The sequence below is a fragment of the Clytia hemisphaerica genome, unplaced genomic scaffold (genome assembly GCF_902728285.1).
Source record: "Clytia hemisphaerica strain Z4C2 unplaced genomic scaffold, Clytia hemisphaerica genome assembly, whole genome shotgun sequence".
Lineage (NCBI taxonomy): Eukaryota > Metazoa > Cnidaria > Hydrozoa > Leptothecata > Clytiidae > Clytia > Clytia hemisphaerica.
Genome location: NW_027103968.1, coordinates 3,206 through 75,294, shown reverse-complemented (window position 1 = coordinate 75,294; position 72,089 = coordinate 3,206). Strand labels below are relative to the sequence as shown.

The 72,089-nt window shown below is 34.7% G+C and overlaps 3 protein-coding genes and 1 pseudogene across 3 annotated transcripts; 2 read left to right on the top strand and 2 right to left on the bottom strand.

Annotated features, from left to right (window-relative positions):
* Nucleotides 1-3,814: 3,814 nt before the first annotated feature.
* On the top strand, nucleotides 3,815-18,210 carry LOC136810541 (fibropellin-1-like; annotated as a pseudogene).
* A 10,498-nt stretch (nucleotides 18,211-28,708) lies between these two features.
* LOC136810384 (procollagen-lysine,2-oxoglutarate 5-dioxygenase 1-like) lies at nucleotides 28,709-46,829 on the top strand. The gene is made up of 19 exons (XM_067066935.1): nucleotides 28,709-28,877; nucleotides 30,043-30,140; nucleotides 31,490-31,626; nucleotides 34,838-34,952; nucleotides 35,540-35,585; nucleotides 37,146-37,252; nucleotides 37,960-38,023; nucleotides 38,459-38,685; nucleotides 39,164-39,295; nucleotides 40,698-40,921; nucleotides 41,216-41,477; nucleotides 41,968-42,081; nucleotides 43,138-43,206; nucleotides 43,571-43,633; nucleotides 44,025-44,066; nucleotides 44,883-44,942; nucleotides 45,373-45,459; nucleotides 45,911-46,036; nucleotides 46,383-46,829. The coding sequence occupies exons 1-19, from the start codon at nucleotides 28,769-28,771 to the stop codon at nucleotides 46,536-46,538; spliced, it is 2,238 nt and encodes a 745-aa protein (XP_066923036.1). The 5' UTR covers nucleotides 28,709-28,768; the 3' UTR covers nucleotides 46,539-46,829.
* On the bottom strand, nucleotides 46,747-53,125 carry LOC136810385 (selenoprotein K-like). The gene is made up of 7 exons (XM_067066936.1): nucleotides 53,011-53,125; nucleotides 49,384-49,468; nucleotides 49,103-49,121; nucleotides 48,411-48,466; nucleotides 48,095-48,150; nucleotides 47,583-47,634; nucleotides 46,747-47,103 (listed from the first exon to the last, which is right to left on the bottom strand). The coding sequence occupies exons 1-6, from the start codon at nucleotides 53,030-53,032 to the stop codon at nucleotides 47,588-47,590; spliced, it is 285 nt and encodes a 94-aa protein (XP_066923037.1). The 5' UTR covers nucleotides 53,033-53,125; the 3' UTR covers nucleotides 46,747-47,103; nucleotides 47,583-47,587.
* A 701-nt stretch (nucleotides 53,126-53,826) lies between these two features.
* LOC136810382 (WD repeat-containing protein 26-like) lies at nucleotides 53,827-68,534 on the bottom strand. Its single transcript, XM_067066934.1, has 14 exons — nucleotides 68,013-68,534; nucleotides 63,883-63,982; nucleotides 63,080-63,136; nucleotides 62,550-62,686; nucleotides 61,981-62,078; nucleotides 60,695-60,851; nucleotides 60,310-60,445; nucleotides 59,959-60,096; nucleotides 59,219-59,338; nucleotides 58,025-58,167; nucleotides 57,446-57,524; nucleotides 56,953-57,082; nucleotides 56,386-56,679; nucleotides 53,827-55,751 (listed from the first exon to the last, which is right to left on the bottom strand). Exons 1-14 carry the CDS (start codon nucleotides 68,216-68,218, stop codon nucleotides 55,735-55,737), a joined length of 1,812 nt encoding a protein of 603 aa, XP_066923035.1. The 5' UTR covers nucleotides 68,219-68,534; the 3' UTR covers nucleotides 53,827-55,734.
* Nucleotides 68,535-72,089: the final 3,555 nt, after the last annotated feature.

Here is a 72,089-nt window from a genome sequence, read left to right as displayed (position 1 = left end):
ATAATGACAAAACTAAGTGACGAAATATGACAAGAAAAATGACAAGAAAATTGTACAGAAATTGACTAGAAATCTTGAGGAAATTGATCAAATTGACCTTAAAAGTATCATGAAAATCGCACAAGAAATCTCTTGAAATATACCAAAATTAATGAAACCTAACTTAAGCTTAAAGAAATTGATTTAAAAATATCAAAAATAATCTAATTCCAGACACCTGAGCCAAATAGGCTGATGAACAGAAAAACACAGAGAGGCAAAGGCAAAAAGCAGAAAACAACATACCAGGTAGCCAGTATGTGAAAACTGTGAAAAACTGTGCACAAAAGTTGAAAGTTGAGAATTGAATTTGATTTAAGACCAAAACTGTCTAAGTCTGAAACTCCATATTTTGATGCAACCTCACACAACGCTTCTCATAGCTTGATTGATGATTCATGAAAATCGAGAGAGAAAAACGCGTACTTGAATAAAATTGAAAATACTAGATAATTGCCTAAGTGTGAATAAACTAATTATATGACAAAAATGATACAAAAGAACTTAAATGACTGCGTAGAATTAATTGTCAAGAGACTGAACAGAAAAGTGACGTGAGACCAAGAAACAAAGGACTGAATAAAATGACACAAAAGACGCTGAATGAGTTAAATTTTTGACCATTTATATATTAAAACCATCATGCATTACAAGATTCCACTATCTTTCCCGGATTTGCAATTGGGTATTTCTAAATAGAAACCGTTCAAGATGAGAAAAAGCACCCGGAGATTCCACTATCTTTCCCGGATTTGCAATTGGGTATTTGTACATTTTATCAAGAAAAATACCTCATTTTAGTAAATGCTGGCTAAGGCAGAATACAGGCCTGTATTTTACTAAACATACACGTTTTTTTATAAGAACAAATTATATAAGAACATGAGGCTTCAAAAGCTAAAATACTAAGAACAAGTTAAGAACATTTTTAGGCTCTGCGGACTCTAAAATATCCAATTTCTTTGGAAAATAGACAAAAATGCTCAACAAGTGGTGAAGATAAGAACATGTTTTAAGAATATTTTTCAAGGCTTAAAACTCAAAAAGTTAAGAACATCCGAAGGCTAAAAAATTATAGATATTTTTATACAAAAAAAAACATAGTGCTGATATCTAGGCCGTAAATTACTATCTACTATAATCTACCATTATTAATACACTCGATTTGTTCCTCTCGTACCTACAAATGAACATGAAAATTGTCAATAATTTGTCATCGTAAAGTTCATCAAAGTCTCATAAATCATTACTAAAATCCTACCTTTCATTCTCACACCTCACAAAAAACGTAAACATGTGAATATAGACAGAAAGATTTACACATTGGATTAGGTTACACGTTTTTTTTTATAAGAGCATCCAAAATTTTTGAAGCCTTCGGATGTTCTTAATTTTTTGAGTTTTAAGCCTAAAAATGTTCTTAACATGTTCTTATTTTCAACATTTTTTGAGCTTTTTTATCCATATCTTAAGAAATTGGACATTTAGAGTCTGTAAAGCCTTAAAATGTACTTGATTTGTTCATGACATTTTAGCTATCGAAGCCTTTTAGTTCTTATATAGTTTGTTATTATAAAAAAAGTGTATTATCCCTCTATAACGATTTTCTAATGAAAGTTTCCATTTTATGAAATGTTTAAAAATATTAGTTGTTGTTTGTATAACCATTATATCAAAATAAACAAAACCTTGATTAGTCTGGCAAGCATTTCGAACTATTCTGTCATCAGTTCTCTAATCACGACAAAATTAAGTTTTTTTTACCAAAATTATTTCAAAATAACACCTTTAACCCCTTAATCGTGTAGACCAAATGTTCATAAAGACGCTCCCTCCCGACTCTGATTCTCAAACGAATTGGTTTAAAACAGATCCATGTAACATCCATATCAATATCTAAATATTATACACACTTTTACATAAGAACAAAGTATACGAAGAGCCTAAGGTTTCGATGTCCCAAATTTTACACACGTAAAGGTTTGCAGATTCTTGAACGCACAATGCGTTAGAAAATTAGAGCAAAATATTCACAAAATGCTGAAAATAAGAACATCTTAAGGAATTTCAGTCTTACAGCCCCAAAAATTAAGAACCTCCGAAGTCCTCGAAATCCTCCTCATAAAAATGTATTAATCAGTAAAACTAAGGGTGTCAGTTTATTAACCATAATTATCCTCGTAATGATTCCTTATTTCTGAAATAAAATGTTGGGTCAGCAAAAGGGTATGAGTCATTTCTTTACGTCACTCATACGACTTTAAAGGATGGCTCCTTATCAAATCAAAATAAACAAAGTCTGACTCTCACCAACGAAAATAAGAAGTTTTTACCTTTTAAGGAGTAAATATTTTCAATGGATGGAAATTGACCTCATTTTTAGACCTTAACCAGCCAATCCGAGAACTTTCGGCCTTTTTAACCCCATTAGTGAACATTTTAGTTCAGAAGAAAATAAGACATTACTCTTGTGTGCTTAATTGTAGGGGGGTCATTTTGCAATTTTTGGAAAAAAATCACCCCAATATCACTTTATAATGACCCCCATTTTAAAACCTTTATGCTACGAAGTGCCAAAATTATTAGCAAGGAGTACCCACCCCCTGCTTATTCCACCCCCCCCCCTACAATCAAGCACACAAGAGTACCCTCGTTCAAGGACATGCCAATTTCTTGCCTTGAAAGTATAAAACTATGAACTATGAAAGGTTTTATCCAAAGTAAAACAAAACGCAAAGGTAAAAATATTATTAAACCGCTAGGTGATAAAACTAGTACGATGTCTGATGAAACATCATACAAAAATGCAAATTTACTACCTAGTGGTAAACTTACTACCATGGTGATATGAACCAAGCTATCTTTCTATCTTTGCCAATAAGGGATAGCTGTTGTAAAGTTGTAAAACTTTATGGGAACTTCATTCCGAGGAAAAGCTGTTGAAGTTTGCCGACTCCATAAGCTCTTTAATGAGGGTCCATTTAGAATCTATTGGTGTAAGGAATAAACAGACTGCCCCCTGCTGTTCCCTTCCCCCTAAATCATAATATCAAAAGCCTTGAAATATTCATCATTATAAATCTTTAAAAAAGAATGAATCTTCAAAAAATTTTAAGATAAGCCTTGAAAATCTCTCAAAATGTAAAAAGGCCTTATTGGCCAATAATTTTATTATTATTTTAATTATATTACTCATACGGGGCTTGGAGGGGTGGAAAGGTGATATACCTTCCCTTTTTAAAACTGACTTTCATTCAACAGGCGCTTAATATTTTCATTAGTTTGGAGGTTTAATAGCTTTAAGCTATATTGCTCTAACCAAGTCTACATAGTCTAGTTTAAACGTAAATGTAAACGGCAAAAGCAAAGCAAATTAATATGACCAAATTGGGAGAGTGGGTCAAGAAAATGTGACCCGCCCTTTAGAGACTGAACTGTTCATTAATAAGGGTACTGAAATTTATTTAGCACACTGTTAAATTGATTTATATTTGATCCAAAACCCTCAAGAATATGAGAAAAATTAGATATTAAAAAGGTTGTAGAGTTACATGTTTGTTAAAGAGTAAAATCTATTCGTATTTATCCGATATATTGTAATACTTGCGTAAAGCTGAAAAACGACACCCTGAGATGGAGCTCAGAAGATAGGTATAAATGGAAAAAAATGAAAAATATAAATTTCCTTCCTTCGCAAGGTGATAAAGCCAATGTTTGTAAATAGAAAAAGATTTGTAGAACTAGCTGTATAATCGATTGCGCTATATCAATTTCAAAATGTGTATCTTTCAAACTATTAAAAATCTTTTTCACCTAACTAACATTGTTTTGCTACTTAAAGAACCAAGGTCATACGCGACGACTAATTCTGTTCTGAACGTCGCGATGAGGCTATCGACCATTCTTTTGCTCACATTAATCCTAGTAGTTGTACTACTTATTTCATCAACCGAAGCAAAGAAAAGAAAGCGTAAAAGTTATCACCCAACGACTAAAAGAAAAAGCCACCGCCATCCCACTACTAAGCGAAATCACCACAGCCATCGGCACACCCATCCCACAACAAAACGCCACAGCCATCGGCACACCCACCCCACAACAAAACACCACAGCCATCGGCACACCCATCCGACTACAAAACGCCACAGCCATCGGCACACACATCCGACTACAAAACGTAAGAGTCACAGGAGTCGTAGAAGTCATCGTGGCAGTACTCGCAGAAAGAAAAATAATTGCATCGTCTCAGGTACTTAGGGCCACAACTTTTTCTTAACTTGAATGCAATTTTCCTATTTCTACAAATCCGAGAGGGCTCATAATATTAAGGAGCAAGTGCGCTAACGTTTTTGTCCTCAAATCTAGAGAAATTCTAAGTGATTTTTAGCCTGTTTGAAAGATTTTTAGGTGTACTTTGTTGATACTGAAATTCCGGTGTGACACTCAAGCAAAATGGGTACAGGGGCGTGACGCAGATCAGAGTCCACCCCTCTCCTTTTATACGCCCCTCGAATAAACACCCTTCCTAAAACGCGAAAAATTCTAGGGACGTTTATTCAAGGTAATATAAAAAACTTTAAATGTAAAGCAGTAGATATATAGAACAGAAAAATGAAGTGATTGCTTGTGTAGAAATGTTGGTCATCTTTACGTGACATCAGCATACACAACATTAACTAAAATTTTTATCTCGATACTTTTTCTAAAAAGATTCGATGAATCCCCTTTGACGAGTCAGTCTTTAGAAATTACAATCTTTAGGTTTCTTGGAGCGAGTTTAGACCTCACTAGGTGTAGAGAGCAAAACATAATACACCCCCTTCTCACAGACTCACTTGGACCCTTCCCACTGGAAAAAATTCGCCAAAAATTCGCCCCCAGTGGAAAAATCATCTACGTATTTTTGGCCCACTGAAAATAATCAAATAAACTAATCCTCACTGCCAAATATTATGCTATTTTATTTGTCCCATCCTCACTAAATTTTCTGACTTGAAAACAAAAGAATTGAAATCCCCAGCCATGGAAATATCAATTCCCATCGAGTTTCAGCCCGTTATTTTTATCCCCGATGGTTGAAAAAATTCTCCCGGGTCTGTGCGAGACGGGGGTGACATAATAAGACCTCTCTCTCTCTCTCTTTATTTCTCAAATCTAGGTTGGAGTCAATGGTCATCCTGTTCATGTTTAACTTACATTGAACAAAGCAGATCAAGAATTATAACAGACCCTGGAAAATACTGTCATGTTTCTCTGAAAGAGACAAGAAAGTGCTCTCAAAAAATTCAATGCCGTTGGAATGAAGGCGTTTATTGTTATCCAAAGACTGGGAAATGCAAATGCAGGAAAGGACATGACCGAACAACAGGTGAGGTTTTATACACTCGTGTGTCACAGACCCTTGGGTCCCAGCACAACTGGAACATTTGGCAAGAATCTCGTCTTCGTTGGGAAAAATACCCTTGAAAATCAGCCCCACCGGGAAATTGACTTTGATTTTATCCCCATTCGAAATTAAATGTTTAAAAATTGCAATCCAAAACTTTTAACCTTGGAATTTTTAACCTTGGAACAATAGAATTTTTATCCCCAAGCGGATTTCAATTAGAAATGTTATCCCCATTGTGGGAAAGATTTTCACTGGGCTGTGAAACCGGGGTGTTATTATCAATCAAATATCTCAGGAATAACCGAGAAAATTCATGCGTCCGAACAAAGTTAAGTAGTAAAGTTATGATAGGCTCGGGAAAATCTATGCAGGGTACAGCATCTTTGTATCAAAACGCATAGATTTGCAGATTTTTGGAACAAGCTTTAGCTAGATACTCTAAGACACATATAGCATCAACTTAATACATGAATGAGGATGCATTCTCCTTTTAAATTTCATTCAGTATTGTATTCCATTCATTTCAGCAACAACCTGTGTGGATATTAATGAATGCTTGAGATCACCTTGTCGAAATGGGGGTGCTTGTATGAACAGAGTTAGCTCATATTATTGCCAATGCCCTAAGGGTTGGACTGGAAGGAATTGTGAAACCAATGTCAACGAATGTCAATCATCTCCTTGCCAAAATAACAGAGTTTGTGTTGATGGTATCAATGATTATACTTGCAAATGTCAACCTGGATTCACAGGAAAGAATTGTGAAACCAATGTCAATGAATGTCAATCAACTACTTGCCAAAACAACGGAGTTTGTGTTGATGGTATCAATGATTATATATGCAAATGTCAACCTGGATTCAAAGGAAAGAATTGTGAAACCAATGTCAATGAATGTCAATCATCTCCTTGTCAAAACAATGGAGTTTGTGTTGATGGTATCAATGATTACACATGCAAATGTCGACCTGGATTCAAAGGAAATAATTGTGAGACTAATTTCAACGAATGTCAATCATCTCCATGCCAAAACAACGGAGCTTGCGTTGATGGTATCAATGATTATACTTGCAAATGTCAACCAGGATTCACTGGAAAGAATTGTGAAACCAATGTCAACGAATGTCAATCATCTCCTTGCAAAAACAACGGAGTTTGTGTTGATGGTATCAATGATTATACATGCAAATGTCAACCTGGATTCAAAGGAAAGAGATGTGAAACCAATGTCAACGAATGTCAATCATCTCCTTGCCAAAACAACGGAGTTTGTGTTGATGGTATCAATGATTATACATGCAAATGTCAACCTGGATTCAAAGGAAAGAATTGTGAAACTGATGTCAACGAATGTCAATCATCTCCTTGCAAAAACAAAGGAGTTTGTGTTGATGGTATCAATGATTATACATGCAAATGTCAACCTGGATTCAAAGGAAAGAATGTGAAACCAAAGAATTGATGTCGATTCAACGAATGTCCAATCAATCATCTCCTTGCCAAAACAAAGGAGTTTGTGTTGATGGCATCAATGATTATACTTGCCAATGTCCAGCTGGATTTAAAGGAAAGAATTGTGAAACCGATGTCAACGAATGTCAATCATCTCCTTGCCAAAACAAAGGAGTTTGTGTTGATGGCATCAATGATTATACTTGCTAATGTCCAGCTGGATTTAAAGGAAAGAATTGTGAGGTGAACGTCAATAGTTGTAAACCAAGCCCTTGTAAAAACCAAGGAATATGTCAAGAAACAAGTCAAGGATATAGCTGCACCTGCTTAGTCGGATGGCAAGGGAAGAATTGTGAAACGAAGATTAACCCTTGCACTTCGAAACCATGTGAAAATGATGGGATCTGTTCGGTCAAAGAGAACAATATTTATTTCTGTCAATGCAAAGATGGTTGGTCTGGTCAAAATTGTAAAGTTGAGAGAAACGAGTGCGATTCGTCACCTTGCGTGAATGCGTTTCAATGTATCGATGGTAAAAATGATTACACTTGTGTTTGCAAACCAGGATGGGAAGGCAAAAGGTGTCAATACAACAAAAACGAATGTGCTTCATCACCGTGTGTCAATGCATTTACTTGTCAAGATTTGTTGAATGATCATCGATGTTTCTGTCGACCTGGATGGAAGGGAAAGAACTGCGACGTTAATATCGATCCATGCTTTAAAAATCAATGTCAAAATAATGGTTCTTGTCATGCTATTGGCTCTGGCTATCGTTGTATGTGTCCTAATAGCTGGATTGGTCGACATTGTGAGAAAAAAGCTTCTTGTACGCCAAATACTTGTTCTGGTAATGGCAGATGCCTAACCAAAGCCGGTGGATATGTTGAATGTTTTTGTGATAAAGGCTATCGAGGGAGATATTGCGAATTCGAAAAAGGCGAGGAATGCTCAAAATCTAAGTAATCTCCCAAATGCTGCGTTAAATAGTGAAATGTTCTTTTTGTAACTTTTTGATCTTCACACCTTCATCATTAATAGAAGCTGAGCTAAACATTTCGGTTAATGTTAATGTTAATGTATATATTCTTTAAAGTCGAAAAATGTGTACAAATCTGTACTAGCTTTAAAGCTAATAGAGTTTGACTGCCTATTTTACAAAATGAATCATTCATCATCATCTGTTAATGCCCAATCGCTGACGATTTCTTCCGTAGAGCATTTTGGTTTATAATTTGAAGATTTTTGTTCGGTTTTTTAATTTCTTAACGATGCGTAGTTTTGTTCTTGGGCTTCCTCTTATGCGCCAGTTGAATCCTTTATTGTTATTTATCTCCTTGATCTTTTTCCGTTCGTTGATTGTGAAATCTTCCGTTATACTTACCTGAAAAAACAAGTTTCTTTTAGCATGTGTAAAGTCTTCATGATAATATCTTTTTCATGTTGACTCTGCAGGGTGACTTTCAGAGGACGGCCCATTCTTTGTTTTTCTGTCTCCTAATCTGTGGTGAGTAAGCTTGATTTCAGGAACATTGATGTCATCTAGGAGTTCTCGGAACCGAAATATGTTATATTTTTTCCCATTTTCTTCTTCTTCCTTATCTGGGCCTGAATGTTCGAGAAACCCGTGAACGATCATATTCAGTTTTCTAGATTCTATGTCTCTTTTTTCACTTTCTTCCTTCCGTTTTTGTTCTTCGGCAGATTCAAGTCTTTTTTTTGCTTCTTGGTAATCTCCGCGTAAGTTTTCTTTGATGTTTCCGTCATTATTTCTGCTGTGTGCTTTATTTCCTCCTTTATCATGCTTCTTGTCTTTTCCTCCATTTCTTGTAGTTTCCTGCCAGAAAGGTTCTGAGGTCATTTTTGATGGAATCACGGGTTTTTGTGTTGGTGTTGACCTCGTTGTTCGTCGTTCGTCGTCTTTCTTTTTAAGTTCATTTTGTATCATATGTTGAATGTTTTTTCCCACTTTATTTCTTAGGTTTTTCGTTATTCGTACGCAGTTTGAACATAAGTAATGATCGTTGTAAGATGTCACGAATATTTGTAGTTGATACAGGGGTAACTGTGTGCACTCATAATGAACTGATCTTTTACATTTTTTGCATGTTAAGCGATCCAGGTCTTCGTCTTCAGTACATCTTGACGGCTTGCAAGCTTGAGGGGGTAAGGCTGCTTCGAAAGGCTGATCTTTATCCATTTTGATGTTATTTTCATGAATTTGATGTTTTTATTTGTTTTCAGCCATTTTTTCGAAGAGCGTTGAGTCGAGTGAGAATGTCTCAAGAATAGAAAACTTAATATCAAAAAACCTTTTTTTGTTTTTTTTGCAATTGCTTTTTATTAACTTAAAGGTTTTGTGTTTGAATAACAGTGATATCGTTTGCTTACTCATCAATTTTAAGTCACAAGCTTTTTGGAATATTGAATTGACACGGATGTGGAGCAAGATTGGTCAGAGAAAAGAAAAACATTTTTTTGCTCATATCAGCACAGTAAAACAATAGGCAGACACTGTCCTGGTATAAAACATGTGTCTCATATGAAATGGAAACACTTATGTAAAAACAAAACCTTAGGCTCGTAAACTCACTTAGTTTCAGATATTCATTCTTTGTCTAGATCCATGCAAATCGTCACCGTGTGTTCGAGGAGTTTGTCACAAGAGTGGTCCATTGGATTACGTATGTGTTTGTCCAAAAGGTTTCAATGGATTGAACTGTGGAAAAGGTTAGTGATTAGAAGATTGGACACATGTTCTATTAGGCTTTTCCAGAAAAAACTTTACCCCCACTGTTGAGGATATTGATTTTTCGAAGTATCGAACTCCCTGGATATCATCTCTTATAAAGATGCTTACCCCCTGGATCTCGTATTTTCAACTTGAAAAGACACTTTACCCCTGAATATCCGCTCCCTTGTTGACATTTATTAACCCCCTGGATATCCACTTTTGAACACAAATTAGATATCCAATATCCTCAGCATGGGGGGGGGCACGGACTATTTCTGGAAAAGCCTATCGTCATTCTCTCAAAAGGATGGTTGAGAAGGCAGTTCTTTTAAATCCAGGGATTGAACCACTTATTGGGGACAAGCTGCTTTTGTAAGGCTTTTAATCACATTGTATCTTTTTCCGGCCAATATCACGTGAAAATATATATATCATATTTTAAATTATTTTACCGACCACGCCACCCATGGCTGTACGTACGTCACTGAAATTTTGCTTTTTTTTACTAACTTTCTGTCACACTTAAACCATACAGTAATCCAAAAAAATACGTACACTCCCTTCTCACAGAATTTTATCAGGAAGTGGGGATAAAAATAACGGAACAAAGCTCAATGGGGATAAATTTTCCCGTGTTTTTAAAGACTGGGGATTAGAATTCCATTGTTTTCTAGCCAGAAAATTCAGTGAGGATAGAAAAAAACCACAATATTTTGCAGTGAGGATTTGCTTATCCGATTATTTTCAGCGGGAACAAAAATTAGAGTATAGTTTTACATCGGGGACGATATTTTGGCCACTTTTTCCAGTGGGAAGGGTTCGCAGTGGGTCTGTGAGAAGGGGGTGTATACCTACGTCAACTCAACCACTAAACACTTCTATATTGTCCTCACATTACTTCACGTAGACTGTGTGATTTTCACCAAGACCGTGTATTTATGTTCGAACAACTAAATCACGTGTATCTGATTCCCGGTGGGTGGGGGGTACTACCCTTGCCGACCTACGGGTGTGTGTGTTTATCCAAATTCCTCCAAAAAGGTACCCCGAGAGGGACTGGTTTTTCTATTTTGTTGTTTTTGCAATCCTATCGGGGACTCTTGCATGGCCTCCGGCGTTTGAATCGAATTGAGGGGGCCAAAAAAAATATGTCGCCCACCATGGTTGGGCGACGAAGAAAATTTTCGACTTTTTACCCTTATTTCACCCCTCTAAACGGTATATATAAGATTTTTTAAAGTAAAAAAAATTACTTTGCAAAATATTGAGGGGGCCATAGCCCCTGCCCCCCGGTACCCCTTTTTGCCCAAGTACCCCCCCCCCCCGGATCTGATTACTTTTACCCATTTTAACAGCAATAATTTTGGAGTTGAAGTTCTCTCTATCGGGGAATAGGCCTGGAAATATTCGAAATATTGTCGGGAATAGTGTTTCAGAAAATAGTATTGTATAAATTTCAAATTTCCGTGTATAGATTGTATTAATTGAATGTTTCTTTTTTGTTTTTCCAAATTTCAGCTTGTTCATCTGGTGTATGCTGAGAAGAAGAACTTACACATTGTTATATAATATTTTGTGAAAGTTATAAATCAATATAAAGTTTTGTATAATATTTTGTGAAAGTTATAAATCAATATAAAGTTTTGTCAAATTTAATCAAAATTGCTGATCATTTCTAATAGTAGGGGGCATAAATAGTCGATAGATATAGTCGATTTCTCGAGAAAATTAATGTCAAAATTCTTAAAGGAAGAGATTTTGGCGGGAATTCAATTTGGCGAATGAAGGACATTTTTTTCCAAAAACACCATTAAAAAAGTAAAAACCTGTTTTAAAACCTGAAATAACACACATTCGGGGGAATAAATAGAGCCATTTAAATTTGGCAGGAATTTAATTTGGCGGGTGACGGAAAAAATTAAATCCGCCAATTAAGTTCCCGCCAAAATTCCTGCCCTTAAGGTACGTCATTTTCGGTCGATTTACTAGAGTTACGTTGAGAAACAACTTTGTTTCACTTAAAAGTCCCCTATATCGTTTTTTGAGAGCTTTCGATTAGAATACAGTAAAACCTCCAATTAACGGACACTCTAAAAGGCGGACACCTCTGATTAGCGGACAATTCTATTTTCCCCAGTCATTTCCTAGTCAAATCCTCATAAAAAATTTTCCTAAAGGCGGACACTCAATTAGCAGACACTGTAATTAGCGGACAAAGATTTTTGCACGAAATGGTCAAAACCCTACTTTTTCCTCTCTAATTAACGGACTTTAAGAAATTAGACAGGATTGATTTATCCAAACTAGTTATTTCTTGAACACTTCAAAGTTTCATTGAAGAAATTACTTATAGACGTTTGGAGCCTTAATTATCCAGTCACGGTGAATTTTCTTACATCATAAAAATGATAAATTACAAGGACCTCTAAACTACTATGATTTAATATATACTGAGATTTGAAACAATGTCTTACCCCTAGAGAGACTTTTTTTTACAAGTTTTTCTCTCGAAATCAAAACTAACCCTTCGAGCATCTTGGGGAGTTGCCCCCCCCCTCCCAAAAAATATAGAAAATTTTCGATAACTTTTGAAATCTTTATTCAATTAGGTTTAAATCAGCCATTTATTTTTTTTTTTTTCAGCAATTTTTTTATTTAATTGACTTGAAATTTTGAAAGTGTGCATCAAATATGAATTGTCATTTTTTTTTCACAATAATTTTTTTTGCTCAAATCTTTTAAGGCAGCTCCACGTGACATGTTTTTTTAGGGCAGAGGGTAAATCTTTTGCCCCCTGTTGGTATAGTGTATTTTACAGACCGGCCCAAAATTGCCATTTTTTGGCTAAACAGCCCTAGCATACTGTATCTAGTGATTTGAAAATGCTATTGACTTGAAATTTTATCAAGTGTTAGATATTGATGATACAAGCTTACAGCAAAAATTTCAGCAAAATCTGATGAGTGGTTATGCTGAAAGTGAGCACTTTAGGTAAAAAACGGACCGGTCTGTAAAATACCAACCACCTACGCGACTAAATTGAAACTTTGCACACTGTCTTAAATGGTCAATATCTATCACTGGTGAAAATTTTCAAGAATAAAAAAAAATTAAAATTATTAGAGTAATATTTAACATTGTTTGAAAAGCTGTTAGTAAATTGTTGTAACAATATTCGAAAGTGCAAACATTGAAAAATGTTAATATTAGGGTAAGGTTCTAATCATAAAGCTTCTGCAGAAATTCATTATAACGTTTGAAGCAAAGAAGTGACATTTCTTATGACTTACGAAGCTACGAATAAAGTATGAAATTATCAAAGATTTTTGTGATATTTTTGGTTTTGTCAGTGTTTCTGTACACCATTGATGGAAGCAGCAGAAGAAGTAGGCGAAGCAGTAGGCGGAGTAGGCGAAGCAGTAGAAGGGGTTCACACGGAAAGAAATGTGTGTTATCAGGTATAAGTTCTCTACAATTTTTTTTTTGGTCATAGTTTAGCTAAAATGAACATGTAGACTTTCAGGTAATCGCGCCCCACATATTTTGAATTTCGATTATCATAAAAAAGATATTTTTATTGCTTGTTCATCACAAGTAGAAACTTTGTTGGTTAATCGAGATTTCCGTCGTTCGAAGTGGGGTTCAAAAAAATTTTCCTTTACAGATTTTATTTTCCCATAAGACACATGTTTCCTATCAGGATGTTGTCTATTTATTGTTATAATTGTGCTGAATAAACAAAAAATGTTTTTCTTTTCCTCTTTCTGGCCAACCTTGTTCCACATCCGTGTCAATTCTATTTGAAAAAGCTTGTAATGAGTAAGCAAACGATATCACTCATATTTAAAAACAAAACCTTTAGGACCTAGTAACAAAGAAGAACATAAGTCCGTGAGGCCATTGCAAAAAACATTTTTGTAAACACAGGTCAGATTCTATATACAAAACTATATACAATAAAAGGCAGTAAAAACTGATGCGGAAATATGGCGTTCTAAATCTAGATCTACAAAAAGGACAAAAAGTGATATAGTAATTGTAGTGTGTTATATACCCTGCCTGACTGAATCGTTTATCTTTTTTACGAACTTTTAAGCCTGGAGTTCATGGTCATCTTGCTCGTGTTTACGACCAGTAGAACGATCAAGATCAAGAATCATTGTCGACCCTGGAACATATTGTGATGAGAGATTAACAGAGAAGCAATGGTGCCCTTTAATTTGGTGTTTTCCGGCCCTCACTGGAAAATATTGTGATCGAAATACTGAAAAATGCAAATGCAGAAGCGGATACCGTAAGTCTAATTTTCAATCTGCTCTATAGAAAAAGGTTCAATTCCGGGGCAAAATGTCCGTTGACTTTTCAAAAAGTCCTCTTCCTCAGGGAGGGGGGCACTCAGGCAAAATTGAGTAGAGAGACGTGTCGCTTTTCAGGGTCTCTTATTTAGGCTCTGAAGATATCTAACAAATTATGGTAGAAATTAGAAATTTCAAACTTTCCGTTTACTTTTAGTTATTTTGGCCACTTTCAGAAAATAGGAAATTTTTTCGATTTTTCTTTCTGAAAGGGTCCCGAATTAACTTTTCAAACTCCAGCAGCACGTCCCGTCCGACACAGCCGTCAAGATCAGTGACCGCCCCCGGTCCTCTCTCCTCAATACTGTGTCACTAAGCTTCTACACACGCAACATGAATTTCCCTAAACACCAGGCAATATTATTGAGTAATCCGGGATTTTGTCTGCGAAACCTTTTTTCTCATCTTCAGCATAGATTTAAGATTTGAAATTGGTATAATGAAAACCAGCAAATAATATTATTATTGAGATTTCTGAATATTGTTTTCATTTTTTTCCTTTTCATTATAATTTCTAAATAAAATTTTTTTTCTCAAAAACTTCAGTGTTTAAATTATCTAATAGTACCTTAAACTATTGAGAATGGGCTTTCGCATGCTCACGTACCATTGTATTGCTTTCTTCTTATTCCACGTTTCAAAAAAAGGTGACTACATACAATTCAAATATAAATTTTTTAGAGCCGGACTGGAGAAAGGTATGTAGAGATATTGACGAATGCAAGAAAGCAAACCTCTGTAAAAATGGTGCAGAATGTCACAACACAGAAGGTTCTTTTACTTGCAAATGTCAACCTGGATTCAAAGGAAAGAATTGTGAAACCAATGTCAACGAATGTCACTCTTCTCCTTGCCAAAACAACGGAGTTTGTGTTGATGGCATCAATGATTATACATGCAAATGTCAAACTGGATTCACAGGAAATAATTGTGACACAAATGTCAACGAATGTCAATCAACTCCTTGCAAAAACAAAGGAGTTTGTGTTGATGGTATCAATGATTATACTTGCAAATGCCAGCCTGGATTCAAAGGAAAGAATTGTGAAACCAATGTCGACGAATGTCAATCATCTCCTTGCCAAAACAACGGAGTTTGTGTTGATGGTATCAATGATTATACTTGCAAATGTCAACCTGGATTTACAGGAAAGAATTGTGAAACCAATGTCAACGAATGTCAATCATCTCCTTGCCAAAACAATGGAGTTTGTGTTGATGGTATAAATGATTATACATGCAAATGTCGACCTGGATTCAAAGGAAAGAATTGTGAAACCAATGTCAACGAATGTCAATCATCTCCTTGTCAAAACAATGGAGTTTGTGTTGATGGTATCAATGATTATACTTGCAAATGTCAACCTGGATTCACAGGAAAGAATTGTGAAACCAATGTCAACGAATGTCATCCATCTCTTTGCCAAAACAACGGAGTTTGTGTTGATGGTATCAATGATTATACTTGCAAATGTCAACCTGGATTCACAGGAAAGAATTGTGAAGCCAATGTCAACGAATGTCAACCATCTCCTTGCCAAAACAATGGAGTTTGTGTTGATGGTATCAATGATTATACTTGCAAATGTCAACCTGGATTCACAGGAAAGAATTGTGAGACCAATTTCAACGAATGTCAATCATCTCTTTGCCAAAACAATGGAGTTTGTGTTGATGGTATCAATGATTATACTTGCAAATGTCAACCTGGATTCACAGGAAAGAATTGTGAAACCAATGTCGACGAATGTCAACCATCTCTTTGCCAAAACAATGGAGTTTGTGTTGATGGTATCAATGATTATACTTGCAAATGTCAACCTGGATTCACAGGAAAGAATTGTGAAACCAATGTCAACGAATGTCAACCATCTCTTTGTCAAAACAATGGAGTTTGTGTTGATGGTATCAATGATTATACTTGCAAATGTCAACCTGGATTCACAGGAAAAAATTGTGAAACCAATGTCAACGAATGTCAACCATCTCTTTGCCAAAACAACGGAGTTTGTGTTGATGGTATCAATGATTATACTTGCAAATGTCAACCTGGATTCACAGGAAAGAATTGTGAAACCAATGTCATCAAATGTCAAACAAATCCTTGTAAAAATCAAGGTATCTGTAAAGAAACAAGTCAAGGATACAGCTGCACCTGCTTAGTCGGATGGCAAGGGAAGAATTGTGAAACGAAGACCAACCCTTGCACTTCAAAACCGTGTGAAAATGAAGGAATTTGCTCAGTCAAGGAGAACAATACTTATTTCTGTCAATGCAAAGATGGTTGGTCTGGTCAAAACTGTGAAGTTGAGAGGAACGAGTGCGATTCGTCACCTTGTGTGAATGCATTTCAATGTATAGATGGTAAAAATGATTACACTTGTGTTTGCAAACCAGGATGGGAAGGTAAAAGATGTCAATACAACAAAAACGAATGTGCTTCATCACCATGTATCAATGCATTCACTTGTCAAGATTTGTTGAATGATTATCGATGTTTCTGTCGACCCGGATGGAAGGGAAAGAATTGTGACCAACAAATTCCAGGTGATTGTTATGTTTTCACACTTTTTTTTATCTGGATGGGGTTCGAATACTTACCCAATAGAATTGATGCTTAAGCCCCTAATGTCAAACATAATAATAGGATCCATTTAGCTTTTATCTTCTATTTCATTCCTTTGATCAATTTTGGTCATGAATTATTATGTGGCAAGGTTTGACCGCTTGACAATGTTATCCTTTTTAGATAGATTAGGCCAACTTTAACAGGAAAGGAGGAAAATTTTGACATCTTTGTACAAAGAAAATATAGAACTTTGACGTGGATCCTTAAATAAAACATCAAGATTGGTAAACTGGTTCAGAAAGTATGAACATTCCAGTTTTGCCTGTAAAGGCTTATAAATGACGTCATGAAAAAACATTAAACCTTCATAACTTTTGATGTTTTATACCTGGATTTTCATCAGAATTTCATGCCCACTGGTACCATCATGATTTTAAATATTTTCAAAACAAAAAGGATAATTTTTTCCAAAACACCCGATGACGTCAGTTCACAATATAGTTTTAATCCGTACCCAAATTCCCTGCTTTTATCTGAAGTATTGTCACGTACAGACTCCACTACTGTCTTCGATAGTTTGGAAAAGAAGATTATATACTTGTACGTCTCACGAACGTGGTAACATCAAATTTTTAAAACAAACATCTTAAGGTATAAAAAATGGGGGCTTGCAAAAAACTGAACATAAATAATAAAATATAAATAAAATGGCGGCATAAGGAAGCAATATTTGAAATCCTATTGCACATTTCATCAACTTTCATCCAGCTTATGACCAACGTATGGATGAGACTGGTTTTTTTGGGGCACGTCGAGGGGGTGCGAACCCCCCTTGTAGATACTTTGTGACTGTTCTATAAACGTTATCAAAAGTTCTTAATAAAAGGATTAGAAACGCCATACCTTCCTTGACGTTTTATTCATTCTTTGTCTAGATCCATGCAAATCATCACCGTGTGTTCGAGGAGTTTGTCACAAAAGTGGTCCATTGGATTACGTATGTGTTTGTCCAAAAGGTTTCACTGGATTGAACTGTGGAAAAAAGTAAGCGTATTCATTAATAGGCGGTTTTAGACCATGTCGAACTTATCAGTTGAAGAAATTTATAATACACCTTTTCGGCCCACTAAAACCGTCCCAGTTCTATTTTCGCACCTATAAACAATAGGAAAATGTGTCAAAAAGGATTGGATCGAGTTTAGTGGGATAGAAGTGGCACGCACCTGACCGCGCCACTACGGTCGAAAAGGTGTATTGTAATTTCATTGCCTTTTAGCGAACATTGCACTCATTTGCATGTTTCCGAATTAAATATTAAAAAAAATCATTAAATCCGCCAGTGCGTATCATATTTCTATTCGAATGAATGTAGTGTGTCTAGCCGAAGCGGAACAGGTTATTTGCGGACCAAATTATTCAATAAATCTCAAAAACCCATCAAAATTATGCTGGGAATCGCTTTCTATTGATTGACTATAAAAATTTTAAAATCAGTAAGATAATTACTGTAGTTCAGAAATTTTAATAAATTTTAATCTGTTTGGTTTTATAGAACACTCAATCTCTGATGAATGCTGGAATGCACAATACAGATCAACCATGATAATGATATAAGAAATATTGTTAAAAAAATATTTTAACAGTTTTGGAAATTCAGAATACATAAAGATATCCTTAGAAAAAAATAAATGCTTTACGTGCTTGTTCAAGGGTGTTTCTATTGTCAATTGTTATGCACAGTTTTGTATTTTTTGCGCAGTTTTGTAATTTTTTGCACGGCTTTGTAATTTTTTCGCGCACTTTTGTAATTTTGACAAAAAATCTACTAAATTTTCCTTTTAATAGTAGATAAAAATGCTAGAAAAAAAAACTTAAAATTACAAGATCGCGAATTATGTCAATCGTAAATTAATAATTAGAGCGATTTATCAGCTCCCTAGCGTAAACATTTGCTGTGACGAAGTTAAATCGAGTTAATCCGAGTTTTAAGTTTTGAAATAAGGCCGGATAAGTTTCGAAGGCTTTTTTTAGAAAATGAGTTAGCTCTTTGCATCTTCTGCATCTTATAAAATTCCGCGTTAAAAGAGTTATAACTCGGTTATATATACCAAAGATTATATAATAAAGAGTTGACACAATATCTAAATTTCATATTTACTTATCGAGCACTCTATGAGGAGAAGACAAACACCCTCTACTACTACCAAGTATTATATTATACTATGTTTTTGTCAGTGGCGGCCTGGCAGGGGGTGCAGGGTGTACAGTGCACCACCCAGAAAGATCTGAGAGGGGCGCCAAAAGAGCTTTTCAAGGGGGCGCCAAAATTTTGTTCATTTTTAATTGGGCAATTTGGCGCCCTTCGAACTTCTATCAATATTGAATCAGAAGTAAGAGAAGTGTTGTGTACCCACCAAGGGTTAAAGAGAATGCTTACCCCCAAAATGAGTGATTGCCAAAATGATCAAAACTTGTTAATTCTCGCTGTGGTTTTTGTGGTCTTATACTGACTGACTTTCTCCGTTTTAGAAGATCTTTTAGGCTGTTTGACCCTTCTTACATCCAAATTTTTTGCCTGCAGCGCCAAAAATATAACGAACCCTTCCTCCCAACTTCTGAATTTTTGGGGCCTCTTTCAGCCGTTGATCTTTAATGGAGAGTAAAGTTAGACCATCTCGCGTTACAAAGATAATCCAATTGTCTCCAGTCCAAGAGAAAGTAGTCATGTTTAATGTTTGGAATTTTGTGTACTGATAAGGAGAAAAAGTTAACATAGATTAATATTTTCACTTAATGATGGAGGGCGCAAATAAGAACAGAAATACCAGGGGCGCCAATTTCATAGTTTGCACCACCAAGAAATTTAAGCCAGGCCGCTACTGGTTTTTGTGAATAGTTATTGAATTGCTCAACAAAAATTAACATTTCAGTTAGTTCTGATTGCTACGAAGCAAATGAACAAATCAGTCTTTAGAAGAAAATCAATAAAAACAATCCTTTGTTCGGAGCAACTCGAGACGACTCGGGTTAACTCATCATTGCAAGAATTCCACGTTGATCGATTTTAGCCTTCTTTTCAAGAGAATGGTTGACCATTTTGCAAGGTATGAGTATATACATCATGTGACCACTTAAGATAAGTTATTTAGAATTTACGAGTTAAAAGAGTTATAACTCGACATTACATTTTTTGGCTTAACTATTTAACCAAAAAACCATGCTTAATGATGACGCCATTTCTAATTACTGAGAAGCCAAATAAATGACACAGTCCTTCATAAAAAAAATACGAAAAGCTTATCTATTTTGGGAACAACTCGGAACAACTCGGAACAACTCGGACTAAATCTTTATTTTGGAAATTCAGCTTAATTGTATATTATATCCAAGTATCGTGAACAATGAATGACAATAAATTAAAGTTAATTGCTTATTGCTTATCATCTGGATCGCTTTCATCTTACATTCGTGTCACAAAAGCGCTTATTTATGCCCTTGAGTCTAGACTATTGGGCAGCTTTGCAATATATCAAGGACTGAAAGTGACGAACTTTTCTAAGTATTTAACGTATATTCAAATGACGGAATATGAGCGTTTAACTTTGTTAATAAGATATTCTTTTCTTTTGTACTTATATGTAGCCAAATGACCACTCTAAGCTGTTTCACCAGTTTCACGGATTTTCTTGTACATATTTATAGCCAAAAGACCCATCTAAGCTGTTTCACCAGTTTCACCAGTTTCACGGATTTTCGTGTACATATATATAGCCAAAAGAACCACTCTAAGCTGTTTCACCAGTTTCACCAGTTTCACGGATTTTCTTGTACATATATATAGCCAAAAGACCCCTCTAAGCTGTTTCACCAGTTTCACCAGTTTCACAGATTTTCTTGTACATATCTAAAGCCAAAAGACCCCTCTAAGCTGTTTCACCAGTTTCACCAGTTTCACGGATTTTCTTGTACATATATAGCCAAAAGACCCCTCTAAGCTGTTTCATCAGTTTCACCAGTTTCACGGATTCTTGTAAAAATCTAAAGCCAAAAGACCTATCTAAGCTGTTTCACCAGTTTCACCAGTTTCACGGATTTTCTTGTACTTACATAGAGCCAAAACAACCCTATAAGCTGTTTTAACAGTTTCACCAGTTTCACGGATTTTCTTGTACATATCTATAGCCAAAAGATCCCTCTAAGCTGTTTCACCAGTTTCACCAGTTTCACGGATTCTTGTACATATATAGCCAAAAACCCATCTAAGCTGTTTCACCAGTTTCACCAGTTTCACGGATTTTCTTGTACTTACATAGAGCCAAAACAACCCTCTAAGCTGTTTCACCAGTTTCACCAGATTCACAGATTTTCTTGTACATATCTAAAGCCAAAAGATCCCTCTAAGCTGTTTCATCAGTTTCACCAGTTTCACGGATTTTCTTGTACATATCTATAGCCAAAAAAACCCTCCAAGCTGTTTCACCAGTTTCACCAGTTTCACGGATTCTTGTACATATATAGCCAAATAACCCCTCTAAGCTGTTTCACCAGTTTCGTCAGTTTCACGGATTTTCTTGTACATATATAGCCAAAAGACCCCTCTAATCTGTTTCACCAGTTTCACCAGTTTCACGGATTTTCTTGTACATATCTATAGCCAAAAGATCCCTCTAAGCTGTTTCACCAGTTTCACCAGTTTCACGGATTCTTGTACATATATAGCCAAAAACCCCTCTAAGCTGTTTCACCAGTTTCATCAGTTTCACGGATTTGCTTGTACATATATAGCCAAAAGACCCATCTAAGCTGTTTCACCAGTTTCACCAGTTTCACGGATTTTCATGTAATATATATAGCCAAAAGACCCCTCTAAGCTGTTTCACCAGTTTCACAAGTTTCACGGATTTTCTTGTACATATATAGCAAAAAGACCCCTCTAAGCTGTTTCACCAGTTTCACCAGTTTCACGGATTTTCTTGTACATATATATAGCCAAAAGAACCACTCTAAGCTGTTTCACCAGTTTCACCAGTTTCACGGATTTTCATGTAATATATATAGCCGAAAGACCCCTCTAAGCTGTTTCACCAGTTTCACGAACTTATTTATTTTAATTATAGCCTTTATCTTATAAGAATTAAATCAATAACTCTTGATAGACCTTTTTGGTAATTACAAAGCAAACAAGGTATGACGTGCAATATGAGCATCTTTATTTTTCTTATAAGCATATACTTTATAAGAATCAAGTCATTAACTCTTGATAGAGGGTGATATACCTTTTGGTAATTAGTTCTTACAAAGCAAACAAGGGATGACGTGCAATATGGGCACATTTATTTTTCTTATAAGCATATATTTTATAAGAATCAAGTCAGTAACTCTTGATACATGGTGATATACCTTTCAGTAATTAGCTCTTACAAAGTAATCAAGGTATGACGTGCAATATGAGCATATTTACTTTTCTTATAAGCATATACTTTATAAAAATCAAATCAATAACTCTTGATAGACGGTGATATACCTTTCGGTGATTAGTTCTTATAAAGTAAACAAGGGATGACGTGCAATATGAGCATATTTACTTTTCTTATAAGCATATACTTTATAAGAATCAAGTCAATAACTCTTGATACATGTTGATATACCTTTCGATAATTAGTTCTTATTAAGTAAACAAGGGATGACGTGCAATATAAGTATATTCATTTTTCTGATAAGCATATACTTTATAAGAATCAAGTCAGTAACTCTTGATATATGGTGATATACCTTTCAGTAATTAGCTCTTATAAAGTAAACAAGGGATGACGTGCAATATGAGCATATTTATTTTTCTTATAAGCATATACTTTATAAGAATCAAATCAATAACTCTTGATAGACGGTGATATACCTTTCGGTGATTAGTTCTTATAAAGTAAACAAGGAATGACGTGCAATATGAGCATATTTACTTTTCTTACAAGCATATACTTTATAAGAATTAAATCAATAACTCTTGATAGACGGTGATATACCTTTCGGTAATTAGTTCTTACAAAGTAAACAAGGGATGGCGCACAATATAAGCATATTTATTTTTCTTATAAGCATATAAGAATCAAGTCAATAACTCTTGATACATGGTGATATACCTTTCAGTATTTAGCTCTTACAAAGTAATCAAGGTATGCCGTGCAATATGAGCATATTTACTTTTCTTATAAGCATATACTTTAAAAAAATCAAATCAATAATTCTTGATAGACGGTGATATACCTTTCGGTGATTAGTTCTTATAAAGTAAACAAGGGATGACGTGCAATATGAGCATATTTACTTTTCTTATAAGCATATACTTTATAAGAATCAAGTCAATAACTCTTGATACATGTTGATATACCTTTCGATAATTAGTTCTTATTAAGTAAACAAGGGATGACGTGCAATATGAGTATATTCATTTTTCTGATAAGCATATACTTTATAAGAATCAAGTCAGTAACTCTTGATATATGGTGATATACCTTTCAGTAATTAGCTCTTATAAAGTAAACAAGGGATGACGTGCAATATGAGCATATTTATTTTTCTTATAAGCATATACTTTATAAGAATCAAATCAATAACTCTTGATAGACGGTGATATACCTTTCGGTGATTAGTTCTTATAAAGTAAACAAGGAATGACGTGCAATATGAGCATATTTACTTTTCTTATAAGCATATACTTTAAAAAAATCAAATCAATAATTCTTGATAGACGGTGATATACCTTTCGGTGATTAGTTCTTATAAAGTAAACAAGGGATGACGTGCGATATGAGCATATTTACTTTTCTTATAAGCTTATACTTTATAAGAATCAAGTCAATGACTCTTGATACATGGTGATATACCTTTCGGTGATTAGTTCTTATAAAGTAAACAAGGGATGACGTGCAATATGAGCATATTTACTTTTCTTATAAGCATATACTTTATAATAATCAAATCAATAATTCTTGATAGAAGGTGATATACCTTTCGGTATGTAATTCTTACAAACTAATCAAGGTATGCCGTGCAATATGAGCATATTTACTTTTCTTATAAGCATATACTTTATAATAATCAAATCAATAACTCTTGATAGACGGTGATATACCTTTCGGTGATTAGTTCTTATTAAGTAAACAAGTGATGACGTACAATATGAGCTTTTTTTTTATAAGCATATACTTTATAAGAATCAAGTCAATAACTCTTGTTAGAGGGTGATATACCTTTCGGTAATTAGTTCTTATTAAGTAAACAAGGGATGACGTGCAATGGATGACTGACCAAGGATAAACCATGTGACTTCTCTTCTTATGGATTAATAACCGAAAAGCCGGTCTCTCTGAGGAAATATTTTCCAGAGAGACAGGCTTACTGAGGTTAATAATCCATTTATAGCCATGCAAAATAAAGTAATAATAAAGTAATAAAAGTAATTAACAAGTGTATTCTATTGTTCTACATCGTAAAAATTAACATTCTAAAGAAGTCAATTTCATAACTGGTCACTATGGGGAAATATTAAACGGCCACGTGACATCAATTATCCAATCAGTTTTCTCAAAAATGATTGACAGTTGTATTGCAGGGCTATAATCAATATTATCACAGCGGGCGGACTCAGTGGCGTGGTGGCAGGGGGGCCAGGGGGCCAGGCCAGGATTTTTCAGGCGCCCATATCGAAAGATTGACAAATGAAAACGCAAAAAAGGCGCCCCTCATCACCTCAAAATTTTCTGGCTCACTTCGCTCGCACACTCTCTTTTTTGTGTCCATAAATTTAGAGGGACGCCAAAAGCAAAAAATCTTTAAAAAGGGCGCCATGTTTACCTTGGCCACCCCAGAGAAATTTTCCCACCACGCCACTGGCGCGGACTCACCTGTGAGTTTTTAGCCATCCTTGAGTCGGCGGTTGTTACGGCGGAGAGAAGAAATCATGTATGTAATCAACAAATTTCAATCTAAAAACCCTGCAGATTTGCAAATCTTTGGACAAAGTTGCAGGAGTTGAATATCTTGTAGATGTTGTAGCAGATGAAGGTGACCAATAGTTTGTACCCATTATAACCTGGTTGTCCAAGAATAAAATCGGTAAAAAAAAATCTTTGAAGGTGGGCCAAAGGGTAGGCCAAGCGTAGGCCATACGGCCTGGGCCAGAGAGGTGGACCAGGTTTTGTTCAAACCCCAAAAAAAGTGAAGAGACTTGCTTTGGAAATTTATTCATACACGTTTTGAGAAGGCTCTGATAAAAGTACTTATTTCCCTATCCTGGTGTATGTAGCGAAGCTCAAAAACGCTAAAAAATAAGACCAATTTGAGAACAAAGGCTTTTTACTTTGTAAGAGCTAATTACCGAAGGGTATATCACAATCTATCAAGAGTTATTGATTTGATTCTCATGTAGTATGTACTTATAAGAAAAATAAATATGCTTAACTTCGCACCATCCTTTGTCTACTTTGTAAAAATTAAACATTAATATATGCTTAAAAGAAAAATACATATGCTCATATTGCACTTCATCCCTTGTTTACTTTATAAGAACTAATTACCGAAAGGTATATCACCGTCTATCAAGAGTTATTGACTTGATTCTTATAAAGTATATGCTTATAAGAAAAATAAAAATACTCATATTGCACGTCATCCCTTGTTTACTTAATAAGAACTAATTACCGAAAGGTATATCACCGTCTATCAAGAGATATTGACTTGATTCTTATAAAGTATATGCTTATAAAAAAAAAGCTCATATTGCACGTCATCCATTGTTTACTTAATAAGAACTAATCACCGAAAGGTATATCACCGTCTATCAAGAGTTATTGATTTGATTCTTATAAAGTATATGCTTATAAGAAAAGTAAATATGCTCATATTGCACGTCATACCTTGATTACTTTGTAAGAATTAAATACCGAAAGGTATATCACCGTCTATCAAGAGTTATTGACTTGATTCTTATAAAGTATATGCTTATAAGAAAAATAAAGATGCTCATATTGCACGTCATCCCTTGTTTACTTTATAAGAACTAATTACCGAAAGGTATATCACCGTCTATCAAGAGTTATTGACTTGATTCTTATAAAGTATATGCTTATAAGAAAAATAAAGATGCTCATATTGCACGTCATCCCTTGTTTACTTTATAAGAGCTAATTACTGAAAGGTATATCACCATGTATCAAGAGTTACTGACTTGATTCTTATGAAGTATATGCTTATAAGAAAAATGAATATACTCATATTGCACGTCATCCCTTGTTTACTTAATAAGAACTAATTACCGAAAGGTATATCACCATGTATCAAGAGTTATTGACTTGATTCTTATAAAGTATATGCTTATAAGAAAAGTAAATATGCTCATATTGCACGTCATCCCTTGTTTACTTTATAAGAACTAATCACCGAAAGGTATATCACCATGTATCAAGAGTTACTGACTTGATTCTTATAAAATATATGCTTATAAGAAAAATAAATGTGCCCAGATTGCACGTCATCCCTTGTTTGCTTTGTAATAACTAATTACCGAAAGGTATATCACCCTCTATCAAGAGTTAATGACTTGATTCTTATAAAGTATATGCTTATAAGAAAAGAAAATATGCTCATATTGTACGTCAACCCTTGTTTACTTTGTAATTACCAAAAAGGTCTATCAAGAGTTATTGATTTAATTCTTATAAGATAAAGGCTTATAATTAAAATAAATAAGTTCGTGAAACTGGTGAAACTGGTGAAACATCTTAGAGGGGTCTTTTGGCTATATATATTACATGGAAATCCGTGAAACTGGTGAAACTGGTGAAACAGCTTAGAGGGGTTCTTTTGGCTATATATATGTACAAGAAAATCCGTGAAACTGGTGAAACTGGTGAAACAGCTTAGAGGGGTTTTTTGGCTATAGATATGTACAAGAAAATCCGTGAAACTGGTGAAACTGATGAAACAGCTTAGATGGGTCTTTTAGCTTTAGATATGTACAAGAATCCGTGAAACTGGTGAAACTGGTGAAACAGCTTAGAGGGTTTTTTTGGCTATAGATATGTACAAGAAAATCCGTGAAACTGATGAAACAGCTTAGAGGAATCTTTTGGCTATAGATATGTACAAGAAAATCCGTGAAACTGGTGAAACTGGTGAAACAGCTTAGAGGGGTTCTTTTGGCTATATATATGTACAAGAAAATCCGTGAAACTGGTGAAACTGGTGAAACAGCTTAGAGGGGTTTTTTGGCTATAGATATGTACAAGAAAATCCGTGAAACTGGTGAAACTGGTGAAACAGCTTAGAGGGGTCTTTTGGCTCTATGTAAGTACAAGAAAATCCGTGAAACTGGTGAAACTGGTGAAACAGCTTAGATGGGTCTTTTGGCTTTAGATATGTACAAGAATCCGTGAAACTGGTGAAACTGGTGAAACAGCTTAGAGGGTTTTTTTGGCTATAGATATGTACAAGAAAATCCGTGAAACTGATGAAACAGCTTAGAGGAATCTTTTGGCTATAGATATGTACAAGAAAATCCGTGTAACTGGTGAAACTGGTGAAACAGCTTAGAGGGATTCTTTTGACTATATATATGTACAAGAAAATCCGTGAAACTGGTGAAACTGGTGAAACAGCTTAGAGGGGTCTTTTGGCTATATATGTACAAGAAAATCCGTGAAACTGGTGAAACTGGTGAAACAGCTTATATGGGTCTTTTGGCTATGTATATGTACAGTATAATCCGTGAAACTGGTGAAACAGCTTAGAGGGGTCTTTTGGCTATATGTAAGTACAAAAAAATCTGTGAAACTGGTGAAACTGGTGAAACTGGTGAAACAGCTTAGAGGGGTCTTTTGGCTATAGATATGTATAAGATAATCCGTGAAACTGGTGAAACTGGTGAAACTGGTGAAACAGCTTAGAGGGGTCTTTTGGCTTTAGATATGTACAAGAAAATCCGTGAAACTGGTGAAACAGCTTAAATGGGTCTTTTGGCTATATATGTACAAGAAAATCCGTGAAACTGGTGAAACTGGTGAAACAGCTTAGAGGGTTTTTTTGGCTCTATGGCTCTATGTAAGTACAAGAAAATCCGTGAAACTGGTGAAACTGGTGAAACAGCTTAGATGGGTCTTTTGGCTTTAGATATGTACACGAAAATCCGTGAAACTGGTGAAACTGGTGAAACAGCTTAGATGGGTCTTTTGGCTTTAGATAAGTACAAGAAAATCCGTGAAACTGGTGAAACTGGTGAAACAGCTTAGAGGGTCTTTTGGCTATATGTTTTTACAAGAAAATCCGTGAAACTGGTGAAACAGCTTAGAGGGGTTCTTTTGGCTATATGTATAAGAAAATCCGTGAAACTGGTGAAACTGGTGAAACAGCTTAGAGGGGTCTTTTGGCTATAGATATGTACAAGAAAATCCGTGAAACTGTTGAAACTGGTGAAACAGCTTAGAGGGTTTCTTTTGGCTATATGTATAAGAATATCCGTGAAACTGGTGAAACTGGTGAAACAGCTTAGAGGGATCTTTTGGCTATAGATCTGTACAGTAAAATCCGTGAAACTGGTGAAACAGCTTAGAGGGGTCTTTTGGCTGTATGTATTTACAAGAAAATCCGTGAAACTGGTGAAACTGGTGAATAACAGTTTAGTGAAGAATATCTGGCTAAAAAAGTTCGTCGCTAATTTCCGTCAAATACTTAGAAAAGTTCGTCATTTTCAGTCCATGATATATTGCAAACTTGCCAAATGAATATTTAGGGTTTACACTTCCAAAATCAGCAATATTTTAGAGAAAAAAATGCGGAGCTTATTAATAAGTTTGGCGGAATTTGATTTTGTGAAAAAGGGCCAAATTCGCATTAATTGATTCCGCATTAATTAATTTCGCATTAATTTATTCTTGCAATAATTTATTCCCTTAAGGCAAATCAGACTCGATCAAAGCAAACGTGACCCGAATCAGAAAACATTTGTGGAGCAAACTTCAAGTCAAAGTTATCTTTTAAAAGAACAAAATATTCTGAACACGAAAGTCTACATACAAACATACAGACCACGGCTATTAATATATAGATGAACAAATTACTTCCTACTAATTTAATATCCTAATTACCAACATGTAATTAATTTTGAAACTCTAATACGCAAACAGATATTATAAATCACTGTAGTGTATGTGGACAGAGTGCAAGAAAGGGAGCCATTGATGAGAAAGAAGAAAAAAGGGAAGAAAATGTTATTTGAGATTTCATGGAAGTTTTTTGTTTTTGTCCTTCTCATAACATTTACATCAGCTGTCGAAACCGAAACTCAAGGTATTTACTTGCCTTTCTTAATCTGGATCTTGGAAAACCCGGAGGGGTACAACGTGGATATGGATAATTACAACGTGGAATGGATATTTCTTCTCCCTCCCTACCTTCCTCCCTCCTTCCATTCCGCTATGTCCTACATCATGTCCTACTTTTTCACGTTTTTATAAGAAGATCAAAAACCATTTTGTAAGTATTTTTGCCTATTTTTATAACAAATCGGGTGTTTAAGAGTCCTCAAAGCCTTAAAATGTTCTTAAGATTTTGGTTTGATTTTGATTATATAGTTTTTCCTCATAAAAAAACGTGTATGTTCATAATAGCTGGAAAATTAATCGTGAAACTGAAAATTTCTGAACTTAATTCCTAAGGTAGCCTTAAATGTAACGAGCCTTTGAAACTAAATATGTTGAGAAAATATGAAAAATGAAAAATATAATTTTTAAGCGGATTCTGAATACTCTGCGCTGGCACGTATGCACTTTAATAGCGACAATATTTTCATCCATGTTTTATGAGCTTTTAAGCGCAGTTGACTAGGCAAGCAGTAGCACCAAAACAATTGTCAACCAAATCATAAACATTTGAACCCAGCCGATCTCCATTTCGTTTTCAAGAAAAAGGAATGGTTTCGAATCTTTTGGCTGAAAAACCAGGTCAAATCGTCACATTCTCCACACCCCTTTAACATAGCGTCCTTAAGGGTTTCTTCCCCCTATAATGAAGATTTTTTATCCCCATCATTCCCCCCCCTGCCTCCAAAAGTTTCAGCATAAAAAGCTGTAATTGGAGGGTGGAGGATATATTGTCCGGGGGTAGCGAAAAATCATCAAAATTTGCCTTGTCCGGGGGTAAATTTTATCTGTCCGGGGGTAATTTGGGTTGTCCGGGGGGTCAACTGATGCTTGTCCGGAAGGTAAAACCCGTTGTCCGGGGGGGGGGCAAAAGTCACTTTGTCCGGTGGTCCCATTTGATGAATTTAACGCTTATTGTTTTCCCTGAGGTAGTTCTAGTTCAAGGATAAATGGAAAGAATGGTTACTTTTAAACCATAATATTGTTGGTTGAAATAAATGAGAGAAAAACTCAGCATATGGTACTATATACACCCAAACAGTGATAGTAAAAAATACCACTAACGCTACAAAATTTTTGATAAACTTTTTCAGAGCACTTGGAGATCAAATTGTTTACCATAGCAACGGATCCAACAGATGGATATAACAGGTTCATGAAATCTGCAAAGCATTATGGGTATGATGTAGAGGTAAGTGAGACATAATTTTAACGTTGAAAGGTGTTTCTATTATCCGTAGACAAGGTTAGTGTATCAATATCCGAGCTGATACCATCCCCCCCTCGGACCAAACCATGGTTGGCCCTCACGGTGTCACTGAACTTATGCCTTCCCTCCTAATATCAAAATGCTTCTTACGGCACTGGCTGACACACAAGGTTGGTTCGACGTTGTGATAACGTTCACAACGTCCAGATAGAGGGAATCAAATATCAGTTTTCGAATTTTAAATTTAGAGTTTAAAATCAACTGGGTGATTTTACAACTGGGTACACTTATACAACCAATCTAGCAAATAAGCAAAATAACGCTCACAGTCTGGCAGAAGTAGAGTTGGCAAATTGAACAAATTCTAAAGTTGGTGTGCTTCTTGGAACCCCACTGTGTAGAGTAGCACATTGAACATATCAAAACTTTTCAAAGAGTCTCAGTAAGTTCAGCCATATCCCCATGTGCTGCGGCTTGAAAAAATCGACTTTAGAAAAGGGACGAGATGGAGTTTTCACAAGCTCTTATTTGATTTGGTTGGTCGTTAACCAGTAAGTAAGTCTGCGACCGCAGTCGGAGGCGACCCGAAGGCTCCTCTTTCGATAGCTATCTACCCGAAGGTAGGGGAGGGCGCCACTCTTTCTCCCTGGATTTCTCCACTTACCCTTGATCCTTCTCTTAATTGCTGAGCATCAAGCAGAGAGGCATCAAGTACCATTTTGGGAATCTTTGGTATGACCCGGCTGGGGGTTGAACCCACAACCTTGCGAACCGTAGCCGGATGCTCTACCATTGTACTACGGTCGCTATGATCGGTTAACCAGTAATAAAACCATTTTGTTACTTTTTTTAAAGAACGCGTCATTTTAATTACTTCAATCACCAATTATTAAAGTATCTTATAAAAACTCCATCTCATCTGTTAGAAAAAATAACATTTTATCTGACAAAAGTTGATATTTGGCCCAGCGCGCAGCGCAATGGGCCTTTAAAACACAACTGGTCGAAAATTGACTTTGTCGGGGCCTATGCGCGCAATTATCAATTGACGAATCCAGGCTAGAAATTGAATTATCTGAATTACTATTGTGCGCATGCGTAAGAAAATAAAAACCAAAACAATTAATACCTCCGATTGGTATGGTCAAATCTTTCTAATTATATAGAGATACTTATTTCAGAAAAATTAATTCTTTATTGCTCGTCCGACTCGAGTTGCTCTATATATCGTAAGAATTTACTCCTGTAAATTAAGTTGTATGGCGACCCTGCCACGGAAAATGTTGACACTACCAACACTGCAGACTTAAGACTTTCTTGTTCTTTTTCAGGTATGTGGTATGAACCAGAAATGGCTAGGAGGAGATTTATCGAAGGGGCCAGGTGGCGGCTTCAAGATCAAACTGCTAATTAGGTGTTTGAAACAGTACAAAGAAGAAAAAGATATGTTGGCTATGTTCACTGACAGGTAATGAATGGATGTCCGTAAAAAATAGATGTCCGTGAAAAATAAAAATTTCTGAAAAATGAAAAAATATTCCCAGATACCTTATTACTTCGTATCATGAATTTATTATAGACACTGGGAAAACAACGTATAAAACGGTGGAGAGCATAGCATTGTCTTTCTTTTGTTTAAGGAAACAATCGAGGATCTAGCTTTGTCCGCAAAGGACAACTGTCATGGCGGCTTGAAGTTCTCTGATTTTGAAAAATGATTAATAATCTCTTTTCTAAAAAGTTCTCTATCTTTATCTTTTTGTACTTTTACTCGCTAAAAATTTGGAAATAAATGCTAAAATACTTAACGGATAAATGTATTAAATCTGTTGTGACAAAAACATCATCTTACAAGAAAAATCAAACAAAAGGCCTAAAATGACACAGAATTTTAAGTTGGCAATATCTCTCTAACATCTTTCCGAGAAGAGCTAAGATCAACATATATGAGACTTGAGTGTCTTGGCTTCACCGTGGTATGAAAATATTTTGGAGGCTCGTGGTTGATCGGTGGTTTTATTAAGGTTAAATTTTGAAAATTTCTGGTGTCAACATTCAATTTTTCATACATAGCATGTTTTTTGTATCTTTCTTGCAACTTGAAACGTCATAACGACACGTAATTAGCAATTATTTTGATGCGTTTGCCTCTCTAAGGAAAACTTAATTTTCATTTTGGGAATTGAAATGACTACAGTATGTGGCCCCCAAAACGGCGATCAAATTTGAAATTTCTCTCAAATCTAGAGGAAAAGAGATTTTACAAAAATTTTTGCTGCATGAAAACCTTTAACATCTCTACTTTATTTCCTGGAAGTTCTTTTTCAAAGTTTTCAATTTCAACAATATTTTTCAATCGCTTAAAGATGGGTAGCTTTTTTCTAATGGCCCCCAAAACGGAGGTTTGAAATTTTAGCGATTTCTCGAGATATCTTTAAGATATGAATACAAAATTTTGACCATAGTTTTGAAATATGATTTAGAGGGTTTTGGGCATAAATTTATTTGATAAAATTTTACAGTATACCCCTGGTTGTCAAAATGCAGGTTTGGGGCCCCCAAAACGGAGGTGTAGCTAAAATCAAATTATTAAGCCCATTGGTAACAGGGGAAAAAACTATGAACATATTTGTGTTTTCCCTTAAATTTACGACCCGATGGATGTAAAATTTATGATTTTATGAAATACTTCAAGACCTTCGATATTGCAAAGTCCAAACTGAAAATTTAGAAATTTTCAAAATGACAAATTTGATTTAACAACGTCTTAATCAAGTTTTTGAAAACAAATCTCTTTTGAAAATAGTTCCATACATGTATGGAATAAGCTGTGAAAATTTTAGAAAAAAAGCTTAGCTGAAACTGAAAATGTTAAGCTTTAAAGATATTTTTATCCTATATTTTGCAAAAAAATGACAGAATTTGCCGTTTTTGCCGATTCAGCGAAAAATTTTATATATAATATGAATTTTTTGTTATAAACTATTAACTCGAGCTGATAGGAAAAGAATTCAAAGATTTTTTGCTTTTTCTCATATTTAGATTTTTCGGTTTTGTCAATACTGATTCTAGGGCTCCAAAATACTGGTTGACCTTCAAGATGCTATATCTTTTACCCAGCCTCTAAAGTCACAGATGTATTTGTATTTTCTGAACGGTATAAGGTGTAGAAAGTTTCCTATACCCCGTTTTCATAACTTATTTTCAATATCCAAGGAGCTAGAGTGAGTTATATGCAATTTTTATCTAATTTTGGTGTTAAAATATTTCCTTTAGACGCAAATATGTTATTTTGAATCCGTCTCAAACCAGTAAAAACATGCTCATTTTTAAGAATAACCATCATTCTTTCAAAATAAACAAAAATCGTTTAATTCTGATAAATCTACAAGTCAGAATCTTCATTTTAATGAAAACCTCCGTTTTGGGGGCCATCTCCGTTTTGGGGGCCATATACTGTATGTTAAGATGAAAAAAATGATTAAAATGTTACGAAAAATCGTTTAATGAAGGAAGGAGAGTGAACAATAATGTCATTACTGCGGACAAGGCTAGAACATGAGAAATCAATGAAAATATAGCTCGTTGGTTATCCAGTGTCTATAATAAATTCTTGTTCGAATAAACCCCTGGTCATTTATTAATTTTCTTTTAGGAGGGGCTTTTATTCGAGGGGGCGTTTATCAAATAATTTATAACCGAGGCCACTTTTAAAGCGTGAATTGGAACCTTATTTTTTCTTCTCATTCTTATTGTTGGGTACAAAATATAAAAATATATCAACTTGAGCCTGTAGAAACGGGTCAAAATCAATTTGAATACTAAAAGATACAATTATTATCATATATCTAAGTTTTCCTTCATAACATACTGCCTTACAGCTACCTGTTTCAAAATAAACACTCCTCCTAGAGGGGAGGCTTTCATTCGAAGGGGGCGTTTGTTTGAGGGGCGTTCTTTAATGATTTTTCTTCAAAGGAGGGGCTTTTATTCGAGGGGACGTTTAAAAGGAATGGCGTTTATTCGAAGTAATACGGTATTTACCTAAAGAACAAGGGTGCCAAATTTCAGGCAAATTATAGACCATTTTTAACATCTGCAGGCTGCCCGAAAGTATTAGCCTCGCTTTGGCGAAAAACTAATTCCGATAAATCAATACTTTTGAAAATGAAAAAAGCAACCCCCGTTGTTGACTAAAGGAACAAGTGTGCCAAATTTCAGTCAAATCAGAGCATTTGAAACCAGTCTGAAGAAAATTAGTCTCACTTCGATAGCATGGTTTCCCTAACAAATAGGAGTACTCCCCGGAGGGGGGCATTTAGGCAAAATTGGGTACGGGCCGTGCCATTCGTTCTGACAGGGTCACCATTTTACCAAAAATTCATATCTGACAGGGTCAACTTTTCGAACTCCAGCGGCACGTTCCCGTCGGCCGTCAAGGTCAGTGCCCCCCCCCCCCGGGAGTGCACATTTAAAGCGAATGGACGGACTTTCCGACTTTAATATCTCAATTCATGATATGCACCATTGCAATGTCTTCTGACATTACATCACGGACCCAACAGCTGATTAGTTGTAAGTGACGTAAAATCAGTCAATACGTCACTTTCAACCAATCAGCTGTTGGGTCTGCGGAAGACATTGCAATGGTGCATATCATGAATATTTCATTCTTTTAGTTATGATGTAGTTTTGAATCAACCACCATCATACGTATTAAAACAATACAAAGAGATGAATGCAAGTGTTATATTTTCTGCTGAAGACCTCATCTGGCCTGATCGCTCATTGGCTGTAAGTTGATTTCTATATGTTTCTATAGGTTTTGAAACACCCTTACTTTTCATTAAAACTTCAGTACGAATGCAATGTAAACGGTGAAAAATTACAGAGTATCCGGGAAAAAAAGGAGAGTATCGTTAATTGAAGGTCCTTTGTTTGCTTTGTTTTATTGCGTATTTACGGACAAGGACATACTGTGTGTAACTGAATGAATTTCAATATATTGTCACAGGCACGACACAACGGGTACGGCAGGTACGGCAGCTGCCGTACCAGATTTTTCAAAAAAAAACCGAAATTTTCTTCTTCGTCGGTAAATCGCTATAAAATCGCTTAAATTTCCTCATTCGCCGTACCAGATATGAAAAGCTTCTGTCGTGCCTGTTGTCAAGATGGTTCAATTTAGGAAGAAAAATTTCCTCGTTTCTCTTTCTTCAACGTTATGTGCAGTTAGTGGCTTTAAATTTTTTATGTTTAAAGAATGTTAATCCTTAAAAAGGTCGAAAGAGCGGCCATATTGAATTTTGTCTTAAAAGAACAAGAAACTTACATCGAACTATGCAGTGCTGACATAATTTTTCTTTCTTTGTATTTGACAGAAACATTACCCTGACAGTGATGGATACAGATATCTTTGCTCAGGAGGTAACTTTAGTTTTCATACACGCTTTTTTATGTGAGAGTGGTGTTTTTTCATTTCATGATGGATATTCTTAACTCATTTGGGGAAAATCATCCTAAAATATACTTACAGCATTCTTAGGTTATAATTCTAATTCAGACTAGATTTAACATTTAGTACATACGTCTCAAGCATAAAATGACATTTTTTTGAAAGTATAGTACGCCTTACTTGGGGGTAATCGACAATTTATAATAGACCTTATCGGAGTTTTTTATTTTTCTAAAAAAGCGATGCATTGTGGGATTGTTTCGATTTTTTAATTTATTGTTAGCTTAGTTTGGGTTCCTTCCTCCTGGCGGTATGATCTGGTGGTCCTTTTGCGGGAGGTTAGGAACCCTTAGTTTTGTACTATTTGTTCGTGTTACATATACTATAGATAAAAAAAAAAAAAAAATTGTTTCGAGTGTATTACAATAGAAGTCTCTTAGGAATTCCTCGAGGGAATTCTATTGTTAATCAACCAGAAACAATCCCACAATGCATCACCTTTTTAGAAAAATAAAAAACTCCGATAAGATCTATTGAAAATGCTCTCAAAATGGCATTCCTAGCTTCAGTTGCCAAATTCCGTGATGGTGATAAATTCAGTGCCCCAAAAACATTTTTCAGATTATGGTGTTCATTTGAAAAAGGTGTAAATTTTGTCAACGTTGTCTGTATATTTACTAACTATGTAAGAAGATAGTGTTATGATTTTAAAGTATACTAAAATATGCACGCGATTTCTACTTGCCTTTTGCTAAAAATTGACTTTTGGAGAGGCAGTTTTAGCCAATTTGGGCGGTATAAAGTCCAAAAGGGCCTCCTTAGATACTAAACATATAGGGCCCCCTAAAATATAATTTGTGTCGACGGCACTGAAATTGTTAGCATATTCTTAATTTTTTGGCCAATTTCATCATGAATATTCATATAAAGTATATTCTTATTAAAAAAAAGCATGTACCATCTATCAAAAAGTCAATTACATTATACATAGTTTGAGACTTTATTTCACCAAAACCTCTGAAATATCCTACGCAGAGCTATATTCAAAAGTTCAAGCACTTCGGGATATTTAATCCCCGGGGGGGGGGGGTACTACACCCTTGTTCGACCGACGGGGGTGCTCCGCTGAGGTTCGAAAAATGGACCCTACGTGGTACTCGAAATTTGCGAAAAAAGTGGCCCTGAATGGGACTGAAATTCCAAAATGTTCTCAAATTTTCTACTTTTTCCCCAAATTTTTCCAAAAATAGGCACCCTACGAGTGACTGATTTTTCTATTTTGGTGTTTTTGCGACCCTACCTGGGACTCGTGGAGGTCAAAAAAAGTACCTTGACCAGCGGAGCATCCCCGTAACCCATCTTGCCCTAGTACCCCACCCCCCTCCCCCCGGGATTTAATCAGCCTCAAGACGTTGAGTTGTGTTTAACATTCACACCCTAAAATGTTCACGCCCTAAAAATTAAACAAATTCTAAATATCCTAAATTTAAAAAAGAAAAAATGTTTCCCCCAAATCCCTGCTATTTATGTAGGGTACATTGGTCCCGTATCAACTATCTGGAAATTACTATTATTGAAAGATATTGAAAACCGAGCAGACGACCAACTGTATTTCACAAACATCTTCCTTGAAAGTCGGGTAAGTAATATTAAATTTAATTTTCGCAGGAACTAAATTTCGTGGGAACTAATTTTCGCTTTTTATAACCCGCGAATTACAAATTTAACTATTTTTCATCCAAAAAATTGATAATTCCGCTGCTGGCATCCACTAACGGATTCGTGCCCCAAAATAGGGCAAAACCACGAAAATTAATTCCTGGGAGATGCGATTTTTTCGGTTTTCTTTTGCGAATTCGAAAATTAGTTCCCATTAAAATTAGTTGCCTTACTCTCGGGTTCCACCCAGGACATTTTATTCCAACCCCCTGCTTATTAAGTTTTGAGATTTTTTCCAACCCCCCCCCCCGCGCTTATTCCAATCCCCCGGCTATTTATTAGGTACCCGAGAGTAAGTGATTATATTTCATTCTCAAAATTCTATTGCATTCTACTTGATACAAAAGTTTTGAACTGTAAGAAGTCACGGTTTATTGATATTTTTTGTGCATTGTAGAAAATGAACAAACAGAGAACTAATTCGAGACTGTGTATTGTTAGAGAGAATATGGCTTGTAAGAGTCGATAGGCAGAGGTCAATGTTTTTCAAAGTTTAGAAAACATTCGTGCGAGAATGGCGATTTCAGTCTTGCGGTGAATGCACTTTTTTCTCAAATATTGCGTTCTGGATTTTGACAGTAATACAATGTGTATTACGAATATTTAAACATTTTGTATTACTTACAGCATATTTATGACATTGTTTTGGACACAAAAGCCGTCATCTTTCAAAACCTAAATGGCAACAAAGGTGAGTCATAATAAATACTATTTCTATCATTTACCCCCTCGCGAGTATCTTTCCAGTGATGTATAACTTTTTAATTTGGAATTGCTCTTAGCGAGTAGCTGTTGCTGGTAAATGCGCCCGAAGTCAAGCCTCTGCAGGGATTTAACAGGAGAATGAATTTTTCATGAGGATAGATCATTAGATCATAATTAATCGAGGTTTAAGGATTTGAATGTATATGTATTCGGAGTGAACTTTGGACCAACACCCATACTTTATACACTTAGACCAGTCCTAATATCTTAAAATCATAGAAAAGTAAATATATGTCGTCCATACGGGCGGCATGAAACTTAAAGTTCTAAACAATAAACAAATCTCTTTCTTTTAATTTGAAAAGCAAATATATAAACTTACAATTTAACATGGTTGTTTTCTTGTTTTCTTGTTTATCAGATGATGTTGACATTGATTTCAGTGGCAACTCTTCGTCACCAGATACAAAAGTTGACAACAACAAGATATACAACAAACGTTTTAACACATACCCTGCTGTCATTCACGGTAACGGTCCAAGTAAACTGGAACTGGATCGTCTGTCTAATTATTTCCCAAGGGAATGGCATCCTTCTCAAGGTTGTTTGACCTGTGATGATGGAAAGTTCAGTCTGGCTGAAAAAGAGGTTGAGAATTTCATAGCTACAGTCTTTTATATTCTTTTCAACCAATAAGATTTAATTATAATTCACTAAAAGACTTTTCGTGGTGGCCCTTTCTTCATTTTCTAAGTCTTCCAATCTCAATTTAAAGGAGTTAAAACATGCGACGGCCACTTGACAACCTCCATGAGCTTTTTGTCAAATAATATTCTGAACTTAAATTTTATATGAAAAATCTCCCTCAAAATACACATTACATATAACCTTATTGCTATATATCTGGGCTAATGACTTAACATTTTCATAGAAGTTAAATATTTTAAGTTGAATTCTGACCAATCTCACAGGTTGCGAAACTCAAAAAATCTACTTGCCAACGCCTTATGAAACTCTTTTATGGAGTCTTTGAAGGTTGTAAAATTTCATAAGCAAGTTCAAGTATAATTTTCAATAATTTACATAAATTTTAACAACAATAACCATATAAACATTCACTTTACAGAGGAAACAATGGCCAGTTGTTGTGATTGGATTGTTTGTCTATCAACCGACACCCTTCGTTGCCGGCTTTTTGGAGTTCGTTTCTAAGTTGGATTACCCAAAAGACAGAATTTTCATCTTTCTTTATAATAATGTATGTATGTTTTCTTTCTCTCTTCTCGCAAACATTTGCGAGAGTTTATGAATGTGCGTTTTTAGCGACAGAAACGGTTAACGTCTAGATCCTGATCAACTGAGGACGACGGTAAACAAGCACTTTTACCGTCCTTCGATTTTGCGGGTCAGAACTACGGGTTCTTCCAAATCGCTTCAGTTATTCCACCGCCCTCGAAAGTGCAAATACATATTAAATCTGATGATCAAACCAGCCCCCGAAGCAATAAAATGTTTGTGTGCTCATTGTAAAATTAGTTTCATTTGGACGAGAACAATTAGTATATGTAATCACATTATAACGAGTGCAATTCGAATATAATTGCACGAGTGATTTTTTTGTTATTAATTTTCCGAGTCCGAAAGGACGAGGAAAATTCGAAACAAAAAAAATCACGAGTGCAATTTTCGAATTGTACGAGTTATTATGTGATTACGAGCTAATCGCACAATGGCTGTCACTACTTTTTCCCAGTAAGGAAAGTAAATTACAGAAATTACACTGTGAGTTTTGTATTTTTCTCTTCTCTTTATGTCTTTCTTTTATTGTTGCTTATTGATTTTCTTTCTCACTAAATAAATTTCGAATGCAATTAAAACGTTCGATGCAAAAAAAATGTAAGAAAAAACATTAAAATCAATTTTGTAAACATTGGCGCAGCATTGGAGAGTGTGATTAACGATTAATTGCTCTCTACAGGATGCAATTAACGATTAATTGCTCTCTTTGAAGGCGCGCCAAAGAAGAAAAAATAACTCATCGTGCGATTATGCACCTAATCGCACGATGGGTTATTTTTTCTTATTTGGCACGCCCTCAAAGAGAGCAATTAATCGTTAATTGCATCCTGTAGAGAGCAATTAATCGTTAATCACACTCTCCAATGCTGCGCCAATGTTTACAAAATTGATTTTAATGTTTTTTCTTACATTTTTTTTGCATCGAACGTTTTAATTGCATTCGAAATTTATTTAGTGAGAAAGAAAATCAATAAGCAACAATAAAAGAAAGACATAAAGAGAAGAGAAAAATACAAAACTCACAGTGTAATTTCTGTAATTTACTTTCCTTACTGGGAAAAAGTAGTGACAGCCATTGTGCGATTAGCTCGTAATCACATAATAACTCGTACAATTCGAAAATTGCACTCGTGATTTTTTTGTTTCGAATTTTCCTCGTCCTTTCGGACTCGGAAAATTAATAACAAAAAAATCACTCGTGCAATTATATTCGAATTGCACTCGTTATCATGTGATTACATATACAAATCAAACTATTGTTTAAACCAACAAGTTCTTCAAGATAGTTGATATTATGGCATAAATGTGTAACTAAACATTTTCGTTCATTTTCCCATGCATCCCATGTATTCCTTACACAGGAAGAATATCATGACAACGATATCGAACCCTGGGTTGCTGAATATCAAGAACAATACATGTCATTGACATACAAAGGACCAAAAAGTTTCATAACACCTGATGATGCAAGGACTTTGGGAATGCAACAATGTAAAACAATTTATTGTGACTACTACTTTAGTTTGGATAGTGAAGTCACGTTGTCAAATCCTAAAACACTTCAGCTGTTGATTGAACAAAATAGGTAAGGTCTCAACTGGAAAGACTGATACATGTTTTTTAGTAAGTGTCTCTATCAGACTCGCATTATGCTTACCATTCTATTGTTCTGAAACAATAGAGTTATTTTTAGGTACCAAAAAGTGAGCCTGCGCATATGCTTATAAACATTATGCTTATATATATAACAAAATACTACATTGTCACTTTTTCGGAATGCCACGAGACAAAATAACAAAATTTCAATTTAGTGAACTTCAAAGCTATAAACAAATTTTCGAGGCAGTCAATTAATCTTGTCCAAATGCTTGTTTTTAAGGACGTTCATAACACCTATTCTGAGTCAAAGAGGGAAGCTCTTTTCGAATTTCTGGGGAGCTATCGAAAATAACGGATACTATGCCAGGGCACCTGACTATTTAAGCATCGTTCGAGGTGAACGCGTAGGAGTGTGGAACTCACCTTACGTCACAAGTTGTTATTTGATTCGACGAGAGAAATTATCGGATATGGTTCATGACCCGTTTTATGCACCCGGCGAAGATTTTGACATGATTTTTGCAGCCAATAATCGGAAAAAGGTATCGCTATTGTTTTTAATACTAGTCATTCTTTTTTGTTAGACGGCCAAGTCTCTATAAATCCCTGCCATCTCCTCTCATTTCATGTCACGACTCAACCATGACACCCCCTTAAATAAAATCCTTAAAGAATTCTGTTCCCCGATTTTTTCAATTTTCTTGATGTTGGTGTGAAAACCTTTGGAGGATGAAAAAAAGTTATGTTACTAGTTTGTATCTCATGCTTCCAATGCCTCCGTTACTACTGAGGGAATCTTCATTATATTTCGCCTCTCTTACTGAAACTCTCCGAAAGTAGATCGGTTTTACTGATGAAAATTTGCAATTAGAGACTCGACGGTATATTATTTACCCCAACTTTGAGTTGTCTGACAAGTATTTCATTTGTATTTGAGTTAAGACTTTTTAAAGGCTGTCCAAAGCCAAGTTTCTTTGAAAGTAAAATCTCCCAAAATTCTGAATGACAGCGTTACTTATTTCCATACCTCAGGGTATCTTTATGTATGCAACGAATATTCATGAATTCGGACATTTGAAGAAAACAGATACATATTCGACAACAAAGAAGAATGGGGATCTGTACCAGCTCTTCGATAACCAATGGGTAAAACGATATATGATTTAAATGGGCTATTCCAGAAAAAATTTTTACCCCTACTCTTAGGTGGCAAATAAACGGCGAGGGGGGGGGGGGGGGTTCGAATAAACGGGGGGGGGGGGGCGGGGGGTTGAAGAATTTTCAAAATTTAATAAACGGGGGGACCTAATTGTCGGAGGGGTTGGAAATTGTACTTCTGAAAACCCAAAATAAGGTAAATATAGGCTACTTAGAGCAAAATAAGGGGCCTTCTCCTTGACAGCTGAAAATATTCTTAAAAATTAATAAACGGGTGGGTCCTAATAAGGTCTGGGGGGGGGGGTATTGGAAAATTTCGAAAAATTAAAAAGCGGGGGGGGGGGGCGTTTATTTGGCACCTAAGAGTATGTTAAGAGGTCTTTTTGACCAACCTGGATTTTCCACCTCATTTTACTGACTACTCCGGAATTTTACACTCGAAAAAACGACTCCCTGGATTTTTATTATTTTGAAACCACCCTGGACGTCACACCTACTTGAGGGTACAGACTATTTCTGGAATAGCCCAATAGAAAAACAAACTTCTGAGGAGCCAAAACGATACAAAGGGCAATGTACCTTAAGAGAACTTTTTTTGGTGGGAACTAATTTTCACGAACGGTCGATTAAAAAAAAAATTTAATTTTGGCGAGAACTAATTTTGGCGAACTATGAATTTTTTTAATCTTGGCGAGAACTTATTTTGGCGAATCAACGATTTTTTTAATTTTGGCAAGAACTTTATATTTTGGCGAATGACAGCGTGAATCTGTTCTATTTTGCCTTATTTGAAGTTTTTTTGTGAACTCAAGAAGTTATTTAGGCAAAATATTAAAATTTTTAATTTTGGCGAGAACTAAATTAGGCGAATTTCAAGTTCGCTCACCAATCTCGCCAAAATAAGTTCCCTTAAGGTAATGTCAATTTGATATTTGAGGGTTACAAGACGATCGTATATCTCATAAAGTAAAGTCTATTGATTAAGTCATTTTAAAAACATGATCCAACCATCATTATTCTAATTTATCTTTCAATTTTCCATAGGATTGGGAAAGAAACTACCTCCACAAAGACTACCATAGATATTTGAAACCTAATATCAAGAAGATAGAGGTTCATTAATTTTCTTCTTTTTGTAAACAGTGAGCTTTTTCGGTTGCCTGCTGAGGTTATTAAAATGGCTTTGTATTTTTAATGACGTGTAGTGCACAATTTCTCATACCATTCACATATGACTTTCAAGCCAAAATCTGCGTCGTAGACCTTTTGCTAATCTATGGTGACCAGTCAGGGAAATCCTCTTAATCAAACGCTCGACTTCTGAGATTATTGAAGCACAGAATTTTCAAACCAATTACACGCGTATTTCACTTCTTTTTTAATGTGAGGTGAACGTGTAACTGCAACCTTCTCAGCCTCGTTATTCTCATAAATGAAATTTTTCCTACCTTATAAAGAATCTTTCTTTCTTTTGCAGCCATGTCCTGATGTGTATACATTTCCATTCGTCAATGAAAGGTGGACTAAACAAATAATACAAGTAAGAGAAAATATCACATTCAATTATTTTTAGACCTTAATTGATCGAATCGTGTTCTTATGTTTTAATCAGAATCAATATGTTTTAGTCTTTATAGCTTATTAAACTTACATTGCTTTAAAGGAGATCTGGAAATTAAGTCCTCCCAGAATAAATTTAAGTTGGAAATTTGGTCAAAGCCCTTGAGAAAACTAAATTTGACGAGAAAGCCGCTTATTCGCAAAATTCAGTCAACGAGAATAATCAATTTTAAGAACGCCAATAAGAACATTTTAGGCTTAAAATTATAAAAAAATAAGCCCATCCAGACAAAATTAAGAAGTTCTCATATGAAACGTGTACAACACCTGATATCTATCCTTTTTGTTTGTTTTTACTCTTTTTATTATAGGAATGTGAAGCTTTTGGAAAATGGTCTGATGGGAAAAAAAAGGTAGGAGGTTTTTTATATTAAAAACAACTTTTTAGTAAGTTGCCTTAGTGAAAGTTGACAATAGTATTATAAATTAATTTTAAAGCAATATTAATTACGATTTTTATTACCTGCTGTACTGACTTTTAGAATAAATTGTAGCATTTGAAATGTTTTTATTATATGATTGAAAATGATGACATAAAGATCGTTGAAACATTCCTACAATATCGACTCTATTTTCTTGTTGTTTTTTATTTAAAAATCCAAGGAAATGTTTATTTTTGGGTTATGCTTCTTTTTATATATTTTTTTAATATTATAAATGTATTTCAAGTTATATAATTCGGATCATGTCGTGATTCTGGGAGGCTGGGTAGATTCTTTATCAGCTTTTGGTCAGTAACTTGACTTTCGGGTAAATTCTTTTAACTGGTCTGATAACTGGTACAAGAATCTATCCAGCGCCCACGGAATCACGACATTATCTTAAAATCTCGGTCAAAAATCTCGAATATTTCAATTAGGGAGGGGTTTTATAGACTTTTAGGCTATATTCTAAGCCCTATTGGACTATTCTTGGACTCTTGTGTTAAAACTCTACCCTTCCAACCTAATTTAGAGCGCTTCCAAATCGTTTGTGGTTGTAAGATTTCGGGTGAATTTCCCTTTTTTCTCAAATATTATGACTTTAATTGTATGATTCAATCAAAGTCAATTTCATTTATTATAAACATTTCCTTTCGCTTGGAGAAAATTCCTCTCAGTTAATTGATGTACGCATTTTTTAAATATGGTCTTTAATAAAAATATGAATCAAATTATTTCAATGTTTAGGATAAACGTGTTGCAGGAGGATATGAGAATGTTCCAACCGTCGATATCCACATGAACCAGGTCAGGCAGTGTTAAGTAAATATCAAGCTTTTATCCAATCCGCATACCCTCATTGAAGAGAAACCCATGATTGCTCTTATTTAGTTCAGAATAATTTCCTAATCAGCTTTAGAAGTATATCTTTTTCTTATAAAGTGTGTCCCAACTTTCTTAGTCCCAAAAAAGGAAGAAAGATTTTTAAAAAATCCCCGAAACTCGTTATCTAAACTGGGCTTATAGTAATTAAAATAATATTACAAGTCTTTGTTCAGTCAATAGCTATTCAATTCCCAAGATCATTGAAAAGGTTCTCGAGATTGAAATATAAAGTAAACAAGCCATAAAATTTTGCATAAATCATGACAATTGAGGATTTGACCGCTTTTTTGGGACACACTGACACTGTGCAAAAAAACAGTACGGCTAACCTTGGTGTTTGTTCATTTGATAGATTGGTTATGAGAAGCATTGGTTGCAGATGTTGAAATTGTACATAAAACGCATTGTGGAAAACTTCTATACAGGTTACAGGCCAAAAGTAAGTTCATATTTTTCCACGTTTGTCTGTACGTCATGTTTGTCATAATTAAGATTAGTTTGTTTAATTTTTACATCTTTATCTAAAAGAGAAAACAAATACAAAAACCAGAAAGTCTTAAAAGCAAAGTCAATCGACAAAATGTTACTTCAAGCCAATAGATCTAAGCTTAATTTTTATCTACAGTGTCTGGAAAAAGCGAAACAGAATTTGTACAAATAAAAATCCTCATAATTCATATCAGTTTTAATGACCTTCTTATTATCCAATTCCCTCCGACAACTTTTTTTAATCTCCTTGGGGATTGAATTTATATCAATTCAACAAAGAAATGCCACCCTTTTTCAATTATTCTAGACTTCAGCAAGATGATGAGATTTCGGATTTCTACTTGATACAAAAATGTTCCGATTTTTTTGGAAACACTGCAGATCTCTATTCTATCTCTTAGTGTGTGGCAAATATGAATTTTGTAGTCAAATACATAACAGAAGGTCAGAATTCGTTACCAGCACACCACGACACTTCTACCTTCACCATCAACCTCGCTTTGAACAATCAAAAGACAGACTATGAGGTAAACTATTTTGTTCAAATATTCCTTCTGATAACAGTTTCTAAAATGACACTATTTGGTGTTGAGAGATACACGTTTTCTTTTTATAAGAACAAACTATATAAGAACAGAAGACTTCGATGGCCAAAATGTTAAAAACAAGTTAAGGACATTTTAAGGCTTTGTAGACTCAATAACACCCTATTTCTTAGGAAAATGGTCAAAAATACTAACAGTATATATGTCTTATGAATAAATACAAAATATAGATCAAAGCAGTTACACCAAAAGAAACATGATATTAACTGTTTGTGTTGAAAAGAATTGGAAATAATGACCAAATGTTTTTAACATTTCCCCAATTTAGGGTGGTGGTGTACGTTTCACAAGATACAATTGTTCAGTGAAGGGAGCAAAAGTGGGATGGGCATTGATACATCCTGGACGATTAACCCACCAACATGAAGGGTTACCAACCACTAAAGGTGTTCGTTATGTCATGATCTCATTTGTTGACCCTTAGATTCAGATGTAAATACTAGTACGATTTTGTACATGCATGATTTGACTGATGGCAGTAGTAGGATTTTCACGTTTTTTAGTAATATTGAAGGAATTTCTTTTAGACTTTTTTAACTTGTAATAAAAACTTAATTTTGATTGAATTTCTAGCTTTTTTAATCTTTGCGTATATATATCATCACATGAAAAAATTTGAGGAAGACATAACATATTATTTGTTGTTTTACATTGTATTTCAAATTGAATATTTACAAGTTACAGGTTTTTATACCAAGAAATCCATCAAAGAATCTAAAAACATATCTCTCATATCTGATCAATGTCTTAAGATTGTTTCACAGAATCCTGTTTAATAAAGTTAAATACAAAAAAAAGTGATGTTTCGAGTGCAACATTTGCAGGTTATCAGTAAACCTCCAGAACAAAATTGTATTGTTTTACTGGAGGTACTTCATATGACCACAGACATAAGAACCATATGGTCAACCTACAAATTGACACTCTTTCAATGGATGGGAGTTATCGCCCACAAACCAACAAATGGATGTCCAGGTTTGTGAACTTATCTAAGAGAAAAAAAACAAAGGAAAAAATAATGACATCAAACAATGAACAATGAATACTCTCCTAAATACTCAGGGAAAGGGTCTTTCTCCTATTCTAACCCTTCTTAGATGGACACTGTTGAAAGGTGTTGGAGGTAGGTAAAATGTAGTCTTTTAGTGGTATTTACAGAAAGTTGAATTTTAAAAACAATCTTCATTGCCCGATGGGTTTACTTATACAAATTTGGGTACGGGGACATGCCCTTTTTTAGATTCTGAAGATATCTGACAGAGCCCTAGATTTACTGATTTTCATAATGTGTAACAGGGTCGACTTTCGGTTATCTTGGACAATTTTCAAATTCTACTTTTAGTCGATTTTTGCCACTTGGGTGAAAATAGGAAAGATTTTCAATTTTTCGTTCTGATAGGTTCCAAATTTGGCAGTGACACGACTACATTTCAGTTTTATAAGGGAAAATGAATAATTATCGTCATACCTTCCTCATCCACCACCTGGAGGTAGATTTCCCGGAGATGAAGGTCCTCCTCCTGTAATAGTAAAGAATCATTTGATTCCCAAAGTGCATCTCTTAGTTTAATTAAACATTTTCATAAGCAACCAGGTTACTGAGGCTCGAGTGCTCAAATTTTTCAAATTTCAAATCTCCTAAGTAAAAGCTTTTTTAGATAACCCAACCATGGGAAACGATAGCCCCAAAGCATAAATGATATAATATCAGGGGTGGTCAAAAACTAATTATTCAGAAAATGAGCTAGAAAATGGGAAAGTGTATATACAAATTTCTGACGAAGAAATCCAAATAATAATGAATATACATCCCTAACAGGCTTCGGCTGCTAATGAAAGGCTGCTTAAAAGTTGAAATTCATTATTAATCAGATTATGTGTTCGTGTTTGTCGAAAGCGAAATACATAGCGAACATAATGAAAGTAACTTTTTACAACTTTTTACTTTTCGAAAAGCGAAAGAAAAATAGTTTGACTTACCACCACCATTGTTTATCCTTCCCATTCTCCTTCTTGGGTTTTGTGGACCACCAGGTCTATGATGTAATAAAATTAAAATTGTTAAAATTTTAAAATAAAATTTTCAGGTTAGTATATAAAAATATATAATGGTATCTATTCAACATGTTTGAAAAACATTTTCAAAATGAAGAAGAAACAAATGACATTTTTACGGATTTTTAAAGACTTTTAGAAAAATTATTAACGTTCTAAAATGATGATTTTTAAGAATTTGATATTTATTTGTATAAGAATTTGTATATAGTGCCTAAAATTAAAAAATTCAGTTACTTACCCATCCCCAGGCCTATAATCTGATGTATAATTGCTCCCATGTTTTGTTAAATTTGGCTGAAATAAAATATTTTGAGTGAAAAAGATAAAAAAAAACTATAATATTGCTCATTATTGCTATGAAACAAAAATAAAATCTCATCGACAGAAAATTCATCTTTAAAAAATGACTTAAAAATGCCTTTTTTACAACAAATAATTTTTGACCAACAATTATTTTTTCTATAGTAAAATCTTTTACCAAAAGATCTTTAATATATAAGTTTTATCATGATTCTTTTTTAGTATTGGCATTCAAATACAATTACATGTTTTTTTTATAAGCAAGTGTATGCGCCTTGGTCAGGCTCGAGTATGCTTAAGCTTTCAAATCATCCAGACATAGAATATGCTTACTATATGATTAAGAATTATTATGCTTTTGATTCACCCAACCAAATTTTTTAATAAAATCTTTAAAATTTTGTTAATATTCGATTCAAATAGCATTTAAATTTTTGAGCAGTGGAATGTGGCTAGCCGTGGACAGCCGTGGAATGTCTTTTTTTACTTGACCACTTGCAAACCTTTTTGAATAGAAAGAGATTGACTACTTGAAATATTTCAGGCTCACATATATGCTTAGAAAATCTGCAAATCTGAGCCTTCGTATGCTTATAAAAAAAATATGTAACAAATTAACAAATTACTTACTGAAAACATTGTTTGAAAACTAAAAAAAAAGAAAATAAATTTTAAGATTTTTCACTTAAAATTGTTACTGACAGTAAATTAATGAAATATCAAAAAGACTGAAATTTAAAAGACGATTTAAAAGAAATCCATTATTTGCTTTTAAAAGGTATATTGGCTATCACCGACAAGCAGAGAACAGAGTCCTGCATGAAAATAACATATCAGTGACCTTGCAAGTCTATTTTATAGGCAATGAAATAGGTGACTTGCCTGTATCAATTTCTAAACAAAACACTTACAAAAGAACGATAAAATTTATGATGGCCCAAAATGTGTCAGATATTATCGAAATCCTCCATGGTGATCTTGAAGAGCCAACTTCCCCTATAAAAAAGAAAAATGTTTTATCAATAATTTGCTGAGTATCGCATGGATTGTCTTCTAAATTTCAACCTTTTTTGGTTCAGCATACACGATGGCCTTAATTGCATTGTCAAATAAAGAACATGTATGGATGTAATAAAATGATGTAAAAGTAACATGGGGATGTAATTAAAGTGTATTCAGATATACTTGGCAGTGGAAACAAGAATGCCTGTAATTTCTGATAGATAGTCAAATGTGATTGTGGAAGAGATGCTATATTTGAATGTATTTTTGCTTTTGGTTGAAAAATTCGCAATTCTTTGCGGTTAAATTTGCGATTGCAAAAATTGAGCTTTTTTTCTACTTATACTATAACATTCATTTTTACACCAGTTGCAGGACAGCCTTCGGAGAAGAAGGTTGTCAAATTTCAAGAGAAACAAAAAGCCCTTCTGAAGATGAAGATATGAGACCCAAAATACCCCTTTAGCACTTTTCTGTGAAATATCAAATCTCCAAAAATATTGTGAGTGGAAAAACCTTTATTATAAATTTTGAATTTTATAATTTATAATTTGGAAAGTTTAAGCTCCCAGGCGATATATTTCAAGTATGCACCCATGAAATAATTTAGCTTTTGACATGAAACTTTTAGTCATTATTGTGTGACTATGCCTTTGTAACAAAGAGGATAAATTTTATAAACTCTTTCCTATTTAGGAAAGTTTTACTTTCCTATTTAGGAAAGTTTTACTTTCCTAATTTAGAAAGTCTTTCCAAATTAGGAAAGTCACGGTAAATTTTCTAGACTTTCCTAGCTAGGCAATCATCCTTGTTGTTGCTAATACATCCTGTTGATGACTGATGTGGTTTTTTCTGAAAGCTTGATTTCCTAGTAGGTTGTGGCTTCATTACAATTATTTCGTACTTTTCAGTCTCTAGCTCGTAGTATTTCTGACGTTTTATTTTTCAACTGTTTGAATGATTTTCTGAAAGATTGCCACCACTGGGATTGGAACCCACTAAACGCAAAGTTCTGATGATCAGAATTCTAATGCTCTTTATATTGTACAAACTATAGACCAAACTATATTAAGAGAAAATCACAAAAGAGCGCTTGTTTCGAGCTCCTGACTCTAAATGATAATAACTCAATTTCTAGCCAATCTGATACATTACCACACCCAAACCACACCCATACCCAACCCTACTAGGTTGCCTGCAGGTCCTGACACTATTCCCACATACTGGATCTGAAAAATATATTTGTGGAATTTCAAAATGAGAAAATTCAAAGAAGCACTTGCAATTAAGGAACACAAAACTAATTTATTAAATAAAAAAGAAGAAATTAAACTTTTATCCAACATATGGGAAAATCTTTTATAACCATTTTATTGTCTTTTTTACTGTAATGATTTTATTGTTCATAAAAAATAACTTAATTAACTTTTTATCTAGGGAATAAAATTATTTTTTAATGAAATGTCTGAAAATGCTAGACAGTCGGGTGTTTAAGATAAAAACTGCAATTATTGCTCTTTGAAAAAATTACGGCAATTTTTTTAACGATGAAATGCTGAATCAGCAGAAAAAAAAAAGGAAATAATTGCCGTTTTTGCAAATAAAAGTTGATTTTATTATTGAACACGTGGTATTTGACACCCTCGCGATAAGTAGGCCCACTTTGCCTCGTTTAGTTTTGTTTTCAACTGGTTTTTGTTGGAAATGCAGATAGCAAAATCGAGTCATATGTAAACAAATTTACAACGGGGGTTTTGTTATCTCTTTCTGGCTGTGTTTCGGCATCGATGCAGGATCTTTTAACTTATTATTTTAGAACTTTTCATGTTATTGAGCAACGAAAAATTGAAAAAATCACTTTTAAAAACCCGAAAAACCTTTTTTCTCAATTCAATTTTACTATTTTCAAACACCTCTGACATCTTTGCCCTTAAAAGGACAACACATTTTGCTGATTCAGCATTTCATCGTTAAAAAAATTGCTGTTTTCGGCAATAATTTCCGAAAAGAGCAATAATTGCAGTTTTTATCTTAAACACCCGACTGCTAGATGGGCTATAGAGACTTTTTTTTCAAAATTAAGTTTACATAATTTTTTTTGGTCTGTTGGGACCCAAATAACACAAATCTGAGATATTTTTTGATTTTTTCAATTTTTGACAGTTCTCCAGCCTTTTTTATGCCCGAAATGGGTCAATTTCGGGCATTTTTGCCTGGATAAAAATCTAGAACCTGTTCTGTTGGTGCTACCACCCTCAAATTGGGCTTAAAGTATTCCTTGGAAAAAACTAGGATTAGAATGTAACAATTATATACCTCTACCATGTACATTGACTTCAAATGATTAGGTATTTAGGCCAAAATTGACCGAAACCAACCAAGAAAAAACGGGGTTTTGGCCGGGAAAAAATCTAAAATCTGTTCTGTTGCTGCTACAAGCCTCAAATTAGGCTTAAAATATTCCTTGGAAAAAAGTAGGATTGGAATGTAACAATTAGATAATAACTCGAGATATTGAGCTTCAAAAAGCGCAAAAACTGGACAAAATAGCTGTTTCTTGGCTGCGCTGGCTGAAAAACACGGTTTTCAAGGGTTAATATTTCGAGTTAGGGGTCAGTCACAAATCGATTTTAGGTTAGAAGAACGTCAATTGACGTATATGGGTGGGTGGGTTAAAGGTTGTTGACGTTTTTCAGAAACATCGATTTTTCATTCCATGCCAAATATTACTTTTCGCCATGTTTCTGTTTGATCGCTTCGTTTGTTTTGAAAACCAAAACAAACGGCCCTATGTTTATGTCTTTTCTTTGTTGACGGCCCGAACGGCCCTTGAATTTTTGCAGATGGCTGTTCTTTCTGTCGCTACATACTACGGAGATAATTAATTACGGAAATTTTGTGAAAAAGTTTAGAAATTATCTCCGTATCTTTTTTTTCAAATATAAACTATGCGAGCCGTAGTGAAAATCAAGATGGCTGACGAAACAGCGATGAAGGCAGTTTTTATCGATTTTCGAGGATATCAAGGTGTTTGACGTTTTTGGGTGTGGGTGGGTGGGTCAGCTTTTAAAACGTCAATTGACGTTCTTCTAACCTAGAATCGATTTGTGACTGACCCCTTAGGTACAGAAATCACCTATACTTGCAATATATTTCTAATCTTAATTTTTTGGAGAGCTTTCCAAAAATATACAACAGGTCTCCGGTTTCTCGAGATAAAATTTTTATTCATTTTAACCCTATGATTTTTGCCTGAGACCGTCATATTTGTCCGAAAATCACACCAAAGTGTCCGAAAAAAAATTGGAAACATAGTAATTTCGATTCCCCTACCCCTTAGCTTTCCAAAAATGTATAACAAGTGCTTCTAACAAAACAGTCGAGCGATTCCAAAAAATCGAACAAAATTCCCCCTACTAGCTAAACTAAAGGTAAAGCTTTATTTTAGAAATTGTTCATTTCCTGATACCTGACCTGACCACTGTTAGTTAGGATTTCTTGTATATATAAAGCTTAAAAAGAAACTGATTACTTACCACTAGAAGAAACGTATGGCATGTTGAAGAGAATCTCAATATTGATCAAGCTAAATCACATTCATTACACGATTACACTCATGCTCATGGACTGACGTTGGACTTCTAAAAAAAATTCTTTAAAAATCAAAATGATGACTCGAATTAGAGTCGTGAAGGAGTAACACGAAATTCGAAAACGAAAGGTAAACAAATGGCGCCCTTATCCGGGGCGGAAACCTTAGAGGACACGAGTTGTTGTGTGTGCAAAAAGTAGTGATGACTTCTCACTCAACCCAACCATGGATGGACCCAACTAACCATCCCGGATCCCCAGCGGATGGAAGGTGGAGATTCCGAAGTTCCAGACGACAGGTTCTTCACTTGCCATAATTTCCAGATTTCATAAAGTCTACTCTTTATTGTTTGAATGATAACCGTGTTTCGTTTTCGTGTTTAGACTCTAAATTAGAGTAAGATCCCGGGGGTAAGATTGGTAAGATTCATCTTCCCGAACTAAGATTCCACTCCATCCCACTGCCGCCACACTCTCCTGGACCCTTCATTGGACTCATTGGGACTTTTTTTTTGTTTCCTCCAAATTTTTCTACTTTAGTGTTTTTACCTGGGACTCATGGAGATTAGGTACCCTGACCAGCAGCGGAACCTTTATTCATTCATTAACATTAGAAAAATGGATGGTCGAAAATATATTTTCATCAATATATTTCAATCAATATACTATTGATTAGATTTTTTAAGGCTCAGCCTTATTCTTTAACTATTATGAGAACTTTGCAAGCCTCGTAGTTTTTTAGAATTGATGAAAATTGATAATTTCATTGACAATATTTTATTTTTATTTATTTTCATATTTTGACTTCACAAACAATAGTGAATAAATATAATGGTTTCAAAGTTTAGAAGAAAGAAAAATCAAGAAAATGACAAAAAAAAGATCTACCAAAAATTGAAATAAAAAATCTAAGTTTTAAAATCTTTGAAAATAGGGACAGGATCCCGGGCAGGAGCCTTATATCGGATAAGCTTGTTTCGCTGGGTTTGGTAGATAAGTTAAAAATTTGCTGGCTTGAAAATACCATTTAAGATTAGGGAAAATCAGATGGCGGTATCTAGTATGATTCTCAAGCAGAATGATAAAAGTCGTTATTCATTCATTCACCTGTAAAGATTTTCCATTTTCAAATAAAAATTGCAAAAAATTCTTCGACAGAAATAGACAAGAAGGAACCCATCCTGTATTTTTATAATCTGATGTATAGTCCAGTATAAAAAAAGAAATTGTTGAATGGATCTTCAGGCAACGTACGACAGAAGCACTGAGTAACGAAGAATAGTTCGAAAGTTTGATTTTAGGGGGATAAAAAGCAAAGAAAAACGAAACCCACCTATGAAAAATAAAAAAAGAAGAATACCTCCACTAAAGTTATAATAAAATGTAAATAAAGTAAAATGGTAGTAAAAAATACACAAAAAAAGTCATAAAACGACATTATGCAAATCTAAACTTATTAAGCTTTTGTCAAACTAAAAAAATGCCAGAAAATTTCGATTCTAAGGAGGACTACAGAATTCCAAGATCTTTTTGAAATCTAAAACTTGAAATTTCAAGTTTTATGCTTTCCTTATAATCACTTGGTTGGATGTTAAAATCAAATATCATTGTGAATCTCAATTGAATATGTAATTAATTAACTACTTCATAATTTAAAAATCCTCCTCAAAATCGAAAAAATATATACCAAAATAAAAGAAAACCGACCCCAAACGAACAAAAAAGATTCATAAAATCTTTAGGGATCAGATTTTCACGAGTGTATAGCCTACATACATTTTTAAAGCGCATAAAAAATATTTAGATTTTTCTTTAAAGTAAGAATAGTATTTACAAAAGACAAGTTTCTAAGCAAATGAAAAATGGCAAGCAGAACAAAGTTATTAGAACGAAATGTCCGAATTCAGGTCCGACGGAAGCGGGGAGACTGGGGAGACTTCAACCTCTCCAATTTTGAACAAATAAGAATTTTTTGCTCAAATTTCTATTGAATTGTACTACAAAAAATGAAGCTTTGAATTTTTGTTTTGTTATAAGGCTCTTTCTGGTAGAGCACTTTGTTGTTGTTGACAATCATTTTCAACTTATTTGATATTGAATTTTATCTCATTTTGAGCCTTCAGTCTTCCCACTTTGACGATTGTTCCGCCGGGCCTGTAATTATTAGATTTATGACGTGATAATCGTAATCTGTGGACCATAATGTTATTCTTAAGGAGAAATTATACCCGGGGTGTAAATTCAACGGGTGAATAAAGTTAAAAAAATCGTAAGAGAACAGCAAAATTCATAGAAGGCTTTTAGTATAGATGAATGAATTGCGAAAAGTGAATTACTTACAAATTCACTTTAAGTGTATTTTTCTCAACCAATGAATACAATTAAATTCCGAAGTCATTTCAGAAACTTTTAGTTTCGACATTTCGGTATTTTGAAAATCATTGCGAGTTCCTTGAAAAAAAGATACTGCATTCCAAGAAATATGAAGAAAGAAACATTTTACATCACAAGAGACAAACACCTTGATGTAAATAGGGCCTAATAAAAATTGTTTTAATATAATATTCACAAAATATGGTATAGAGGGGAATCTAACTACACAAAAAAAACAAATAAATCTTTATATATAATATAAAAAATCAAATTATACTTCATGGCATGAGAATACGTCAAGACGGAGAGGTACCTGAAAAGAAAATGGACTTGAAAATTTATATTATAGTTAGACAATTTCATAAGAACATATTATGGTTTAATTTCAGCAGACGAATTAATAACAATCCAATCCCCAAAATGCAGAGATTCAGCCCCCTTTCTAAGCTAAGATAACAGGAAATTTAAGCATCGAAATCACGAATAAACAAAATCAAAAAACTATGACCTAATGCAGAAAATGTAGTATTAGATCAAGTTTGTAAGCATAGGAATTTTTTTTGTCTCTTTTTGTCTCGATTCTTAGGTATTTGGTAATTAATATTAAAAAACTCAGAAACCCAAAATATTATTTCTCAAAACTCCAAAATAACAACATATAGCATGGGCTATTTGAAGTTTTTTTTTTCTTTTTAGGTACTGTAAAGTGTAAAATTTTGACTGAAAATACATATATCAAGTAAACGTCATATTTTTAATAGGCCAATTGAATAATTTATCCATCCAACAGGACATATTTGAAAAACCGAGGAGGCACGGAAAAAGGAAGATTCAAATGTACTAATTAATAGAATCGGGAATTAAAAAAGCCCGAATAGTATTTGAGGTGAATCACGGTAATAGAAAAAAAATATTCTCCCCTACTCACTCCAATCAAAGTCACTTACTACTACTGCTTCTCCGAGAGCTACTTTGACTTGACGATGCACTCTCATCTGACGTACTTCTACTACTCTGGCTTCCTTGGGAAGATGTCAAAAAGTCGAAACAATCACTTGTAGAACACGCTTTTGAAGGATCTTTGGCAGGCCTCCATATGCGAACGGTACCGTCATCACTTGCAGAGGCTAGCATGCTTGGATCTGTTGGGTTCCAGTGTACACAATTGACAGTCTGACTATGACCGTTTAAGGTTGTGATAGGAGTTTCACGGGAATGGTGCCAAATGTATACTTGATTGTCTAAGAAAGGAAATTATTGACTTATTAATGTAATCTTACACGTTTTTTCATAAGAACAAACTTTATAAGAACATAAGACTTCGATGGCCGAAATATTAAGAACAAGTTAAAAACATTTTAGGGCTTAGAGGACTCATGCCTGATTTTTTAGGAGGATGAATAAGAGCATGCTAAGAACATTTTTAGGCTTAAAACTCAAAAAATTAAGAACATCCGAAAGCTTCAAAAAAATTGGATGTTCGTGACCTTTGGCGGCGAAGAAAATCTCCATACCTTCGCTACCACTGGCGATGAAATCGTTATTCAGTCCACCAAAGCAAGTGTGGATCATGTAGTATCCTTGTTTGACACCACGAAATTTTCGTATTAACACTTTATCTTTGATGTCCCACAGGTTAACACCCTACGTAATAAAGGGAAAAACGGTGGTCAAGAAACGAAAATAACGAGATTACTTAGGAGAGTTTTAAGAGTTTATGAGTTATGATAATATGAAAACAGCTATTGTTCGAGAAAAAGAATTTTCTGAATTTTCTTCATAATATTTAATAAACGTGCGAAGCAAATTTAATGATAATTGTTTGAAAGTTATGTTATATTTTAAATGAAAAAAAGTATTTCGATTTGTGTCTTTATCAATTTAGTTATTTCAATATTTCAATTTAAACTTGTACTCTTTTTGTAACATCCGGTAGCTCATTAAACCAAAGCGGAATAATCAACAATCAAAAGTCAATAATGAGCGTTGAGTGAACACTACTGATACCTGTGATGCAATGTTGAATAAAGCTTTGGTTTTATCTTCAGAAACAACAAATGACATGATAGGGTGTGTCTCTTGTATCCTACAATATTTAGAATCGTTAAGAGTTTTAAAAAGATATTTGATGAAAAGTTTGTAAAATCAGTGGAAAAATCGGACAAGGCTAAAGGGAAGAAACATTACCCAAAATATAAAAAAACGTATGTGTATTCTCAAAGGTTTTATTTTTTAAGTGTTCCCGTTTCATATCAGACACATATTTCAGGACGGTCTCTCCCTATTGTTATATTGTACTTATTTAAAAACAAAACCTTAAGTTCGTCTTTTCAAGTTAAAAAGGTTGTAAAACCACACCAAAAAAATCAAAATTTAGTGTTAATTAAGCCGAATTGAGAGGGGTCGACATCCAAATAGATTCTATTATACCAGGGCCAAAAGACATAAAAAATACATTGCATTGAGGCACTCAAAAGACACAGGAATTTGACGTCCTCTGAACCCAGTTAACTAGAACCCGAGTCCCTTGCAGTGTTAGGGGCTAAAAGTGTATAGGTCCAAGTATAAACGTGCGGTCCTACTTACAGTAACTTATCGACCAAAGCATCAAAGTTGTATGATCGTATCCTCATGTGAGTGTCAGCAGCAAGCACCGATCGATCGTTCAGGACATGCAACCCCACCACTCTCACTCCTTCCCATGACTCTAAGATATTTCCATCTAAATCCTACGAGATGAAGGAAGAATAAAATGAAATATTTCATATCATATAAACGGTACATAATATTATTATTCACTGTGTGAAATCAAGTGCGTATTACTTATGGGTAATGAATCAACGGATCCTGCACTAATGTACTTCCCAGTTTTCCCCAAAGTAACGAATCGAGTGGGGATTGAACCCACGACCTCTCGCTTGCCGGGCGATTGCTCTCCCAACTGCGCTATTATTATTTCATTATCAGTCAAATCATCCAACAAAAGTAACCCTTAACTAACCTTTTACGAGAGCAATACACAGATATCTTATATATAAAATACTAGATAGAGCTAGTACTTTCTTTTTCTCAAGCAACGGCAGTTGAAGCATAATTATGCACCATCTTTGCTGAGTAGATCACAGCTCTGTACCGGCAATTAATTGTACAATTAATAAAACTGACATGGAGGGAAACGATGATGCGAGAGAATGGTCAGATGATGATGGATCAGATTGCCAACACTGATCTGTACAGAGTAGCTCTATCAAGTGTTTAAATAAGTTATCTGTTAAGTAATACGTGTAAAACATTAATTTGTGTTGATTGAAGTGTTGTCCCGAGCTTGTGAAGGCAGTACGTGTAACATTAGTCAATATTCAATGTTTTGCTCCACAAAATGATAATAACTTTTAGCAAAATCCCCGCTATGTAAGCTGAAGATTGCAATAACATATTAAAGTCTGTCTCAAATAATACAAAGAAAATAATATAATAGATCAAAAGTTTTTGAAAACTTGAAAAGCGTAAAATAAAAATAAAGACTAAAAAAATTAGATTTGTTCTTTCTGATTCAAAAGTCGTAACATCAAACTTTTTAAATACTTGAACCTTCCTGATTTCAAATCTGTATTAAGGTCTTTCGTATCTTAGGTCATTTTTGCTGTTTTTGGTTATTTTTGTTGTTTTAGGTCATTTTTGGGCCGTTTTAGGCCTACTACCAGGGTTGTAACAAAGATAAGAAAATCTCCGCTTCAGATAATATCGAGACAGACTTTAGTAGTGAATTCGAAAACTTACACATTGATAAAATTGTCCTCTAGTACCACCTGTGACAAATCGTTTCTCATCACTATACCATGCACAGCATGTTAAACTCTCCTCTGTTGAATGGCTCATACGACATTTTAACTCGCCAGTCTACGAAATAAAATTCATGTTAAAAGTGGTATGAAAGAACCAAACTAAAAATTCAACACACTTAGGTCCTTGATAGGCCTTTTATAGATAAGGAGTTGGATGGATCTTAAACTTATAAATAGAGTCACCAGTACCAAGCGAACCGTGGTGCAGTGGTAGAGCACCCGTCTACGGTTCGCAAGGTTGTGGGTTCAACCCCCAGCCGGGTCATACCAAAGATTCCCAAAATGGTACTTGATGCCTCTCTGCTTGATGCTCAGCAATTAAGAGAAGGATCAAGGGTAAGTGGAGAAATCCAGGGAGAAAGAGTGGCGCCCTCCGCTACCTTCGATAGATAGCTATCGAAAGAGGAACCTTCGGGTCGCCTCCGACTGCGGTCGCAGACTTACTTACTATATAGCACCTGTTTTGCCTTTAAGAAATTACCAAGGTTTTTAGACTCCTTTTGCATAAGTTTTATTCTTCAATAAAAAGTGCAGCTTTTAAAATTTGCATTACATTGTTGCCATAACTTTAAAACGAGGCCTTTCTAGGATAGAAAATATATCCAGTATTAAATATCACGGAATACATTCAGTGTCTATCTATGTACAAACGTTGAAAAACTTTTTTTGTGGTACCTCTACTTGCCATATCCACAATTCACAGCAATCTTCAGGACCACAAGCGATAATATATGTATCATTAGGACTCCAACTGATATAAGAAACACCATACGAATGCCCTTCTAATGTCCTCCATTTAACTAGTGTGTCATCCTTACAACGATAAAGAAAAGAAATAAATGAATACCCTGTCATTTTTGTGGGTAGAATTTTTATAGGCCTTCGAACTTTCATATCAGAATTTTGAAACTGAATGATTATTATGGGTGTAAAATTAAATTGGTAAAAATCTATTTCAGATTCAGATTTACAATTTACACATAGACACTAAGGCGGGAAGGAACAAATATCAAATTGGTCTTTTACCTCTACTTTCCACAATATAACTGTAGTATCTTTTGATCCAGTGGCTAAATATTTTCCATCATGTGAAAACCTAAGGAACCAGACTTCATCACAATGCTCTGACAATATTTGACGTGTTTCTGTTGGAAACATATTTCTGAGAAGAAAAAAGAAAGAATTTTAGCTAAATATTTATAATGGGCATAATATAGAATTTGGATAAACAGGGAGACAGCATATAAAGGATACAGTTTTCAAACATCGGATGAAGTTACCGCAGGAATTTTTTAAGCAATACAGCAGCTTATGCCAAGCTAATGAGTTGCATAAAACTGTCAATACTTGATACTTAGTTACAAAATTATTTCCAGAAAAGAATAGCAGAAAGTATCACCAGAGATCTTACCTTGTACACTTGTGATCAGACAATATGGAAAGGGAATGTAAATTTTGATCCAGTGTAGAATTATGATATAGGCAATTCGTTTTCTGGTGTTCAAAAGCCTGTTTAATCAATGTCTCCAGGCGATCTGGTGGTAACATCACTGTTGGAGGTAAATAAGCTATAATGCGAAAAGAGTAAATAGAAGCCTGGAAGCGTTTTTAATTGCCTTGAATGCCCCTTCATTGAACAATCAAACCGAAACAAAAACTTTACTACTTTTTCGGAATGGCATAACTTGATTTTAATAGCAAAACATTTTAATATTTTATGTTTTTATTACCCTTGAGAAATCATTGTTAATTCTCTAACTATCGTAGATATCTAATATCTACTATAGCCCATGGGAATTAGCAGTGATTTCTCAAAAACATTTCTTGTATAAACTGTACAGCATTTTTAACGTTTTATTTAAATCATTTGCACTGAAGATGACTATGTCGAAAAGCTTATGCTAAATTTTTAAATAAAAAACTTTCGTGTCTAATTCTTTACTGACTTGAATGATCAACTAATGCCTGGCAAAACTTTCGTCAACAAAAGTAAATACTAGTGATAGATGATTTTAGAAAACAAAATTGACTTGCATAACAGTAGGGTAGGGTATGAATCACAAAAATTGCCGAAGACCTAAAAGAACATTAACAACAATCCTGACCCTGAGCCTCAGATTTCAGAAATTACTAAGATCGTACTGACTTCAACAGATTTTAAACCCTTTTCGATTGTTCAAGTAAAGAAACTAAGCGCATTAGGAACATTATAAGAACATTTAAGTCTAAAATTTTCTGAAAATTAAGAACAGCCCAGCCTGAGCCAAAATTTACTGGTTCTCGTAAAAAAGCAAGTACTTTCATAACTTTCTCTTTATCTTATAAAATGTGATTACAAAATTTTCCATAATAAACACTAGAATGAAATACAGCTATGAGGGAAAATTTTTGAAAAAGCGACAAACAAAATTGACTCGAATAATTATAGCATAGGCAAGTGGATCAATGTTAAACACATTGAGTATCTTTACCTTTTGATTTTACTAAGAAAAAGAATGATGGATTGACCTTTGGGCTTTTTGTAAGTTAGAGAAAATAAAACCATTTTTAAAGATATTGAGTACTATACAGGCAAATCTGCATTTATAACAACTAAGCCAACTGAGATTCTAAAGAATGAAATCTAATTAACACCCAGACTCTTTATCTTATCATCGAGATATAAGACATTAGAGTTCATTAACATTTTCATATTACCTTGAAGTTTATTGATGAGATGTTGTCTGGTCCCATTAGTTTTCCCTTCCCAGTTTGATTTTTTCAGTAGTTCATCTATGTCAGCACTCATAAGTAAACTAAAAGGTAAAACAAAAAATTTTATAAAAAGGTCCCATGAAAACATAAGAAAATAGGTAATTGAATTTTTGTGTTTTGATTTTTCTGTTAATGAATTTAATTGAGCAAATAATTTTGAGATTGAAAGAAAAATTTAGTTTTCCTAAACTTTTACACAAACCGACAATCAATAGTGATATGCAATTTCAGGATCATAATTTCAGATATTATTAATATTTGGTAAAGCGATCAAAGTACCTTGGTATTGTACTAACAGTCATCTAGTAGCAATCAGATTTTTGTTTTCGATTGGCTTTCAGAACCGGTCTGGGACCAGTCCAATAGATGCTTTAATAAATTAACTGGACTCACTATAACATTTTAGCCAAATTTTACCAGTCATTTAGCAGTCACTAAAAGACCGTTTAAAGAAGTATGGTCTGATTTCCAGGCACTTAAAATCGTTTCGGGAGTCAGAAATGCTAAGTTACCCGCTTAGTTCGTGAATTCTCTCCACATTATATTTCAATGGTGTCAGCTCTTGTCGTAAACAATGTAATGCTTCAATAGCTCTGCCGTCCTCCAGCAATTCAAGAAACTTCTGTTCCAAAATGAGAAATCTCATTTTCTAAAAGAAAAAAATCAAATCTAATGAAAAGTTTCTTCAACTTTGATTTAATTCAAGTACGGACCAACAAATACTAAAGTGAAAACCACTTATCTTGATATTTATCCATAATTCTATTGTTGTGAATCTTTGAAACATTGGGCATTTGGAAAGGTTTAGCACTAGAACTAGAAGGTTATTCCAAAGCATTTTAAAGCAACAGTATTCTAGCCAGAAACTGGGATGTACAGGGAATTCATCATATTCTGTTTGCTGACATCTTTATTCACCTTGTAGATTTTATAATGTTCTGGTTTCAAAACTTTAAATGAAATCTATCAATAGAAACTATACCTATCATTTGAAACAAACGACAGAAATCAATTACAGTGACCTTTAAATAACACAGCTTACCAAATAACAATCTTGAGTTGTTAGTAAAGGTTGCAAATCTTTCAGGACACATTCTGCCTGTAAAATAAAAGACAAAGCAAACATGATAAAAAAATTCTCTATGCCTTTTTGAACTTTTGAATGAAGATTGTGGCTATTCGATTTAATGAAAAACCATCAATGTTCTTTGATCTATTGCTTTGAATGATGTTTTCTCCTCTCCCGAGGGGGTACTAGGGTTGCGAGCTGACGGGGGGTGCCGCCCGACTTTCGAACTTTGGATCCTTACCGGGACTAAAAAGGAGAAAACAAAGGAAAATTTTTGAAATTTTACAACCCTTAGCGGGACTAATTTGACCAATTTTGACCAAATTTTAATCTTTCAGGTTTTTTGGATTGGATCTTTAATTTTTCCAACCCTTGTGCAGGCGGCACATACCGTACCCTCCATTTGCCTAAGTACTCCCCCCCGGGTCTGCTCTACACTTAACACTCTTGCTTATCAAAAAGAAACACTGGATGTGGATGTGAAATATTCAGATGATTTTATTGCTAATGTTAGAGCTAAGAGGGATAGAACTTTGGTATGAGAAATTAGAATGTCTTTTTTTTCAAAACAAACAATTTTTCATAAAATAAACAGGTGTAGGACGGACCTACCTACAACTAATCCCAGATTCAAATCAGAAGGGCCAAATTAGCAGTTGCTCTAGCCATAAATGTATTTTTTAATATTATTGCATTAAAATTTTCATAAAAGTGACTCTAATGAATCTTGTGTTGCCGATCTTCCCATTTATTTCAAGAGAAATAATAGGACTCACCTTATTCCAATCTCCCTTCAAACAATGAGCCCTGAATCGTGAAGCTGAAGAGTTTTCCAATTGACAATTTGACTCCTTCAAAAGACATTCCACAGTTTTGCTAAAAATACAATTTTAGGTCAGAAAGTGAGAAAAACATTTTATTAATTGGCTTCCTTACTGCACTAACCCCAAACCAGGGATGTTCCAAAATGATTATAAATATACATAAATTTTTGGAAAAGAAATAAGGTTTGTTATTTTTAAAGTTACAGCAATTGTTTTGGGATGGAGATCAGGGAATAATTCCATTTAGCAATTTACGATTATCAAATTGTTAGGCTAAATAAAGTTAAAATAGCTAGTTTGGTCCAGAAATATGCCTAATAATTATTACCGGGAAAAAGCCTATCTTCTCTAAATAGTGTCATGATCTAGGTTATCACCCATAAACAAAAAACTTTCTTCAAATTATCAAATCATCGATCTATTTGGAAAACCAGACTGAAACAGAAAATATTTTTACTCTCACATTTTACTGAGGGAGAGTTGACAGCTGTGCAACCCCTATAGAGACCTGAATTATTGGACACAATAATGTCATACTGTAATCAAAATTAGTAAACTGATTACTAAATACTAAATATTTTCTTATCATTGTTTTGATTTCCCTGGAGTATTTCCAGAAGGCTATCACTGCAAGAAGATTTTAGATTCATGTTTATTGCCATTTTTAAGATTTTTCCCGTCAAAAATGGGATTTTTGCTTGAAATACTGCGTTTTAGCAGGAATTTCAATTCTAAAATGGTGGATATACCCAAATCCCAAACCCAGATGATTTTGATTTTCCTGCAGTATTTCCAGAATACTATCACTGCAAGAAAATTTGTGCCCATGTCTATTGTCATTTTAGAGATTTTTTCAGTTCAAATTTGGGTTTTTGCCTGAAAAATGGCTCTTAGCAGGGATTTTATTTCCATAATGGCGGACATAGACGCATCCCAGACCCAAATGATTTTGATTTCCCTGGAGTATCTCCAGAATACTAGATCACTGCATAAAAAATTTCAGTCAGCATTTAAACTCAGTTTGTAGAAGCTTACTTAAAAAATGCTATTTTTTGATAAATATGATTTTTTTTGCTAAAAAGCGATTTTTGTAGACGCCATTATGATATTTTGAAAAAAGTGAAAAACTTGAAATTCATTTTGCTTAAAGACTTTATTGAAGACTTCCATCTCTGAAAATTTCAGACATGTGATTTAATCAGTTTATGAACTTGCAAAATTGGCCTTAAAAAGCATTTTGCTACCCAAAATTTGCTTAAAACGGCTCGTTTAGGGCTTCAATGGGCACAATTTTCAACCCAATATAATTATTTTGTTGTTTCTTCATAAAGTTTAGTACAGCAAATGAAAAAAATAAGATTTGCAATTGTTTTGATATATTTACAGGCCTGAAAAGGCCAGAAAATACCATTTTTTCCAATTTTTGCCTGTAGTGCGAATCAGTACCCCCAGGGGGGTTCGGCCAATTTTGGACTTCTAACCTTAAAAATTGCGCAGAATGCCTCACAGTCACAATAGGTTAAATTTTCATAAAAAAACACTACATCTTGAATTTTTTGACTTTGACATTTGACGCCCCACCCTAGCAGTGGATTTTTTAGATCTTTGCTAATAAAGATGTCATGTTGAATGATTAAAAATTATATTCAACTAATTCTATTCGGTTTTTAACGTTTTTGAGCACTTTCAAAAAGTAACATTTTTATTTAATTGAGCATAACTTTTGATCTAATGAATCGAATTCGATAAATGACTCATCAAAATTTAAGTTTATCTTTCCCCTTTCCAATGTAAATAAGTATGGCGCGCCAAAGCGGAAATAAATACTATCTCTTTAAAACAATACTATCTTCGTTTAAAACATACTATCTTTTTAAAAAAATACTATTTTCGATTAAAACATACTATTTTCGTTCAAAAAATACTATTTTCGTTGAAAAAATACTATTTTCGTTGAAAAAATACTATTTCCGTTTGAAAAAATACTATTCTCGTTTAAAACATACTATCTTCGTTTAAAAACATACTATCTTTTGTAATGATACTATCTTTTTTTAAACAATACTATCTATTTTAAAACGATACTATCTTTTTTAAAACATACTAACTTTTCGAAAACAGTCTGGAAACGAGGTTGGCACGTCTTGCCTCGCTCATTTTAAAGTTTGCATGCATGAACCGCGCATGGTGGGACGGCGGGACACCATGCTTGCTGGATGGTCCAATAAGATCAGCAATTTCCTTCCATTTGAACCCTATTGTTTTTAGTGCAAGGACTTGGTCTTCGTTGATATCTTTCAATGGTCTGCCACGAGTAGCCATTTTACTGTCAGTCAGGTCAGATCTTGTAGGGAGCCGGCCCGGGGGGAGGAGCAGCTGGGCAAAAGGACCGACGGGTATGTGCGGGTCCTAAGGGTACCTTTTCCAATATGTTTAAAATGCACTGTAAGGGTCGAAAAAACTAGAGATGCACTGTATGTAAATGTTGGTCCTGCATGTGGGCGGATGAGGCCATATAAAATAAACACGAAAAACCAACGCCCATTACACGCCCCTCAAAATGAAAATTACACAAATTTGAATAATCGAGGCAACCTATATTCGAAAAAAGATAGTATTTTTTAAAAAGATAGTATTTTTTAAAAAGATAGTATTTTTTAAAAAGATAGTATTTTTTTAAAAGATAGTATTTTTTTAAAAGATAGTATTTTTTAAACGACGAAGATAGTATGTTTACAACAAAGATAGTATTGTTTTAAAAAGATAGTATGAAAGATAGTAAAAATAGTATTATTTTTTAAAGATACTATGTTTTAAACGAAAATAGTATTTTTTAAGCAAAAAATAGTATGTTTAAAAAAAGATAGTATGTTTTAAACGAAGATAGTATGTTTTAAAAAAAAGATAGTATGTTTTAAACGAAGATAGTATTGTTTTAAAAAGATAGTATTTATTTCCGCTTTGGCGCGCCATAAATAAGAATGGTTCTTTTAAAATATTTAGATTTCAAGAAAATAAGTTTTAAAGAGAGAAACTTTTTTGTGCCGCACCTGGTAGATCGTTATCCCTTTAATTTAATTTCTTTAAGTTCTGCAAAAAAAGGAAAATCTCCTACGTACCGTCTTAAACTGCTCTAACTTGGGACTGTTGATATCTGGCCTGTATTTTCTCTTACTGTTAAATCTCTTTGACAACAAATTGTTTTGATAACTCCACCAAGTTTATCTTTCATACTTTCCGTCAGAACATGTCACATTAACTGTCTGATAGTGCTCCCTTTTTAACTTTTTTTGCTTTCATTCAAAATGACCGGACCCCGATTGGAGAATTAGAGAACGCCCGCCACCTAACTGCCAATCGTCCCGGATTAACAAATAACGAATGTGTCACTTGCTGCGCAAGTGACGTTAAATGCTCCATTGTTTTGCCACTAAATTTGATCTTCTTCCTTTCGGACATTCGCGTGTGTTCCACTACAGATTTATTTCATATTTTGATTTAAAAGCCTACTCGGTGCGAAAGAGAAATCGTGTATTTTTTAATACACTGTACATTAACTCAAATCAAATGACTTTGGAGGTTTGGTGAAATGGTGGCCGAAATTGCCGTCACATGTTTTGTCAGACAGTCCCAAGTTAGAGCAGTTGTGAGTTGACGGTAATTCTTATAAGAAGAGTTTAGGGCTATATTGATTAAGGCAATATTTGCCAAAAAAAAGCAATAAGGCCTTTTTTTTTAAACACCCCACTTATTACACTTGTTGTTTGTACCTCTAAATAATCTTTTAAAACACGACATTAGTTTTTTTTAAGAAAAGGGCTATCAAGCTTCATACAAAATCTACGACCCTCGACATGGCCCGAGAATTCTCGGGCCTCTTCAGGCCACGTTCGGGCCGAGAGACCCTATCAATTCTTTTGGCCCGAACATGACCCGAGTCATTCGGGCCATGTTCGGGCCTCCTTTTTCATAACGGCCCGAATTCTCGGGCCAGCTCGGGCCATACTCGGGCTTTACGCGAATTCCAATAAAAATGTCGAGGGTCGTCAAAATCTCTAAACAAATTTATTAATTTTTCTTACTGTAGGCCAAGTTTTTCCAGATGTTGACCAATAACCCTGACAATTTCTTCATCAAATTTGTTGAGTCTCTTTCTGGTAATTTTCTCCCTATTCCTCTCTTTTAAAGCAGCAAATTTTTCTGGTGTATCATTCGATGAGACCCCATTTTTATGTTCAAGGATGGCTTCACCATTTTCACTAGACTCAGATTCACCATTGGATCGCATTTTACTTGAGTTGCCTCCTTTGCGGTGCTTGGATTGAAAACGTAGTCTACTTGGAGAAATAAGAGACGTTGATCCCTCAAACCTTGAACGTTTGTTTGGTGGTGGGGCCACTCCACCGAAATCCTCGTCTTCTGATGATTCCAGCTCGGCTTCCACTGCCTCCAAACACTCAATGCTCCAAAATAAACTAATGGTGGTAGAGTTAGACACCTAACTCATTGACAAGTATTTTAAATCACCTATTCATGTAACATTATTGGATCCAGCAACCATTATGATAAAATTTTGATTTTGATCAGCTTTGCTAAAAATTCTAACAAAATTTTTCATAAACACAAGGAACAAATCCACTGAAACGAGAAAGGAATACAACGGGCGGTGAAAGGGCGACATTTCACTGGATTTGTGATCATGATTAGAACGTTCTGTCGTCATACGTACACGCCGTACACATCGTCTCATGTCCTGTAATCATCTTGCCTTAATGTTTTACGAGGCGACAAACGCAAGAAGCGTTTTTGTTTTCCCTAGCGATTATTCTAACTAATTTGGGGTATTGTTCAACCTCGTCCCCTTGTATCCCAGGTTTTATATCTACGTTACTGATAGATAATAGACGTTATATGGACGCCAGAGAATTTTATCTAGCGCTATCATTAGTAAGCATCAAAAGCTGATTGCGCGCGCAGCGCGTATCTCGTTTGGTAAAATGTGCGCGCGATATACTAAATTGGTCCGTATATGGCTAAACTTTTTTGAAAATTCAGTGTTTCGAGTATGACTACATGAAACCAAAATCTCGTGTTTCCTCAGATCGCTCCGTTTCGGCACTAAATCCTCATATTGCTGCAAGAGAACTGCTATGATTGGTTTGTTTTCCCGCGCTACTAGCAAACTGGCAAACATTGTTTTTTGATTGGTCGATTTATCTGAGCCTGATTGGTTGATTTTCTTGAAGCTGTTGCTATTGCCTACCCGCAAAAGCTTTTTCTGTCTGCTGTGGATCTGTCACTGGTTTGATTGATTGTTTCATTTTTTTTGAAATTTTTTAACAAATTTTGAGAAAAAAAAAGAAGAGGATCTGATTTATTATAGTCTGTTAGTATCAATCAACACATAATTCGTATATCTTATCAACATATTATTTTGCACAATTGTTTTTGTGTTTTTTTCAATTGTTAGGTAGAGTAGAGTCCGGGTATGCGGGATGACTGCTTAGTCATCCTCAAGGATGGCTTCCACTGTGAAGCCTGGCGCCCTTGCCCTGCATAGCCAAAATGGATTGATCTATTAGAAAAGTTTTGCTAGGCAATCAGTTTCCACCATCTTTCACCTGTCACTTTGACGTCTGTTTTTCTCTTTTCTTCACCAATGTTTCTTAAATCCTATATTTTTGGCATACATTTTTGGATTAAATGGAAAGACAATGTTAATCACTTCAGTGTTGAAAATTGTCATTAGCAAAACTTATCTTAACTAACATCTCTCTAAATTCAATTTTAACTGTATATAAACCGAGAACTGTTTCAGTGTATATATTACCTGTATCATATTTAAAAAAATTTTATATTTACGTTTCATTCCATCTCTTCGGAGAAACAGGTTGTAGTTGGAGCATCTTATAGCCGGTTACGGCGGTCCAAATAGGAAAAGGAAGATTCTGATATAAAACCCCCCTGCATAGGTTGGCGTCTTGCATAGGGTTCTCTTTCAGCCTCATGGGGTGTTTGACCTCTTTAGACACTTTTTACTGTCATTCTCACTATGGTGTATCCAGTGGCGCGGAGCATTAGAAACAATTAGCTATCGAAAGAAAATTTGAAATGTCTTCCTTAAACAGCACCAGGGTTAAAGCCCCTGCTCGTCTCGTTCCTTTCTCAAATCTTGTTTCCCAGGGAACCAATGACCCAATAGCTCCAAACTCTCAGGAGAGAACTATTGGTGGGACAGACATGAGATTGTAACACCACCTAAAATTGCTGAAATGCAAAAAGCAAAACATTTTTAGCACTTTTAACGTTCGTTCTCTGACTCAAATCAGTCGCAAACAAGAATTACTTCAAAACTTCTCAAAATATAATCTTGATATTTTGTCTCTCCAAGAGCACAGAAATTTTCATCCGGACTCTGAATTCCAGCACCTTGATCTTGGCAAAAACAAGCTAATCACATCCTCAGCTTGGAAAAATCACCAAGGGACCACAATTGGTGGCATTGGTATTCTTCTCTCTCCGAAGGCCTCAAAACAATCTTCTTTCTGTGAACAAAAGTGTCTGATCGTATCATTGTTTTGTAGCTGAGTTCAATAGTAATCCAAAAACATCCTTCATTTCTTGTTATAGTCCGACAAATGTCTCTGACGAATCCCTCGCAGATGACTTTTATTCTTCTCTCTCTGCAACCCTACAAAATATCCCTGCTCACAAATTTCGTTGTTGTCGCTGGCGATTTCAACGCGCAAATGGGTAGGGACGTTGCTAACTTTTCATTTCATCAAAAACAAACCGAAATGGTTTCAAAATTAAATGACATGATCCTAGAAACATGAACTGATTGCCTCCAATACTACTTTTATGAAAAAGCGCAACAAACTTTGGACATTTCAATCTCCGAATGGATCCAAAAGTCAAATTGATTTTATTCTCGTTCGTAAGAAGTGGAAAAACAGTGTCCACAACTCACAAGCCTACTCTTCCTTCTCTTCAGTAGGTTCAGACCATAGAGTTGTTTCTGTAAATGTCTTTCTTAGCCTAAGATCTTCCAAAAGAGCTACTCCAGATCCTATGAAGTCCATAGACTGGACCCAGGTTCTTGGGGACTCAGAATTACAATCAGCCTATGTCATCGAGGTCAAAAATAGGTTTGATGTTCTCTCCAAACCAAACGACGAAGTCGAAACAAAATATTCAAATCTGATAAAAGGCAAACGAACATGTATGTTCTCTATCTTCCGAAAAAACAAAAATGCAAAAGTAAAGTTCTCCATGAGGACAACCTTGTCAAAAATGCGCGCAAAACCTTCGAGTCAGCCAAATTAAAACATCAAACACGTGCTACTAGAAGAAGCGGTTAAAGCTCTCGCAGATGCGCAAAAAGGCTTGGATGACGCTTACCTAACCGCTGAAATCGCTTTTTATTCAGGGAAAAGATTGACTCGATCAAAGCTTTTCACGAGTCAAAAAAAACATTCCGCTTCTTGGAAAGTCATTAATGAGATATCTGGACATAAGGACTACCCTTCGATTCAACTAAAGGGAGGTTCTGCAGAGAAAAGGAGGACAAACTGGCTAAAACATTTTAAGGACTTGCTCGGAAATGTACCAACAGGTAATGCAAACGCACTACCACTTCATCAAGTCTTGGAAAATCTAAACATTCCAACTAATACTTTTACCTTAGATGAGTTGAAGAAAACTGTAAAACTTTTTTCTAGTAACAAATCTTCTGGCTTAGACAACCATTCCAACTATTTTATGGAAAGATCCTACCTTTTTGACACTTCTCCTCGAATTCTGTAACCACACCTTCGAATACCATTCTCCTCCATCAGCTTGGCTCACAGGGGGATCATCCCTGCCAAGAAAGGTGATCTCACCCTTGCTTCAAACTATAGGGGTATCACATTAATGCCAATCGGCTTCAAAAATCTATAACAAACTGATCCTGAATCGTATAGTCCCATATCTTGATCCTTTGTTGCGAAAAAATCAAAATGGTTCAGGAAAGTAGAGGTACTCTTTGCAAATACTTTCAATTCGGCGATCCTTGAGGAAATGCGTAAATTAGACAAAGAAGTTATTCTCTGTTTCGTTGATTTTAAAAAGGCTTTTGATTCTATTAACAGAGAAAAATGTTTGAAATCTTAAACTCT

Bases quoted from the DNA above. Each gene is read 5' to 3' on its own strand.
- LOC136810384 (XM_067066935.1), top strand. From the start codon at position 28,769: ATGAGAAAGAAGAAAAAAGGGAAGAAAATGTTATTTGAGATTTCATGG. The intron at 38,686-39,163 runs GTTGAGAATTTC...TTCACTTTACAG, and splicing joins TCAGTCTGGCTGAAAAAGAG to AGGAAACAATGGCCAGTTGT. The intron at 40,922-41,215 runs GTAAGGTCTCAA...CTTGTTTTTAAG, and splicing joins CTGTTGATTGAACAAAATAG to GACGTTCATAACACCTATTC.
- LOC136810385 (XM_067066936.1), bottom strand. From the start codon at position 53,032: ATGCCATACGTTTCTTCTAGTG. The intron at 49,469-53,010 runs GTAAGTAATCAG...TCTTTTTTATAG, and splicing joins GCCATACGTTTCTTCTAGTG to GGGAAGTTGGCTCTTCAAGA. The intron at 48,151-48,410 runs GTAAGTAACTGA...ATTACATCATAG, and splicing joins GATTATAGGCCTGGGGATGG to ACCTGGTGGTCCACAAAACC.
- LOC136810382 (XM_067066934.1), bottom strand. From the start codon at position 68,218: ATGCGATCCAATGGTGAATCTGAGTCTAGTGAAAATGGTGAAGCCATC. The intron at 63,983-68,012 runs GTAAGAAAAATT...TTGTATTTTTAG, and splicing joins CTGGAAAAACTTGGCCTACA to CAAAACTGTGGAATGTCTTT. The intron at 57,083-57,445 runs GTATCAGTAGTG...TTTATTACGTAG, and splicing joins TATTCAACATTGCATCACAG to GGTGTTAACCTGTGGGACAT.